Source organism: Myxocyprinus asiaticus, chromosome 12, assembly GCF_019703515.2.
Source record: "Myxocyprinus asiaticus isolate MX2 ecotype Aquarium Trade chromosome 12, UBuf_Myxa_2, whole genome shotgun sequence".
NCBI lineage: Eukaryota > Metazoa > Chordata > Actinopteri > Cypriniformes > Catostomidae > Myxocyprinus > Myxocyprinus asiaticus.
In genome coordinates, this window is record NC_059355.1 from 32,903,909 (window position 1) to 32,962,915 (window position 59,007).

General features: G+C 38.3%; 2 protein-coding genes across 3 annotated transcripts; both read left to right on the forward strand.

The window, feature by feature from the left end:
* Window positions 1-8,130: 8,130 nt before the first annotated feature.
* Window positions 8,131-34,854, forward strand: LOC127449140 (regulator of G-protein signaling 8). 2 transcript variants are annotated; one of them, XM_051712346.1, is made up of 6 exons: window positions 8,131-8,267; window positions 24,004-24,076; window positions 24,564-24,668; window positions 24,764-24,825; window positions 31,185-31,351; window positions 33,661-34,847. In XM_051712346.1, the coding sequence occupies exons 3-6, from the start codon at window positions 24,568-24,570 to the stop codon at window positions 33,853-33,855; spliced, it is 525 nt and encodes a 174-aa protein (XP_051568306.1). In that variant the 5' UTR covers window positions 8,131-8,267; window positions 24,004-24,076; window positions 24,564-24,567; the 3' UTR covers window positions 33,856-34,847. The 2 variants fall into 2 exon arrangements, with proteins under 2 accessions (XP_051568306.1, XP_051568307.1); XM_051712347.1 differs by lacking the exons at window positions 8,131-8,267; window positions 24,004-24,076 and adding an exon at window positions 28,353-28,417 and having other exon boundaries at window positions 24,640-24,668; window positions 33,661-34,854.
* Window positions 34,855-47,802: 12,948 nt separating this feature from the next.
* LOC127448987 (regulator of G-protein signaling 5-like) lies at window positions 47,803-50,024 on the forward strand. The gene is made up of 5 exons (XM_051712012.1): window positions 47,803-47,912; window positions 48,129-48,218; window positions 48,307-48,368; window positions 48,736-48,902; window positions 48,987-50,024. The coding sequence occupies exons 1-5, from the start codon at window positions 47,839-47,841 to the stop codon at window positions 49,227-49,229; spliced, it is 636 nt and encodes a 211-aa protein (XP_051567972.1). The 5' UTR covers window positions 47,803-47,838; the 3' UTR covers window positions 49,230-50,024.
* The last annotated feature ends 8,983 nt before the right edge of the window (window positions 50,025-59,007 follow it).

Here is a 59,007-nt window from a genome sequence, read left to right on the forward strand (position 1 = left end):
GCAAGCTTTTACGATCATCTTAACAAACATCACTCGTTATTTTACGATGGAGTAAAGCCTGTTTCCCAAACCAGTGTGTAGATCACTCATTATAAAGTAGAACTTAAGTGCTTTGTTATGGGAGCTGTCCAGTCCAAAGGTGCTGATCACTTTGACAAATATGTCCAGAGTTTGTCTTCCCAACATGAAAATAATATGAAAATACTAAGAAACATGGAAATTGTTTATAACCTTGTCGAGGCGCCTACATTTATTAACTAATACAGAATTTAATTATAGAAATAATGATGGCTTTAGTAAGACAGAGTTTCAGATGTATTGATGCACAGTCATCGAGATTAATGAAAGTGACGCAATAAATGCCTGTAATGTGAATGTACGAGAAGTGAATCATAAGCGACTCTCACGTAGCCTAAAATTTCTTTGGCTGGAAACTGAACAATGCACACAGAACAGGGTTAAAATTATGGGCATCAGTAGTGAACTACTCATAGACCTATCTTAATATTAATAGAGCATCTGGTTAGAGTTCAAGGCACTGTGTACCTGTAGCCTTACTGCCATTATGTATAATGCAATTTGTTACTGCCTTGTAAAAAGACTATTGGTGAGCCGATCTGAAACATCCATTGGAGGAAGGAAGAGGAGGAGGAACAGAGAGAGGGAATCTCTCATTGCACACTCTTACTCTAATCTCCTTTGTTAACCAAATTTTAATTATTTATTAGGCATATTTATTTAAGTTTTAAACTGCATGGTCACTTTACATTACACGTCTTCTTAAATAATCTGTTTAATAAGAACATATCGTCTTTATATTGCCATTACATTTATGCTTATCAAAGAAGGCTAAAATAACATTATACTGTATTTCGTGTCTTGTGATTTAGACCTATCATGTCACATGTGCAGACTGCGAAAACTGCCTATTGATTTCATAGCGATAAAAAAACAAAAAAACAATTATCCTCTGAAATAGTTTACAATGGCTTTCCGATGATCCCATTGTCCCATTGTCTTTGATAAAATGTAAAAGATGCCAGAAAAATACATTTAAGTTGAACTTAATGGACTTAAGTGCGGTTCAAAGCTTTCGTAAATTTATGAATGTTTTTGCGAAGACAATGATGCTTTTGGGAAACACGCCAGAGATTAAGTACTACTTAAGTGCTACTAATGTTCTACTTAATGCTTTGGAAAACCCAGCCCATGTTTGTTGAATAACAGTATGTTGGCTTTGTGAAGCCAACATAATTAACATATTAAAGTTGATGTGCGTAATTTTTTTGATGTTTCAAATATGATATTTCAGCTTAATATGCAGAGACAACTATAGGTAACCATTAGTTGGTTGATTTCCCCAAAAACTGTAAACACTGATATTCTGTGGCACATTCATTATTGCTCTGTTTGTTTGAGCTGCCCGGCCAACCTGACACAGCAACACTGGCTCAATCAATGGCATGAGTTTTAAGCAGGACTATCTCTTTTTACCGACCAATGGCAGACAAAGGGTGTAAGTTTGAAAACAAAGTTAATTTTTGTAATTCCATTTTGTGACACTAGTGGTGCTGAAATTACACTCTTCAGCTTTAATGAAAGCCTAAAAGTTTCTAATAAATCTTAAAATTCCTAAATAAAGTAGCAGGGTTAAGTAACAAGTACTGGGTTGCAGATTTAGCTTACCGGTAAATTCAGCTATCACTCAGAAGGGACTGTTTAAAACTAGATACATTTCATGCTATGTAAATTTTATGTTAGACAATAGCCAGATGATCATTAATTGCCCTATCTTTCCGAAGATTATTTTTGGATTATTACCTTTAAAGCTTTAAAAAGTAATCGGACACCAATTGAACCCTCCACATGAATGTATTTTATGTATCTACAGCAGTCAGGAATAAATTATTATATATATATATATATATATATATATGTTATATTCTGCACACAGAAATGACTTGTAAAAATGAATATTAATAATATTTACACTGTATTATGGCCCCTTCTACTGACATATTTTTAGCATGCAGTTGTGATTAAGTTGCTGTTATGATTGCATGATTTAGCCATCAGCTCAGTCTGTAATGTTGTTCTTTATGGGAATGAGCACATGCTAGGGTATGCTAAATAAAGCTACACTGCATTGCATATACCGTCAGATGGTTTAGATTAAATATAAATCACAAACAGTTCTGAAATATGTTGTGAAGTCCTCAAAATCACAAAAAGAAGTGTCTTTATGTGCTGGTGCGACATTAGACAAATGATTGGCATCTTTACTTTCTCAATTTGGACACCCAGGCAGTAAAATGTGAAGGATCATCTGAAGTCTTAAATGCATTCTCTTGATCTCTCCACCTAGTGTGTGGTTGTAGAAGGGGTGTAGAACTGGCCCATTTCTCCAGCCATCACATTATGCCAAATGAGCTTCCCTGAATATTGTGCATTCATTGGTTATCTTTTGGAATTCATGCCAACATATAATCAGTGACAGAATGGAAAGCGACAGAAGAGGAGAATTTAATGGCTGGAAGAGTGGGTTAATTACAGGGGGAGTACATGCTTGTCATGGGGGAAACCCAGAGTGAAAAGAGAAAGTCGGCATTTAACAAGTGTGATATCTGGGCGAATGGAGAGGAGCGAATTGTGACAGTGGAGCGCACTGTATAATACCTCTACTGCTGATCTTTTATGTACAACCACAGCTGGGTTAAGCAGCCTATTGAGCAGAATTTAATATTGTATATCACCTTCAACACTATGAGTGTTACTATTGTACCTGACCTTGATAAAATAATAACGCATTTGGACATGAGCACATCTGTTTTGGATGTAACACTTCTGAATTGTTATTGGCAAGTTGAGTGTGCTTAACATTCACTATTCAATAACTCTGCATAAAAAACTCAGTCTCGCAGTCATAAAATACAGTCTTTATTATAAAGTTATTTATTATAAATGTAGCCAAGTGAAGAAATTTCATGTAATTTAACTTGTCACAAATTGGACGTGGCCCCTTTAAGACCAGGGTTTATGATGGCTGCTGTGTTCAAGGCCACGGAGGAGGTGACGATAGTTCTGCTATATTCTTAGAACATTTATGCATTTTACTGAAGTGAATAGATATGTATAGATATGCTTTTTTTGTACATGAAAACGTACAGATGTTTTTGAAACTCAGTATAATTAATAGACTGTTATTGTTGTCTTTTGATAAAAGTCATGCTCAGCAGCTCACAAAATGTAGGGAAATGATAGATTTGCTTTGTTCTTATAATGCTTAAAACCTGAGTTCTATCCTGAAACAATCATCAAATGCAATATCAAATGTGAATTTGGCAATCCGAGATCAATTCATTGAGGGGATTAGGGATGCAGGCATTAGAAGGGAGCTTCGAAAGCTTGTGAGAGACAAGCCACAGTCAACACTAATTGAAGTGCGAGATAAAGCCCTTATGTGGTCTCTAGAAGATCCTAAATCTCGTGTCAGAAAATTAGTCAGCAACAGAAGTGTTTTGTCTGAGACAGCCAAAGCTCAGTGCGCTGCTGTTGGTGTACCTTAGCGGGTGTGCTTGTTTAAAAATATGTCAAAATCATTATGCTTCACTGTAGTCAGTTGTGGATGCTGGTAGAGGCTGCATAATCGAGAGCGGCACGAGACCCCACGCCCCCTCATAGACGCGCTTTTTGTTTCTGTTTCGCACCTTGGTCCGATCTCTGTTTCATAGAAATAGTGTAATATGGAATCACCTACTCACCCTTTTCTTAGATCCACTGATATGCAATAGAGATTTTGCTTAGTTCATTAAAAAGCTGTATACATGAAGGGGTTTTGTATCCAGAATCATTCAAATGTAAGCAAAATTAACATAGATCAAAATATAATTTGAGAACAAAAGACCACTCAACCAAGACATTGCAAAAGGTTCCACTGTTATCTGTACATTTATTTGTGTACTCCAATAAATGTTGATTCAGCATTTATTTTTATTGTTTATTATTTTTATATTTGGAAAAAAAATCCAGCAAATATACAGTGGGATTCACTAGTGAAAATATTTTGTGATGCCACAGTGAAGAATTTTAAACTCTTTTATAATTTAATGCAAATGCTTTCATTACAAATTATACTGTATTATCAGAATAACAATTTGAGTAAAAGGTAGTTGTATAGAAGGTGTTTGTTTCCCCCATTAATAATAATGTGCATTTACATTTAAATTGTTATATAATTAGATTTAGGCCTAAATTTAGGATGTTTTATAAGATGACCCCCAATCTAGGGCAATAAGAAGGTAACTTGTCCCAGATGTCATTTGATTTTAATAAAATGTATAAAATACATATGATATCATTCTTAATCAAGTTTTTTTAATTTTTTTTTTTATTATTTTTTTTAGCTAATGTAAAACACTAAATCAATTATTCCATGTTATTATGTGTTTTTTTCACAATTAAGTTTATTAATTACATGATACATAAATAATGACAGACAAATCATTATCTCAGTAAAACTTATTTTATGAATTACATACAGGCTTATTATTTAATCCACATTTAGACACCCATGTATTTTATTAAAAGTTTATAAAATCACCAGATTTTGGGTTCCCCCACCTCCGAAATCCCAATTTAACCCCTGAGAATAAAACAATTAAAAAAAATCTCATTCAGTTTTTTAATCTGTACACAACTTTGGCACCCAAAAATAAATGTATTTATTTATTTAGCCGAATGTTGTTTTAATTTAGAATACAGGTTTGCAAAAATTGCAAACTACATTCAACATAAATGCAAATTATTATTATTTTTATTATTATTATTATTATTTTTTTTTCTCAAAATTTAGTTTGACCTCATAAAGGATTAGCACTGATCATTTGCTACAAAAGAATAACCTTGATATAATTTTCAGACCATATTTTTTGGTGGTCATTTATATTGTGTGCTGTGTGATCTTATATCTTCATATTTTCAAATTAATATCCACTCAAAAATGCATTTAACAACATTCATCACAGAAAGGCTTTTTTCCAGGGATTTGAAAGCTTTGTAAATCCAACTTTGACGCTGATTAAACTGGGAGGATGTTCCCTCTGATCAGACAACAGCATTTATGTGGCTGAGTGCTACTGACCAGCTTTGACTGAAACACTAAAGCATTCATTGTCTGCATCTGTCCACAGTGGCCCACCGTATAAGGTATTTTGCAAATGTACAACTTAATAGAGAGATTTTAATACATATTATGACTGGGTATATCTCTGAGCTATGGGAAAATTAAGTACTGAAAGCCTAAAAGGCAGATTAATCCAACATGACTAACTATGTATAATGTATATACAAATAAAAATGTAATTTTGATAATGGTGATGGGAGTATTGTATGTCAGCACTGAAAAAAAATCTGAAATCTAAATAGGTAATGCAGTACATATGATGTAATGTCTGATCTGCATGTGTGGGCCTATTGACTTGAATAAAACCAGTTAATTTAGATGCTACCACATCAAACATTTTCCTGACCAAACACTTTTACAGTTAGGTTTCAGTGAGGGTCAGTTACATTTCTTTGTATTGTAACTCAATTCTAATATACTATGCTATTCTCAAAATGTAAGAAAATTATGACGTCAGTACTAAGCGTTTCTTCAAACCCACAGAAGACAAAGGACACTGACCCCAACGTTTAACGCTAAAGGCAGTATGACTCTAAGAAAAGGGAAAGAAAGTGAAGGAGCAAAAAATAATTATTTCAGTCCATTGTCATGGAAGTTTCCTAGACAATTAGTCATCTTGTGAGCATGTGATCTAGTAGGACTCATTTGTGATGGTTATTCAAATACACATGGAGAGTTTATAAAATAGCCACCATACAAAAGGCCCAATGTCCTTGACAACCCATAGGAATGGCTCTCCACGTCATCCCCTTTGTGGGGCCATTTGAGCAAATAAAAAATTATTTATTTATATAGATGTTATTTCAAGTGAATCATCCTCCACACTGCAGAGAATGTCAGGATGTAGCTGCTTGGGCCGGTGGTTTGGGTTTCCCCTCAAGTGCTCTTTGTTAATGGGACTAAGAGAAGACAGCAACTGCTCTTAAAGGAATAGTCGCCCAAAAATATAAATACTGTCATCATTTACTCACCCTCATGTTTTTCCAAACCCAGATGACTTTCTTCCTTCCATGGAACATGGTGACCGGGGCTGGCAATCAAATGTAGTCCATGCGACTCATGCACTGAATTCTAAGGCCATTTTCAGGCTGTTGCTCATATGATTTGTTCTGAAATAGGGGCTTAAATTGTTACAATGTTACAATTTTCCTCTTGGTTTTGGTTCACTTTCACAAGGCAACATTTCTAAATGGACCAAAATTGTGTTAATTGAAGAGATTTTTCTAATTACCTCAGGAATTAATACATAACACCTTTATTAAATGTGCAATTCTAATATAGTCAACAAAAAGGTATCCACTACTTAATGGAACACTAAATCTGTGTTTTCATTATGAATTACACTGATGTCCTACAAGAGTGATTGTCAGGGACTTACTGTTTTTGCTGGAATCTCCAAACTGCAAATGCAGGAACTGAGTTTAGATGTTGCGCTAAAAGCACACATGCTTCTGGGGGCCTGGGTAGCTCAGTGAGTAAAGACGCTGACTACCACTCCTGGAGTTCGAATCCAGGGCGTGCTGAGTGACATCAGCCAGGTCTCCTAAGCAACTAAATTGGCCCAGTTGCTAGGGAGGGTAGAGTCACATGGGGTAACCTCCTCGTGGTCGCTGTAATGTGGTTTGCTCTCGGTGGGGCGTGTGGTGAGTTGTGTGTGGATGCCGCAGTGGATGGCGTGAAGCTTCCACCCGCGCTATGTCTCCGCAGTAAAGCGCTCAACAAGCCACGTGATAAAATGTGTGGATTGACGGCCTCAGATGTGGAGGCAACTGAGATTCATCCTCCGCCACTCGGATTGAGGCGAGTCACTACGCCACCACGAGGACTTAGAGCGCATTGGGAATTGGGCATTCCAAATTGGGGAGAAAAAAAAAACAAAACACATGCTTCTGAAACGTCTTAGCACAATGACCTATTTTTCAGGAAAATTGCAAATTACACTTTGCACCACTTCATTAATATACAATATACCCACAGTTTGCATGAATACAACCACAGATAGCGAAAAAAAAAACTCCCACCCATGCCCAGTTGCACTGGCACGAAAACTGCGCTTAGAATTAGCGCTCTCACGAAAATTAGATAAAACGTTGTGCAACTGCTTCCTCATCAAAGTGGTCTTGGACTGATTGTTTTGGAATGACCAAAACAATTGACCTGAGACTACGAGGTTGTCCGAGATGCATATCACAATTCTGTATGCAAGTGGTGAACTTTGGATGAACTATTCCATTAAAACAGTGACTAGTGACAGTGAATATTGTGGGTCTTTCTCTGTGGAAGAGATACCAAGCTCACCATGTTTCGTGAAAAAGCACTAATTATGGCTTTTGATACAACAGTTCAACTGCAGCCCCCAATTCAAGTGGCATGGCTGCTGTGCCTTGATGATTCATGTGTGCCTGTTCATATGCATGTCTAAGAGGATACAGCTTTATTTTGAAGACATAATATGCCTCCAGTGGAGAGCCGAGAAGGATACATACTCAAGCTGCCAGTCTGCAGCCCATACTCAGATAAGAGCTATCAAATGGGGCCAGCGTGTCCCCATTCTAAAACCCAGCATGGATTTACCACTGTGAAGCAGAATAGAGAGAGTGCCGGATGAAAGGAAGACTTTGATGTCTACGTTGGCTTGATTTAGTCTCCCTGTTTTTCTCCTCAGAGGAACCCATTACCTCAGCCAAAACCTGCATTGTTGTCCTCAAATATCACCCTAGTCTATCACAAGCATCCTTGCAGAATAACACTTCAGTGTGAGACTGTAGAACAAAACATGATACTGAAAATCCCCCAAAAGAACAAAACAAAACAGCATACTAGTGCCCTTTGGATCTCCAGAGAGACCAGTGTGTTGACAAAGCCTGCCTATTCTTCTCCCTCTCATCTCTCCCTCCTCTCTCTCTCGCCGTTCCTCGCTCCCTCACGCTTTCACACCGATGAACACGGCATGTGATGATTGCTACATGTGGGCAACAGTAGATATCTCTTCACAAGAACACAGCCACGCCAACCCCGTTGGATAAAGCAGCTTCTCCATCCCGAATCAAAGAGCTGTCATCTTCAGCAGCAGTGCAGTGTAAAGGTAAAGACTCCATATTCATATGTCTTATCGAATGTTGCATTAGTTGCTGCTCACACTGGCTTTGTGTCTCTAGCCTATTTGTCATTGTGTGTAGCTCATACCATCTGACCTCCTGTCATGTCTTCTTTTATGTTGGGAAGTGGATATAACAAAGAAAACAAATCATTTATGTGACTTTTACTTTTACTTGTGTTCTTTTGTAGATGTTGTCGTTATTGTCATATCCGTAAGTGATTGAAAATGGCTATATACATATATACATATATATACATATATATATATATATATATATATATATATATATATATATATATATATATATATATATATATATATATACACAGGGTTGGGAGTGTTACTTTTGAAATGTATTCCACTACAGATTACAGAGTACATGCTGTAAAATGTAATTTGTAACGTATTCCATTAGATTACTGAAGGTCAGTAACGTATTCTAAATACTTTGGATTACTTCTTCAGCACTGGTAGATTTTTTTTTCACTTGTTTTGACTATAAAAACTCTGCCAGTACAGTAAGACAAAATACACGTTAAATATACATTTTCTGAAAAACCTAAATATCTTATGGAGTTATCTAATTGATCTTGTTTTAAGTATTTTTAGATATTTTTACAGGAAAACAATACAAAAATTATTATCAAGAATAAGATTTTTTCCCTAATATCAAAGGTCTTACTAGAAAAAACTAAATTATGATCCAACGTGAATTTGCTTGAAAAAAAAATATGATCGTGCCTGGTAACATGTGCATGTAAAATGGCTAGAAATAGCATTTTAGCTTAGTGTAAAGCTGACAATTTACACAAGGTTTATTTCTATTTCTTCTGCTACAAACGTCATGGTTACTTGTGTAACCTCCATTCCCTGATGGAGGGAACGAGACGTTGTGTCGATGTAGTGACACTAGGGGTCACTCTTGGGAGCCCGAGACACCTCTGGTCTTTGATAAAAGGCCAATGAAAATTGGCGAGTGGTATTTGCAAGGTCCGGCCATTTCAGCAGGTAGTTCAGCGTTGTGGCAGGAGAGACACAACGTCTCGTTCCCTCCATCAGGGAACGGAGGTTACACAAGTAACCATGACGTTCCCTATCTGTCACTCACTCAACGTTGTGTCGATGTATTGACACTAGGGGTCCCTATATGAAACGTCGCAACTGGCTGAACTGTGTTACGTGAACTGGTGGTGTGTGATGGGCAGACAACTGTGTGCCTCATAGCCAGACAACCAGGCCGACATGTAACCTCCCCCAACATAGTTATGAGTGTCGAACGGCCCTTTGGTGACAAGTCGACTACCCAAAAGATAGAGATAGGCTAGCCCAGTTGTGGCCTCTTTTCCCCTTCTTTTTTTCCCACTCCCTAAAAAAAGGGGGAATATCCGACTGGGCCGACCAGGTCTAGTCGGGGGGTGTCCCTCCCAAGGGGAGGACACCGCGGAGACCACACCTCACCCAGAGAGAGGGGTGATATTTAAGTGGAAAATACGTCACATGGTCTTGCCAAACTATGTAGGAAGTATGTCATGTGGAAAAGTCTCATGGTAGATCCTACCCAACGGAGGAGGAGTTACTACAAACATGGAGACTGTGGCAGAGGGGGCTCTGCCCAAGGAAGATGCAGTTTGCCAACAGGGAAACGAATTAGCGGAAGATATACATTGCATGGGGTTACCTTACAGGGAACCACCACATGCGGAGCACCTACCCCAGAACAGGGCTCTTAGTTAGCACGTGTACTGGGCCAGCAGCGAGTCTCTCCGAAAACTCGACTGCCACAGGGCTCGGAGGAAGTCAACCAGGGAACACAGTTTGTTAACACTACTGGAAATTAATGGCGCACATCTTCAGCTCAGAGGAGGTGAAAGGCACTATGTGCAAGTGATACACCTGGCCAGCAATCCCAGGCTTATCCACTTGTATTGCGTGCCACTACCCGGGATGAAACCGGTTCCACCCTGAGGTTGTAGAACCTCACAAAGGTGTTGGGTGTTGCCCAGCCCGCTGCTCTGCAAATGTCTGTTAGAGTGGCACCCAGGCCGCTACACCCCTGGTAGAATGGGCTCGTAGCCCTACCGGGGGCGGCACATCCTGGGCGTGATATGCCATAGCTATGGTGTCAATGAGCCAATGGGCGATCCTCTGTTTGGAGACAGCACTTCCTTTCTGCTGTGCACCAAAGCGGACAAAGAGCTGCTCAGAGATCCTAAATCTCTGCGTGCGATCCAAATAGATGCGTAAAGCACACACTGGACACAGCAACGACAGGGCTGGGTCTGCCTCCTCCTGGGGCAGCACTTGCAGGTTCACCACCTGGTCCCTAAAAGGGGTCATGGGAACCTTGGGCACATAGCCCGGTCGGGGTCTCAAGATCACGTGAGAGTAGCCCGGACCGAACTCCAGGCACGTTTCACTGACAGAGAATGCTTGCAGGTCTCCTACCCTCTTGATGGAAGTGAGTGCAGTCAGGAGGGCAGTCTTCAAGGAGAGTGCCTTAAGCTCAGCTGACTGCAAAGGCTCAAAGGGGGCTCTCTGTAGACCCTGAAGAACTACAGAGAGGTCCCATGAGGGAACGAGGCGCGGTCTGGAGGGGTTCAGCCTCATGGCGCCTCTCAGGAACCTGATGATCAGGTCGTGCTTCGCTAAGGACTTACCGTCCACTGTGACGTGGTGTGCTGCTATAGCAGCAACGTACACCTTCAAGGTGGAAGGGGACAGCTGCCCTTCCAACCTCTCCTACAGGAAGGAAAGCACCGATCTGACTGCGCATTTCTGGGGGTCTTCCCGTCAGGAAGAACACCACTTACCGAACAGACGCCACTTAAAGGCATACAGACACCTCGTAGAGGGGGCCCTAGCCTGAGTGGAGACATGGAGATTCCAGCTTAGGTCTTCCACATCTCGTCCAGGGGCCAGACATGGAGATTCCAGAGGTCTGGTTGCGGGTACCAGATGGTGCCCCATCCCTGAGAAAGAAGGTCCCTCCTCAGGGGAAATTTGCCTGGGGGGGGCTGTCGCGAGGAGCGTGAGGTCCGAGAACCATGTCTGGGTGGGCCAGTAGGGTGCTACCAGGACGACCTGCTCCTCTTCCTCCCTGACCAGGGGGCCAGCTGTGTGCCAGCACGTCTATGCCGAGAGGTGCCTCGGTCGGGGCGTACCAGAGCGGGCAGTGGGAGGATTCTTGTGAGGTGAACAGGTCTACCTGTGCCTGTCCAAATCGACTCCAGATCAGCTGGACCACCTGAGGGTGGATTCTCCACTCTCCCCTGAGGGTAACCTGCCTTGACAGTGCATCCGCTGCAGTGTTGTGGTCGCCCGGGATGTGAGTGGCTCGCAGTGACTTGAGGTCCTGCTGACTCCAGAGGAGGAGACGGCGGGCGAGTTGTGACATACAATGAGAGCGCAGACCGCCTTGGCGTTTGACATATGCAACCGTTGCCATGTTGTCTGTCCAAACTAACACGTGCTTGCCCTGCATCAACAGCTGGAACCTCTGCAGGGTGAGCAGAATTGCCAGCAACTTGAGGCAGTTGATGTGCCAATGCAGCCGTGGGCCCGTCCATAAGCCGGCGGCTGAGTGCCCGTTGCAAACAGTACCCCAGGCCATTTTGGAGGTGTCTGTGGTGACCACGACGCACCTGGAAACCTGCTCTAGGGAAACGCTTGCTCGTAGAAACGTGAGGTCGGTCCAAGAGCTGAAGAGGCGGTGACAGACCGGCGTGATGACCACGCGATGTGTCCCGCGGTGCCATGCCCATCTCGGGACTCGAGTCTGAAGCCAGTGCTGAAGCGGTCTCATATGCATCAACCCGAGCGGGGTGGCCATCGCTGTGGATGCCATATGCCCCAGGAGCCGCTGTTTTCTGTTTGAATGCTTTCAAACAGGTCAGCACCGACTGTACTCGCTCGTTTGTGAGGCGCGCTGTCAATGAGACTGAGTCCAACTCCAAACCGAGAAAAGAGATGCTCTGAACCGGGAGGAGCTTGCTCTTTTCCCAGTTGACCCAAAGCCCTAATCGGCTGAGGTGCGAGAGCACCAAGCCCCTGTGTGCGCACAACATGTCCCGAGAGTGAGCTAGGATTAGCCAATCTTTGAGATAGTTGAGAATGCGAATGCCCACCTCCCTTAACGGGGCAAGAGCTGCCTCTGCGACCTTCGTGAAGACACGAGGGGTCAAGGACAGACCGAAAGGGAGGACCTTGTACTGATACGCCCGACCCTCGAATGCAAACCGGAGGAAGTGTCTGTGTCGAGGTAGAATCGAGACGTGAAAGTACGCATCCTTCAGGTCTACCGCCGCGAACCAATCTTGATGCCGGACGCTCACCAGAATGCGTTTTTGCATCAGCATCTTGAACGGGAGTCTGTGTAAAGCCCGTTCCAGTACTCGCAGGTCCAAGGTTGGCCGCAACCCACCGCCTTTTTTCAGTACGATGAAGTAGGGGCTGTAAAACCCCTTCTTCATCTCGGCCGGAGGGACAGGTTCTATCGCACCCTTCCGTAGGAGGGTGGTGATCTCCGCGTGCAAGGTAGCAGCGTTTTCGTCCTTCACCAAGGTGAAGTGGATACCGCTGAACCTGGGCAGACACCTGGCGAACTGAATCACGTAGCCGAGTCGGATGGTCCGGACCAGCCACAGCGACAGATTAGAAAGCGCAAGCCACGCATCCAAGTTCTGTGCGAGGGGGATCAAAGGGACAACCTCGTCGGATGAACCGGCAGGTGGGGCCTCGCGGCGGGGTGGAGCTCGAGGTGCCACACCATGTAGTGGCCGTGCTGAGTCTAGGGACATCGAAGCATTTACCTGGCTCCTTGTGACCACCCCGGAACAGCCTGGGACGGGGGAGGAAGAGGCCTGTCCTCGCAACCCGTGGAGACTGTCACATCGGGGGTGGATCTGTGCCACAGCTGGGCACGCAGGGGCAGGGAGACCGCCGCTGGAGCGCCAATCCTGCAAGGGTAAAAAGGTGGACGGTGGTCGTGATGACGGCCGTGCACACCGGGTATGTGACCCAGGGAAGGAGGAAACCACTCTTTTGCTGAACTGTTGGGTACCGCAGCCACCTGGGCATGCGGCGAAATCAAATGAAAAGGCAACAAAGGATTCTCCACCCGGCCATCCACTGGGGGATGGAGTGGTCTTCCTACTTTTCCAACGCAGTGAGTTTCGTCAACCCTGGGTCGCCTGTCTCAGGGGCACTTTGAAGCCCTTCGTGGGTTCTTGGCAGCCAGCTGTGAGAGCAGACAGGTAGCGTCCATGCTGGGGCCGGGCCGAAGGGGCGGGCTGCGGCGGAGCCGGTGCAGTCACCGCAGGGGGATGCCCTTGGCGACGAGCAGACAGGGTGCGGGATCTTGAGCCACGCCGGGCCAGGATATGCCGGATAGCCTCCATCTGCTGCTTCACCATCGAGAACTGCTGGGCAAAGTCCTCGACGGTGTCGCTGAATAGGCCAGCCTGGGAGATGGGGCAGCAAGGAATCGTGTCTTGTCAGCCTCACCCATCTCGACCAGGTTGAGCCAAAGTTGCCGCTTCTGGACCACTAATGTGGACATCACCCGCCCGAGAGACCACGCCATGACCTTCGTCGCCCGGAGAGTGATGTCAGTCGCCAAGCGCAGTTCTTGCATCAGATCTGGGGCGGAACTACCCTCTTGCAGTTCTTTTAGCGCCTTGGCTTGGTGGACCTGCAGGAGAGCAATGGCATGGCAGCTTATCCAGCAGCACTGTAGGCTTTGGCCGTCAGGGACGACATGAACCTACAGGGCTTGGACGGGAGCTTTGGGCGTCCACGCCAGGTGGTGGCGCTCTGCGGGCATAGGTGCACCGCGAGCGCCTTATCCACCGGGGGAATCGCCGTATAGCCCCTGGCCATCGAGGGTAGTGAGGGCGGGGGAACTGAGAAATCGGGACCGGGCAGTAAAAGGTGCGTCCCACGAATTTGTCAGCTCCTTGTGCACTTCCGGGAAGAAAGGCACTGGTGCGGGGTGTGGCTGCTTTGAGCGGCGCCCAGGAGAGCATGTCCACCGTTTCCGCATCAGCATGTGACTGGGCAATCGTCCCCGAAGGGGGGAGCCCAACTGAGGCTTCTGCATCCGACTGGACAAGCCCGCTCTCCGATGCTGCGCTCGAGAGCTCATCAGCTTTGCGGGCTCCGAACAAGAGGTCGAACTCGCCGTGAGATGAGCTGGCAGACTCATCCGGAAGCCCGATTGGGGCAGACAAGCGTGCTGGGGAATGGGAGGTCTGCGGGGGGATACCCGGTGATTCTTACGAAAGCAAGCCGCAACTGCAACGTTGCCATGGTCATGTTCTCGCAGTGAGAACATGAACCATCCACAAACACTGTCTCCATGTGGGTCGCACCCAGACACGAATGACAGCGATCGTGACTGTATGAAGTTGAGATGTAACGACCGCAACCAGGAATTATACACAAATGGAAAGGCATCTTTAAAAAGATGCGTCTTTAAAAAGACGTTCCGTGTGTGCCGCTCTTTTAGAGAAATATACTCTTTCAGGAAAATACACTCTCTTTTTTCTGCCGAAGCGCCAATGGGCATTCTCTGCAGTGCACCAGTGCAGAGGAGGGAGAAGCTGCTGAAATGCGCCATCAGATCCAGCAGAGGTGAATGAACAGCTCAGTAAACATCGAACGTTCGGCTCCGAAGAGAAAATCTGAATGAGTGGTTGCACGCCAGCTCCTTTTTTACCCGTATGTCCGGGGGAGTAGCATGCAAATACCACTTGTCAATTTTCATCGGCCTTTTATCAAAGGCCAGAGGTGTCTTGGGCTCCCAAGAGTGGCCCCTAGTGTCACTACATCGACACAACGTCGAATGAGTGACAGATAGGGAACTTACTTCAAACTTACTTCTCTATCTGCTCGTATGAATGTAACACATAAGAAAGTGTTTCACTGCTGTTCAAATGCACTTTGGATTGCATTATTTATATGTATATATTTTTCCATCTGAAAGGACTAAATATTAAATGAAACAAATGACAATAAAATGCAAAGTAATCTCTTCAGTAATCAAAATACTTTTTGAATATAACTGTATTCTAAATACCAATGATTTAAATTGCAACTGTAGTGGAATACAGTTACTTGTATTTTGTATTTAAATACGTATTCCTTTACATGTATTTCATTACTCCCCAACCCTGTATATATATATATACATATATATACATATATATATATATATATATATATATATATATATATATATATATATATAGTTTATATGTACAGAACATTGAGTAATATACTGTATGCAAATATTATCCTGTCTGCATACTATCTGTAAAAAGATCTGTGCTCAGTGACTTTATAACCTAAACAAAACATGTACATGTACAATGAAAACCATTTGTGTTTGTAGAAAGGATTGGGCAGCTAATCCATCTCTCCAGCAGTAACTGTGAGGGCTTTGTAGGTTTGTAAATGTCAGTGAGGGGAAGTGACAGAGATGAGGAGAGACTTTGAAACACCCACACTCACCACCCACAGCTCTTTTTGAGACACACTGGAGATATTTTTTTTTCTGCTATACACATTCAGCAAAAGCATTTCTCCTTTTACTGAAATCCGGCAAATATGTTATAATCAAGAAATTGGTGGATAATGGTACAGAATGGTAAAAATGAAATTAAAAACAAATACATAACACGCAAAAACATTAGAAACCCAAAGTGCTATGTCTGATGCAGTGTATTCATTCCAATAGGAGCATTCTTAATAAAAATCTTTCATATTTATAATAATTTTCATCAGTTGCATTTACAAATATTATTTAATTATATAATGCTTACGTAAAAGATAATTATTTAAAACACACATAAAAATAGTAAATAACATGAACCCTGTTCACAAATGATGCTTGACCATTTCTTATAACTAACTTTCACTTTGTTAACTATTTTACAGTTAGTTTTAACCAACTTGTCCCTATGGACATGTTCCACAAAGTAGGACAACCAGAAAGTGTCCAAATACACTGTTTAATCTTAATTTTGAACTGTATATCTATTGTTTTATAATTTAACACCAAATGATAATTCAAAGCCCCTCACACACCTGAAAAGTAATAGGTAGGTGCGTAAGAAAAAAGATATTATCAAGACAAAAAAAATAAAAAATCCAGCACACTACAATAGCATGCAAAAAAACAATCAAGAATATATTTGCGACGTTAAATGAAAACATAACAATTAAATCTGTTTTGCAAACTATGGTAATGTGGAGGAGTTTTTCTTTTTGTCTTGATAATATAATTTTATACCTAAAAATATTATTTTGGTAAAATAGAACGCTTGCAAAGTGTGTTCTTTTTCTTTAAATTAAATGCCACTTGGTTTGATGTTCTATTATCTAATATTTAGTTGTCTAGCATCGTTTGTGAACAGAGTTCATGTCATATACTATGTTTATGTGTGTATAAACTAATGATCTTTTGCGTAAGCATTATATCATTAAATAATATTTGTTAATGCAGTTGATGAAAATGATTAACATTCAAACATTTTAAGTGTGACTTAAAGGGGACATGACATGCCTTTTTTATTATTTTAATATGTTACTTGAGGTTCATTTATAATATTAGTAAAGCTTTTTGTAAAAAATTAATTGTGGCAGACAAGCCTCTTGTTCATCGTGAAAGGAGAAAGCAGGAACCGGATTAACGATCAACAAGACTTTAATTACAACATAAAACGCTGAACTGAAACATAACACACACACACGAACACTGCTGTGTGTGTGTGTGTCTCTCTCTCTCGAACTGGCATCCCAGGCTCCTCTTTATCCCTCTCCAGGCTGATTGGGCTGATTCAGCACCGGGCGTCCATGATTACAGCCCGGCCACGCCCTCCTCGTCACATACCCCCAACGCCCGATTCAGGCCGGGGAAACCTCCGGCCTGACTTACTCCCCCCCTCCCTTCCTGGAGGGGAGGTGTTGCCCTTTCGACCGTCCTTCCACTGGCCAGTCTTCCCCACCTCCTGGGAATCTGAGTAGGACGAGGGGAGGGAGAGGGGAGAGGGAGAGAGAGAGCGGAAGAGCCCGAGAGAGAGAGGGGAGAGGGAGAGGAAAAAGAAAAAAATCTCAGGTTCCCGACCATGCTGCCACATGGTCCTTTGCCAGCTGCACTGCCCCCTGGTGAATGGCAGCGGGCTCCTCCACCTCCTGGCAGATGGCAATGACTCCTTCACCCCCTCGCGGATGGCAGCGGGTTCCTCCACCTCCTGGCGGATGGCAGTGGGATCCTCCGCCCCCTGGAGGATGGTAGCGGCGAGGATTCCATGACAGCGTGTCTTCCTCCAATCCCAGGTTTCGGCACCAGTGTGGCAGACAAGCCTCTTGTTCATCAGAAATGGAGGAAGCAGGAACCGGATTAACAGTCAACAAGACTTTAATTACAACATAAAACACTGAACTGAAACATAACAACACACACACACGAACACTGCTGCGTGTCTGTCTCTCTCTCTCTCTCTCAAGAACTGGCATCCCCAGCTCCTCTTTATCCCTCCCCCGGCTGATTGGGCTGATACAGCATCGGGCATTCATCGTTACGGCCCGGCCACGCCCTCCTCCTCATCACAATAATATATTTGTAAAACATAATTCCATCCTCATTCTGACCCTCTGTCAGAAATGCTCTGTTTTGTTGCTGCTTCTCCTTTAAGACTTGACTGTAAAGCCAGCTTGGTTTCAACAAAATCTTCTTTTTGCAGTGAGGATGTTTTGAGTTCTGAAACTTACAGCATGTTTTTATAGTACAGTAAACTCTAACAAGTGAAAAGATCAAGGACAATTTTATTCCTCATGGCATTACCCCTTTAAGATTCGAAATTCTGTATATTCATATATAAATGTACACAAACTACTGATTTGTTAAGCATTACATAATGTCTGTTAACCCTCATGTTGTGTTACAGTCATTTTGATCCGAAAAGGATTTTCTTTTGCCTGTTCTTTCTTTTGGTGCTCCCGGTCAAAAATGACCGGCCTATAAAAATTGCTTATAAATCTCTCATTATGCTATATTATCACCAAATATTGGATGAGATCTTTTTGCCAACTTGTTTTCTTTCAATTAGCACAGGTTTTGTATTTCTTTTTGGAACTTATTGATCATAGGCCTCACTGACCTGAGCTTATGCACCTCCGTTTTTTAGTGAAAAAAGCATTATTTGTGGATAATTTTGGCAATATTAAATCAAATATGAAAACATTCTGTACTATTTATCACACTAGTGTGCTTTAATGTTTAACCAGGAAGTTTGTTTTCAAATGATTTTATTTTGTACAAAATGGCACAAAGTTGCACTTGTGGTGTTCCCAGTCAAAAATGACCAGCCATTGAAAATGACTGGGGGAGATCAAAAATAAGAGAAAAATTGAGTGTTCAGGAGCATGTTCATAAAGGCCTCGGACCTGTGCACGTGGACATACACACACATACATGCACACACACTCACACACACACTCACGTACATGCACAATCTCTTTTGAGTATTACATGCTTTCTTTTTCACAGAGATGATATTTATCCTACCCTGAACTTCATCCAACATCCATTCATCCATCCAACATTACCACACACATGCACAAACACACACATGCACACACACACACATGCTCACGTACATGCACAAACTCTTTGAATATTACATGCTTTTTTACATGTTGGTGTTCACATATGTGCATGTGTGCTTGCAAACATAAAGGCCTTGGATCTGTGCACATGCACATACACACACATGCACACTAACACACACACATGTGTGTACACATGAACACACACATACTCACGTACATGCACAGACTCTTTGAGTATTACATGCTTTCTTATATGTTCATGTTCACATATGTGCATGGGTGCTTGCAAACATAAAGGCCTCAGATTTGTGCACATGCATATACACACACACATGCACACTAACACACACTCACACACACACACACACACACACTCACATACATGCACAATCTCTTTTGAGTATTACATGCTTTCTTTTTCACAGAGATGATATTTATCCTACCCTGAACTGCATCCAACATCCATTCATCCATCCAACATTACCACACACACACACACACACACACACACACACACACACACCCACAAACATGCATGCGCATGCTTTTTTAAACAATTGCAGTAGGACTTTCTCAATTATGGCCACATTTGGTGGAACAGCTACTAACAGATAAGGAGTACTTATTCTTATTTTTTTCAGTATAGTATACAGCAAGTATTGACACATACTATATAATTTGTCAATACAGCAAGTATCGACACGCATTAAATAATTTGTCATAGCAAAGTGAAACAGGACTTGCTGCAAGAGGATATCTAAATAAAGTAACACTGACCTTGACTTCACTGTTATGTTGGGCAGAATGTGATTTGAGGAGACAGCCATCATGTTACATAGGTAAGGTCCTTAGAGAAAAGTATGCTGACAAAAATAGAAGGAAAGGGTACCTTAGGTAGGCTGTAGCCCGCTGTTACCCTGCAACTGTCATGGCAGTGTGAAACAGGGTGTAAACGAAGGCAGTGTCTCTGGGGCACAGACGCACCTTGCTTAAACAGAGACTGAATCATCACTCCCATGCACTCACAAACCCCTTGGAGTCAGACTCTGTTTTTTGTTATGTTTTGTTTTTTGCACCATGCACAACAATATTTTGTCTTTAAACATTTATTGAAAGCTTTAATAGTAAAATATTTACAGTCTCTCTCTGAGTTTAAAAATGGGTGTTTGTTCAACAAGGCACTTTTGGCCCTGTGTATACTATTCCATTAAAACACTCTCGTTAGTTTATTTAATTTGTATTCTAACAATGCCCGACAGTGAATATACATGCATCACAAGGGAATTCTGCCATTTTTGTCTTTTTTTTTTGTTTGTTTTTGTTTTTTGTTTTTGCCTAATCAGTCATTGTTCTGAACGAACAAATGTCATTTCCACCACTTCTTAAGTTATGTACATTGGTTGAGAACATTACACACACACCACATGTATAATATTTCATCTCTATAGCATGTTCTTCACCGATACTGTTGTTTTCTTGGTAACCAAGTATACTAACTTGATGAAACGTTATTAGTTGCACAATTGATTGTGGTGGAAATGGCAAAAGAACTGGGGGAGTCACTCCTTATTTTCATTTTCACACAATAAGTATTGTTCATTCTGTTATATGTCCTATCATTCTGTTATATGTTCTATTATTTGCATGTCTATTTATACTCTTACCTTGTTTTATATTCTGTGTCTCACTGTAATGTTCTGTGTGCACTTGTTTCTCCTATCACCAAAAAAATATTCCTTGTGTACGTGAGAACACTTGGCAATAAAGCTCATTCTGATTCTGAAATGGTTTATGTGTATTTATGTCTTTGGTTAGATAATCATAGTTTTAAAAAATATTTGATTTTAATGTTTTAATATGACCATCTTATAAAAAAAAAAAATAATAATAAGCCTGTTAGTCAAAATTAGTTAACAAATTATTTTCTTTTTTTTTTTTTTTTTTTTTTAAATAATAAAAATAAACCCCTGGGATATTAAAGAAACACCCATTTACATCACCCATTCCTGAACATAGAGAGCAAAACTAATTTAAGATAGGTAAAAGCATTCCTTTTCAAACATGGACAAGCAAAGAAAAAACAGCCTTAAATAGCCAGAGCCCGAGTAGAAATCAGATGGCTTAGCACATTGATAGTGGGCAGAGCAGTCTCAGCAGGAAATCTGACATCTCACTGAGCTCCATCACACGACTCTACAAGGACCTTCACGTGTTTCACTGAGCAGGAGGATGTGGTGTACCTTTCATGAGATCTCTTATCTGTGAGGGAACCCTCAAAATCAACGTGGCAGTTTTCACACCCCTGATTTGTTATTGATTATCACAAAACATTTTGAATCATTATGTACATAAAAAATCCAGAGGAAACAGAAAATGTGCTGTACTTTGGGCACTTTTGGTTTGGTTATTCTATTTTAGATTACCCACATCAAGTGGGCAGACCATTTCATATCACACAGACTGGAAATTAAGCTGTAATTTACCTATACCCTGCCACTGCATTTCTAACAGAGTATATTCACTTTCTTAGTCCCATTTAAAACAATATTTATTTGCTAACTACTTTGAGAACTTTTAGGCCTTTGGTGCTAATTAGTCATCTTAAAAGGTTTAATTCAAATGTATTTTATTTTGTAATTATGCTATAGTTTACAATTATATGCAATGCTGCCCTGCCATACAGCACCACTATACTTTGCTAAACAGAATTACATTTAGTACTGGGGAGTCTCAATAGATTCTGAGTGCATTAAGATTCTGATTAAATGTTTCTATTTGACTGAAATTACTCAAAGCTTAAAAACCCAAATCCCTACATCAAAGACATATCCCAGAATATTAAATTGCCAAACTCTCAGGATAAGAGAAAGTGAATGTTTTTATTTCGGGGGCAGCTCATGATGATTTTGTAAGGATGAGACAGAGTATCTTTTCTTTAGTAGACTCCCTGTAGCTCCATTTGTGCTGCATGGCTGCATGGAACATGAACTGACTTCTCCCTGACTAGATTTGTCAGTGGATTTTATAAATAGCATGGCACGTGTTCTCAACCCAGACTAAAAAAAGATATTCAGTTCTGGTAGTACTGCAGTGTATCCCCTAACCCATAGTTCCCACTGTTAATATACTGTAGTATAAAATTATCTCTTAGTCTAACATTTAAAACAATACTGAAAGTGGTAATGTGTATTGTATCCTTATGTGTATTTTATAATGTGAATTTTATGCTTTGTGTTTTGAGATCTATTAGACCTTCAAAGGTAATTAGTCAGCATAAAAAATACAAATAACAGGGCTGATGAACAATATATATATGTCATTCCTTTGTTACTGTAATTTAAATAATTTGTCCACACAATTTAGTCAGACCAGTTTAGGCACAGTTCTTTATAAACCATCCTATGACAACCTCCATTAACTGTCTGATCTCATTAACATACATTGCTATTTGTACGTTAATATTTGTAACATTTAAACGCACATGTTTTTACATTTGGATAAACACTAAAACATACAATATGGACATTTGAAAGCATAGAAAACGTGAACATCTTTACATATTTACAGCTTTAGAAACGTAAAATATCAATTACAAATATATTTGAATACACAAATCGATTATGAATATATTTGTACCACATTTAACCACATTTCAACAATATAAAAACATGTAACAAGTAGATTAATGTACAGTAGCAATAATTTTTGTTACAATATACTAATTTATATATATATTACAGTCACTAATCCCACACCTAATCCTAAACCTAACCATAACCATTTATTAAGCATATACAAAAATGTAACAGGCAGATAAATGTAATCACAATAATTTATTCAGAAAAATGGCAAAATTAGTCCAGTTGGCGATGCACTGCATCCAGTGTGCTCTCTGATGTCATACAATAGCATTGAGTGAGGTGGGGAGTAGAATTTAAATTCTTAATTGCTGTGAATCTTCTCCTGATGCACTCCATAATGGTACTGTCATTTCTCATTCAAACATATACATTGCAGAATATTAAATAATATAAATATATTAATAATTAAAATATATTATAATGTTATAAATATTATAAATATAATTAAAATATATTATAACTGCATTAAATAAATGTGGTGGCATTTAACTAATCTCACTGATTCTAAATTAAATGTAATTAACTGATTAATTCTATGAAATATTCAATATTAATTAATTAAACAGTACACGTAAATATTTGTACATTTCTATTGGTGTTAAAACGTAAAATGATGACGTTTAGATGCTGTTAATACGTCAATATTGTATGTTTCGGTATCTATGCAAACATAAAAGAATGAACGTTTGCTTGAACCAAACTTTACGTAAGAATACATATGAATTCTCATGAGATCGCATTGCAATTAACAGTCTGACTCATGAAAAATGTCACCATAGTTAGTGAATCAGATCTTTCAGCTTGCGGATCTAGTATGAGATTTAAAAAAAAAAAAAAAAAAAAATCTATAAATACATTTTTCAGGGGAAATACTATGAAAAAAACCCAAAAAAAACAGTGACAATAAAAAACAAACTGACAAAACCAAATGCAAAGCTGATTTTAATGAGCAAGCGCTTGAAGGATTACATTGGAATATACTTCCCCTTTAGTATCCCTGGTAGTCATGACATTGGTTTTCTGATATTTCCCAGCAAAGCATGCAATAACATGTTGAGAGGCATTACTCATGCCTATTTGTATAATTTATGGAGCAATTTTTGACCCAACATAAAAGGGAAAAAAATTACAATTTCATGTTGTGTTCCCAATTAAAGTAACTAAATGTAAAAGCAATAGGCTGTGTCTAGTTTGCTGGATCAGTTCTCATCTGTCATGAAAGAAAATTGAAAGAGAGGGATTTTAAATAATGGGAACATAGGACCTGTGGGACTAAACGTACCTTGAACTGCAGGTGCAATAACAAAAGCAAAATAATTTGGGTCTTATGTTGGCCCAAATGTTTGTGTCGCATTGAGGGAAAAGGTGGCATCTGGCTTGCTAGTAATTGAGAGCCATGGGAATAGTTATTAACAAAATATGCCCTCCGAGGTGTGGTGTAAATGTATAAATCTCTATCATTTTCACAGGCAAAGCAACCCCGGAGCTCACTTATTCCTACTCTACAATAGACTGAAAGAAATTGTGTTGCAAGGACATTCAGTAAGTATCCACTTATAGTTTATGTAAGTGTTAATGTGTGTGCATCTCTTTCTCTCTCTCTCTTTCTCTCATGCTCGCTCACATGCTCTGTCTTTGGACACAGCCATTTGGTCCTGATTGATTCTTCTATGATGTAAATGTTCATGCAGAATTCAAGATAATGCATTATGTGAGGACCAGGTGCATGGTTTCATTTCTATGATTCACATTTTGAAGAAATATTATTTTTACAATATTGTGAATAGATGATTAATGAGCTTTGCAATAGTGTGCTGTATAATGCATGTTCATGGTAATGTCTGTAAGCATTACTATAATGTAATCAGACTGGATATAATGCACACTTGAGCTGTTATTATAGTCATAGTTTGCAATGTTCTTAAAACAAACCACTTCATTCATTATGAATACAAAGTCTTCACACTCTTGTTATTTAAGCTTTCTTTTGTCTATCAACCCCCCCCCCCCCCCCCCCCCCGGCATTCAGGGCCATGAAAACTAGACTTGGGTGCCTGTCTAACAAATCTGACTCATGCAGCGATTTCTCAGAATTCCTGCCTCCTGCACAAGAAAGGTCCACAAGATACTTAAAGTAAGTGATAAATACTATGGTCCCACTGTAAGAAATAAAATCAATTAATTAGCTCTCTTATAACTGTAATTGATCAGTACTTTTGGTTGCCCCAGGTTATCCACTGATGAAGTGACCAGATGGGCAGATTCCTTTGATGCTCTACTGTCCAATAAATGTAAGTCATATTAAATATGATAAAGTCTTTGGGTCTGAATGTATGTTCAGTAATTAGATTATTTACAATAATGTTTGAAACATGTTAAAGTATGGGGGTTTGTTTGTTTTGTAAATGTACTGCATGATATAACAATCAAATCTTTATTTAATTTTGACAAACTATACATCAAAACACTGTCAGAAAAAAAGTGCAGGGCAGTATTTTCCGAGAATAAGCATTCTTTATTAATGAGTAATAAATAAGATATTGTAACTAGAGGTACAAAAAGGGTCCGCTAGATGGTGCCACCCCAGTGACGACCGCTGTACCTTAAAAGTTACATTTAGTACTTTTTTTCTGAGAGTGTAGAAAGGTCTAAAACCTCAATATTTCAAGCTTTAACATTTTTCTTTGTTTCACAATAGAAATCTTATAGTCTATCTAATCTTATAGTCTAATCTAGTCAACACACAGCTGTACAGAGAACAAACCAAACTCAGGCTCGCTTGACATTTGCGACAGCACAAGATGAGAATGCGTTCTTCCATCCACACACAGCTGGACGGAGTGCAATTCCGAATGCAGGGATCTTGAGACATGTTTTTCTACGTTTTAAACATTTAACTTGATATAGCGACCTTAAAGCTGTGTTTATGACATGGCGCAACCTAAGTGAAATGTTCCAAAAGTGTCCCACAGGTCGATATAGACAAGTCCTTAGAAAAGCCCTTATAAAAATATCTATCGGACGGATTGACAAATTCAGTTGCAAAATGGATTGCTGTGGAACTGTAGGCCAATGATAGGCTTATGTTCAATAACATGGAAATAAACAATATTGTCTTCTAAGGGTGGCCTACTTTTTTTTTTTCTTCATATAAATGCTGTACTCGTCTGCCACAATAACATATGTTGCAATTAATTAAATAATCATGTAAATTAATACATTAACACATTCTAAATAGGGAAAAAGCTGACTGTCTAATACTGTACAGCAACCTAGCTTCTCCAATACCTTGTTTAATCTTTGTATTGATTTGTACAACATCATTGTATATTGTCCCCAAGCTGATAGAATCACACAAGGCTTTTGTTCTCGGCTAGTCTGTTAATTACATTTCTACAAAGAATTGCTTTAGCCATGAGGTTCACCAGCAACTTATGTAAGAAGCTCTCCATATTAATGTGAAGGACGCCATTTCCCTGTGAGTCATGCATTTGGCTGCGATTTGTCTAGTCGATTGCTCACAAAATGACAGGCTTTATTTTCTCAGGCTTAAATCCAGCATCAATTAGAACAGCATGTGTGTCTTTTCCTGAACCTCACCACGAATAGCTTCTGTCTGTGCTGTGCTGATGAAGTTCACACTGAAAAAAATCTTTCAAAGTAGTCCCAGTTTTTTTACTAGAAACTTACCGATATGCTTATGCTTTATTGGTGGTGCTAGGTAAGGCAAACATTACTATTACTAATTCATACACTTAGGGTAGGAATTTGAACTAACCCAAAACCCTACTAAACCTCAGCACATAACTTGTCCCGCTCATCTGTGCTACAAACATGAATGATACTCAAATCGTGCAGCATATTGTGGAGGGTAAAACCACGAGTATCCAGCCTGGTCTCATAAAATCATGTTGCTATACCTCAATTTTTGCAAACTGAGTTTTACGTGATTCGTATGTATCGCAACATTTTCCTGGTGAAATAAACACAGAGGCTCCTACAACATGACTTTTATTTCCTTTTACACATATGAGTTCACATACACTTATTTTTCACCTGTTACTCACACAATGCTATCTTATGACATCAAAAGAGTGCAGGATTAACGTGATCCAAATTAATGATAGCACAATTGATAGAGCATTGCCCTTGCAATGTGAATGTGAAGCGATATGATTTTTTGAATATTAAGTCCTTTTTTACTATAAATCTTTCACTTCTCACTTTCACTTCCACATTCTTCTTGTTTTGTTTTTTGGCGATTCACATTCTTCTTGTTTTGTTTTTTGGTGATTCACATTCTTTGTGAATATCACCACCTACTGGTATGGGCTAGTAAAAGTTGGAGATTTATAGTAAAAAAAAAAATTTGAAAATTGAAAATTGAAAAATTAAATATTGATCTGTTTCTCATCCACACCAATCTGATTTTTTTTAATCAAAAGTTGTATTAGTTAACATTAGTTAATGCACTATGAACTAACATAAACTAACATTGAACAATTGTATTTTTATTAACAAACATTAACTAAGATTAATAAATGCTGTAAAAAAAAAAAAAAAAAGAAAAAAAAAGAAAGAAAGAAAATGTTAATTGTTTGTTCATGATACCTAATGCATAATCTAATGTTAATGAATGGAACCTTTTTGTAAAGTGTTACCACTTCATTTGTGTTCTGCAGAAGAAATAAAGTCATACATGTCTGGGATGGCATGAGGGTGAACTATCCCTTTAACCTTCATAACCTCATCTGTTTGGAGAAAAATTAACTCGCTTTTAGAGCCACACAGTGAAATTTCACCTCGAACTGCTGCAATACGTTTAAGAAACCACATAATATAGTTTTGCAAGAATGTTGCCACAGTCACAGAATTTTCAAGAGATCAGCCTGAAAATATCACAGACACTTGGAGGTGGTCTCTTTTGACTAAGGCCAAGAAGTAACCACTTAGCAACCTCCCAGAACATCCTAACAACCACATAGAGCAATGCCAAGCAACTACCTACAGCAACCGCTTAGCAACCACCAAGAACACTCTAGCAATCAAATAGCAATGTGCTAGAAAAACACTCAGAACCTCTATGAAAGCTCTGGCATCCAACCACAGCAGCCCTAACATCATGGTAAAGACATTTGCATGAGCAAGAATCAATTTATTTATAATTTTTTCCAGAAAAATTTAAAAATCTAGTTAAGGCAAATAGCGGTGCTAACCAACACGCAAACCATGCAATTTTGTAATTGGGGGGGGGGCCCAGATTGGAAAGCCGAGCAAAACGCTCAATGTAAAACTCATCGGTGCTCACACACTGTGACACTATTTTTAGCCGTCTCGGAGAGGTTCACGTGCGTTGTAAAGGCAAAGTGCTTCAGGTTCACCCATTTGCGCAATTCCAAACATTTGAACTACTTTCTTGTGGCGAGGGATTAAATTTCCGAGTTGAAGGCGGGAGCAGACGGTTAGAGAATAGCCTGAAAAAATCTGATGTGGATATCTGTTTTTATTTTATTAATTAATGAATGAAATTTTTTTGTTACGTAACTACGTAAACTAAATGTGCTCACAACATATGCATCAAATTATCCAATATTTAGAGCAGGCAGGTATTCAATGGGACTTTAGGAGAAGCGTGGGTACACCATGTCATAAAAGGATGTGTAACACGGACTAAAATATGTTTAATTTAGTGTTAAGAAACCAAATGCAGGCACGTCAGATGGGCATCATGTAACGCATCATCTGATTATAGCAATAACAGAAAAAAAAGTTTTTGTGTACACTTGCTGTCTATTTGAATGGCTTTTGCCCTATACAGAAAACAAATGTGGGGTTGCGGGAACGGGAGCAGTCAGGAAGAAAATCACTGCGAGCAGAGAGCGGGTGAGCATGGAATAAATTTCAGTGGGTGCGTTCAGATGCAGGATAGAAACTTGCGGGTGTGGGATGGGAAAAAAAGTTGAACCTGCTTAAAGTTATTATACAAATCTAAAAACGCAACACAGTATAACAGAAATGTTTGTGACAGCGTTTCACCAGATTTGTATTGAAGAACATTGTAAACTGTGAAATACAGACACTGCAGGCCACTATCAACACTCCAGGCGTAAATACGGCAGCAATATATTACAATTGTATAAAACAAATCCTCAAAATAATAATAATTTGGTGTCATAATGTTATAATAAGTTTGACTGAACAATAATAAATAATATTCATCTCAGTTCCAAAAATATAATTGCGTGAAGTTGTAGTTTTTGCACACTCTATTAATTTACAAAAAATATTTTCTAAAAATATACAGTATGTAGGTAAATGTTGCTTTTTTATAACTGTATTGGTGCATATAAATTATATAAATTATATTATAAATTAAATAACATTCTTCCTTGTGTTCATTAAACATGTTGAATGTATTTGGCTACAATGGCTGTTAAAAATTATTTTAAAATTATGATTTAAAATCACTTTTATGTAGTTTCTCCCAGTTGAACACCAATAGGGGGCCCCTGGCTGGAATCGTAACCCCGCCCCTGGTTAAAGCAATAAGCCACAAGATGCTGTGCCTTACAAATATTTTACCACAGCTAAGGGGTTCGACCAACATAGTCTCAACTCATAATAATTCGTTCGATGTGGTGAAATTGTAAGATATCGTATGACTTGGCTCACATGAAAAGGTATGACTTTTAGGGTACGTTTACACAACAACGATGTACTAAAAACTGAAACGTTTTTCCTTTGCGTTTTTGAAAAGTTTCGCGTACAGACGATAACGTTGTCAAAACGATCCCCGTTCACATGGATCCACGAAACGACTAAAAATGCTGTATTATGGCAGGCATTTTTCCTGCCTACAAATGACTGATTTATGCCAACAATCTACCCTTCTCTTGTTCCAAACTCCAGTGTTTACTTTTCTGTGGTACATGGTGATAATCTTATTAAACTCATGGTTAGGTTTAGGTTAAGGATTAATCTTAGGAAAATTTGTAATAACATTGTTTCTGTTTTGTTCATTTTCTCTATGGGAGTAAAAGTAGTATGTTTTTGTTCAAACCACCTCACATAGTATTTTACGATTACGGCAACTTGTACTAGTATTACTACTTGTCATCAGGCCAGGTTGGTTAACTTTATTAATTAATATTCAGAATAAACAGTTCTGCTGCCAAATAATATATTTAATCAGTCTGACTGCAAGCTGTCGACAGTTGCCAAGAACAGTAGCTACTTGACACATTATTATTGAAAGTGCAGTGACATGATGTTCATATTTCTGCATTTTTCAATGGCTTTGAATGCAGTTGATACAATCAGAAATAAGAACCTATCTATAAACAGTCCATTTAAACAGTGCATTCATCAATAGCAATGAATGTTGTGACCCTTCATTTTTAACAAGTGAATCACAAAAATGGGAAATTAAGCCATAATATAATGATAATTAAAAATGGATGTTGTCTATCTTTCACCGACTATAAAGTAACATTGGTTAATACAGTGCATCATATCATGCGTTGTTGACTATTGACAGTATATGCTGTGAAAAACCTTCTCTTCAAATAGGAAACCCAGTAAAAAACATTTAAGATGATGTAAATCACTTCCTGTGTCCATTAAAGTGCAGGATACATACAGCTGAAATTCACATTTGCAACACTGCCCACTCTAAAGGAGAACGTTTTGTTTCCTTACCAGCAGGAGAACGTGTTGCCTCTGTACTCGCCTCTTGGTTGTCCTTTCATTGAATTTCCTGAGAAACATATTGTCTCATTTATCCACCCTGCTATTTGTATGGACTTTAATTGTATCCAAGCAAGGCCTGCTCTCACACAAAAAGGATGCAGTATAAAAAATTGTGCCTTACTGCTTACTGGCACAAAAGACCATTAGATGATATTACAGTAAAGGGATAATTTACCCAAAAAGTATTTACTCACCCTCATATGTTGTTCCAAACCCATATGACTTTCTTTCTTCTGTGGAACACAAACGGAAATATTAGGCAGACAGAATGTTATAGGACTGACTGTCTTCATTCACTGCCATTGTATTGATAAAAAGATGCTGACTGAAGCTTTCAGGCTTACATTCTGTCCATCTAATTCTGTGTTCCACAGAAGAAATAAATTCATACAGGTTTGGAACAACACAAGGGTGATTAAATGATGACAGAATTGTTATTTGTTTTTGGGTGACTATACTTGTATAATCATGAACGTTTCAAAATGGATGACACAATGTCACAGATGTCGGACTAAAGAAAAGGAGCAATATGTCAGACTCGCCTTTGATTGCATAATTTCCCAGTTGATGTTTTTCAGGCAAAACATGTCAGAAAAGTGCCCCCCAATGAACAGTCCACATGCTGTTATTACTAAAAAAAAAAAAAAAAAAGGAAAGGTGGGGTGAGAAAGAAATAAACAACCTTTTGACATGTCAGTTACAAAATATACCACCTTGATGTGTTATCACAGATGTCACAGAAGGAAATAACTTAATTTGATAAATAAAAGCAGCTAGATTGTTGTCTTTGGGAAGCATTCTGTGTGGCCAGCTCTGCTTACATGTGACATGTTAGACAAAATGTATTAGTTTTAATATGGTAATGTGTTTATCCATAATCTTATTTGTCTTTGATTCATAGATGGTTTGGCAGCCTTCAGAACCTTCCTCAAAACAGAGTTTAGTGATGAAAACATCAAGTTCTGGCTGGCTTGTGAGGACTACAAAAAGATGAAATCCCCTGCTAAGATGATGTCTAAGGCCAACAAGATCTACAAGGAATTTATTGAGGTTCATGCACCCAGGGAGGTAAGTTGATTTATAAAACCATGCCAACTACACCTGTCATTGCGTGAGAGGAGATTGGTTGGTTCACCAGACCAATGCATAGAAGTATATTTGAGATTCAGCCTCAAGCCTCATAGACATTCACATCTATACATACAGTGGGGTCTAAAATTGTGCTATGAGACCACTATTTAAAATGCTTTTATTTTGCATTTGACTAATGTAATACATTTGTATTTTCATTGTTTTCCATTACAAACTCTATTAAAGGTGAAAAGGTGAATTAAAAATGTTATATGAATTTCAGATGTCCTTCTCTTGCCTTATTGATAACATGAACTTGAGCTGGCATGGACTCCAAAAGTTTGTGCAACATGAGTTAATATGGTCAATGTCTCAAATTTGATGAATTAATTACTGACAGAAATAGTGTAGAATCTTAAGCATGTATTATTTTACATTTTACAACTTTTCTTTGTTTTAACTTTTGTATACGTATAAAATCCTAAAACTTTTGTTTATTTCAGGGTTTGTATAAGATTTTGAATTGCAGATTTTCAATGTGGTATTAGACTCAGAAATGTGAATATGAGGTCTATAACTACATGTAATAAATTAACTGGTTTTATTCAAGTTGAAAATTGCATTTAACATCACTGAGTAGACCTGAATACATTAGATTATACACACTAAATTAAATTTAGAAGTAACTATTAGCAAGTTACCTCTGTTTACAATGAGAGCTCACTAGCCACTCTAGAAACATCCCTAGCTGCTTGATGCACAGGCTGAGCTCAGTCTGGCCTTCCTTATACAATGTTAACTGACTTATTAGACCATAGCACCAGTACATCCTCTCCCTGGATGATTACTGCTCTCAGGGGTACCCTGCTACACCAGAAATCCACCACCAAATCCTTTATATTAGTGATAATAAACTGCAAATGGATCTGCCTCACTTTAAGACAAAAACCTTTATAAGTGCCCAGTTCTCCTACCCATTTCCACTGTCAGTGCAGTAATAAAAAAGTCTTTAGAGAACTCCTGAAGGTGATATGAGTTGGAGATTTACTGAACTTTTTTGTTTAAAAGGTATATACTGTATACGCTGATTGCCAGAATTTACTTACTTAACCTGGATTTGTTTTTGCAGCATTGACATACAAGACATTTTTACAATACATAAAATACAAATGATAAGACATAATACCATATTATAAATAAATAAATAAATGCCTGAAGCCATGGTTCTCATTTAAGAATCATAAAAGAGGGAAGATGTATGAAGGGGGTACTACCTTTCCCTAATGGAACTGAGCATGAAGATAGTCAAAGGTACAATGAACATTTATAGCTATTTGTCCTTGCTAAGATAACTCTATAAAGGGTGCCTGAAGGCACTGAACTATGTTCTTAACTAAATAAAAAAAAAATATTAACAAGCTAGTTAAAATTATTATTGTTTTTAAATCATTGAACAGTTTTCATGTTTCTTCTTACGGCACAAATAGGAGAGGATTTCTTAGCTAATGCACTTTAAGACCACTGCTAGGTTTTTTCCTCCCACAGAATTCACCCTTTTACACCGCTCACACCGACTTCAGTTCTTTCCTAGCCTCAAACTTGCAAGACTTTTTTTCTTGTATTGCATGACCTTCAGATACTTTATGATTCATTGCTTGTTGCTTGGGAAGTACAACATTGTCACAAAGTATACTCGCCATATGGCTCACAGAGGATGTTCCGCAAAGCCTCCTCAGCCTATTTTGTCTTCCTTACAGACTTGTGTGAGGGAATAAATGTACATTGTTGCAAATGTTGTGTTAGGTAACTTAAAAAAAAATGCTTCATGTGGTAACATCTAAATTATCTGATTATTTTCAATTATAATTTTTATTGAATATGACTGAATCAATATGACTTCATTAGGTTACAGCAAGAAGGCAATTATAAAGGGTAAGATCAAGTAGAGAATAACTCTGTAAGGTAACAACTGCACTTATCCACTGTTTGCAGTGTACTACATTATTGCTGTATCTGCCCTTTACATAAACATAAGCATACAACAGAGTCATGCTTTCCTTGTTCAAATACAGAGTATACATTTTTGAGACAGTGAAGAAGAGTGAAACATTCTCACTAGAGATTGATATATATGTGTGTGATCTGTAGTAAGTTTGATGGCCATATCATTTATTCATTGTCCATGATCTATAGTAGCTGCATAGGGTAGGGCATACACAGCCAAATCAGAATGATTCACATGTTTTAATGAAGTTCTAAAGAGGGAATTTTGTACTCTATAACCCTATAACTTCTATGTCCATCAGGTTAACATAGACCACAGGACCCGAGAGGAAACCAAACAGAGGCTTCTGGAGCCAACTTCCAACAGTCTCAATGAAGTCCAAGCAAAAGTGCACAGCCTCATGGAGAAAGATTCGTATCCTCGGTTTATACGATCAAAGATGTATCAGGACTTACTGAACAGAGCACAGACACACTGTCAGAGGAAATCTGTTTAAACGTGAATGTCTATAAAAGACAGCTTTTTGCTTGCCTGGTGAAAAGACACTGAGATAAAACAGACATTAATTGTAATATATAGCATATGGTCTGTGTGTTTATGAAGTAATTAGATCAGAGTAATCCAATGAGAATTGTCAAAATACAAACTAGGTTCTTGCTAGTTTCTAATGTATAATATGACCCTGTACTTTGCCTCTTTGCCCAGTTCTGTTTGTAACATGTGGCTAGAATGGTGATAGAATAGTCAATGTTTCTTCTGAATGCTTTCAAGCATGTAAATTCAGTCTTTACATGGGTAATAAGTAATAGTAGAGTATGATAATTTATTTTACTTATCTTTAAGTTAACTTGTATACACATTTATACTGATATGTTTCACAACCCAAGAGATGCCTAGTGTGTAATTGCATGCAGCCTTGGCCTGCTGTCATGTCTCAATAATTAAAATATTAATCTAAAAAACAAAAACAAAAAAAATAGTAAAAAAAAAATCATCAGACACACAACACAAATTTTTCATCATGTAATATTTATGATTGTTTATTTTGTTGTTCATTAATTTATTTAAGATTACTTTTATGTACAAATGACATGTTCTGCAGTAATGAATACTAGATCAAGTAAACCATGTCAGTCACACAGTGTTGGTTTGTCTGGTTCTTGTTTACAGCATTTACAGAATTTACAATAGGTAGATGGTGGAGACTCTGCTTGTTTAATTCATATGATAAGTAGGCTTGAAAATGAATAGCACCAGCTAAATTTGGGTCACTAATCTTTCCAGCAGATACAGCAATTTTTTAACATCTCCACTACTGTCATAAAGAATATTTTCTCCTGCTTTGCCTTACCAAGAGATACTTAAGAAATATCACATATGCAGTCATGCTGCTGTACAGAATATCAGTTCTAAATACCAGCTATTCGATTAAACAGTATACGACTGTGAGTGTAACATTGCTTATATACTGTACAACAGTTCTATGAACAAATTAATATTAAGTAACCAGCTTTTTATGAATTTTTGCTCTGCCAACAAATTAGAAGACTGTTGTATTATCTCCTGTGTAATGTTTATATTCTGGCATCTAATTATAAAAACATCTGTTTATACTGTTAAAAGGTCATATAAGAGAAATGACAAAAAAAATAAAAATAAAACCTATGAGAATTAAGGCAAGAGGAAGATTTTCTCTGTTTCAAAAAGAGCAACATTTACTTATACAATGAGTACTTAAAGGGACATAAAGGGATAGTTCACCCAAAAATTACTTTTCTCACATCATTTACTCACCCTCATGACATCCTAGATGTGTATGACTTTCTTTCTTCTGCAGAACACAAATGAAGATTTTTAGAAGGATATTTCAGCTCTGCTGGTCAACATAATACAAGTGAATGGTAGCCAAAACTTTGAAGCTCCAAAAATCACATAAAGTCAGCATAAAAGGTAATCCATAAAATTCCAGCGGTTTAATCCATGTCTTCAAAAGCGATGTAGGTGTGGGTGAGATATACAGTAAAAGAGACAACATTGATCTGTTTCTTACCCACACCTATCATATCACTTCAGAAGATATGGATTTAATCACTGGATACTCATGGATTACATTAATGCTGACTGTATCTGATTTTTGGAGATTCAAAGTTCTGGCCACCATTCACTTGCATTGTATGGACCTACAGAGCTTAGATATTCTTCTAAAAATCTTTATTTGTGTTCAGCAGAAGAAAGAAATTCATTCATATGATCTGGGATGGAATGAGGGTGAGTAAATGATGAGAGAATTTTATTTTTTGGGTGAACTATACCTTTAAAAGTAATGAGGTACACTGTAATATTTGTAAAATACTCAAATAATTAATTAAAATGGTTCTGTTTAGAAGCTCCTGCCGTTCATATATGTTTATCATTAGGAAAAGAGGTAATAGAATCAGAAGAATTAGTACATGCTTGGCATAAACTGACCAAAGATTAGTTCAGTTTATTTTTATAGTGCTTTTCCCAATTCATAATGTTCCACAGCAGCTTTATAAAAAGAATTGTGCATTACAGTACAAACCCCCTAGTGAGCAAGCCAAATGCAACAATGGTAAGAAAAAAAAAACTCCCCAAGATGTTTAAGTAGATGAGGAAGAAACAAATCTCAGCTGGTGAAGCCTTCTTCCTCAGGCTGGCATATGTATAAATTAATTTATACAAAACATACATAAATGTTAATTAATAATTCAGCCACATAGTATTAATAATATTGCCTAATATGTTGTTTGATCACATGTGATTACAATGACTTCTGATTATAGTGAATAGAAATTTAAAATGTCATAATCAGATAAACTAGGATAAATAGGTAAACACATGACCAATGATAGATTGCAAAAATTATAAAATATCTTCAGAGCACAGATGCAAATCCCTTGACACATTCTGTTTCTTCCAGGGGCCATTGCCCAGATGGAATAATTAGATCTTCCACCCCTTTAGATCAGTGATCATTAAACACTGTTTAAGATAGAGAGCACATCTGCTGGCCTGGGGCAATCCCTCCCTGGAGGCATCGCAGCACAAGTCACAGGCACATGCCTCCCTATCAAAGCTATGAGACACTGTTACCACAAGAATGAGGAGAGCAATTCAAGCGGGACTTCAAGTTAATTACAGCTCCTTACCCTTTTTAAAGAGCACCTATTACGGTTTTTCAAATATTACCTTTCATGTAGTGTGTTATATAGCTGTTTGTGAATGTAAAAAAGTCTGCAAAGTTTCAAAAATCAAAGTGCACGAAATATGGAGTTATTGACACCCAAAAGAAAGAACCGATTCTAAACACCTAAAACGAGTCGTTAGTAATTCCAGACTTCCTGTACTAACCTACGTAATTTGGTAACAAAAAACCCACCTCTGGTCTGTTTACATGTACAGCCATTGCACACTGTTAGCCTGTTAGCCTCTGCTAAACGGCTAACTCACGTTATTGTCAAACTACATATAAACTTACAACAGAGAAACATCCTGTTCTCATCGCGATGGTGGTTCGGGTTTATCTTCCAATGCATCATTGTCGGACTCGTGCTCAAATTGGTAAGGTAAAACAGAAATATTTTCAGACGGAGCTGAAACTCAGATATGGTTGTGTGCGTCAGACTGGGACAGACTGGGACATTTGACCAATCAGAGCAGAGTAGGCTCTCTGAAAGGAGGAGTTTAGAATGAACCCTTTAGAACGGATCACTGAAGGAGTCGTTTTTGACACTGGGTAAAAAGGTAATGCTGTAATTTAAATTATGAGAAAATTAAAGTGTTTTTTGACCTTGGATGCATGTAAATCTATTGTATGAGACCTTTATTAAAATTAGCCACGTTTAAAACCCATAATAGGTGCACTTTAGGAACTTCATTGTTCACATAGTTAAATATGATCGCAAGAGGGAATTATTGTACAGTTTTAATATAACTTTTTGATTAAGACTTTAAAGGATAATTTTGTCATCATTTACTCAGCCTCACATTGTTCAAACCTAATGACTAAAGTGAAAGCCAACTGTTTAACAGAAGAAAGGCAATAATACTTTGGAAAAACATGAGGGTGTGTTAATGATGACAGAATTTTCCATTTAGGGGTGAACTACCCCTTTAACCTCTCATTTTTAATTAAATAAAGTATTAACCTTAAAGGGGTCATGAAATGGAAAAAAAAATTTTTTCCTTGATATCTAGGCATATGTATGATATACAGTAAGAGGTAACTGTACTATAGAAACATGCTGTACATTTCAGAGCTCAAAACTTCTTCCCTAGTCTAAAAAGAGCATTTATTGTTCCCACTCTTCTGAAATGTCTCATTTTCAAAACTGTGTGTTCGTGACGTCACGAGTCATTGCTCAGTTGTATTTACACGGCCCACAACGTGTCATCGCACCCTTGGCCCCGCCCACTGGCACTCAGTTCGTATCGTAAACAGAGAGGGAAAGAGACACACCATGGCTATGCCACTGTAGTATATAAATGTTTTTAGCAATGACAGCTACTAAAATTAATGAAGTAGCTTAGCCTACATCAAGCCATTCAATAAGTGCTGCACCAATTTCCTGTTTCAATAGCAAATACATCAACACAGGAAGAAAATTGCATTCATCCAGCCATTTTATGGGGTCTTTAAATGAGGTTTAACATCTAAACATTTTCTCTCAACCTCATAATAAATGTTGTGGCACATTTTACCAGAAACTGTTCTATCATGCATGTTGTGGAGGTGTGGGTTACAAACAGTTGACATTTTCTGGTAATATGGACCTCTCTTTCTGTATGTACTTCACCTGAAATTACCAAATATAACTGTACACAGTTTCAGGATTACACTGTACTAATAGATGTACAATTAGTGTTTCTTAAATGGTATAGCCAATACAGAAGGTTTTCACAACTTTAGTGCCAGTAATCATCACTGGCCTGGCCTTTTCCAGTCATAAGCTAATGTAGGTGTATTCCCAGACAAGTCCCCAATCACCCAGTCTCAGGGCTAATTCATAGCACTTAATGAGCATTAGAGCTGACAGCAACCTTGAGCAGGAGATTTGCACTCTGCTGTGAGTGTGTGTAGTCTTTTATGTTTTTTCCTCCTGCATTGCCAGGAAACCAGGAAAACGGTACAACAAGCTGGAAATGAGTAGGCTTTTATTCAAGGTTCTTGGTGATCATAATAATATGCATTTAATGGGTGTACTTTTTCTTAATTTGTGCCTAATGTAACATATAATATTTGTTAATAATATTTTCAGTTCCTTCATAATCGTAATTAAAGAAAGTGTATAAATTAAAATTTACTGTAAAAAAATATGCTCCTATTGTCATCTTAATTAACACAATAATTCATCGGAGGGTTGGAAGTGCGTTTATTTTGCCTCCAACTAACATCTAAAACACAATGACTCAGACACCTTTCAAAAATGTTTAATCAAGCCCCATTATAAAATAGCATTTACACTGTCACAAAACTTTTAAAAGCAAAAGAAAGAAAAAAGTTAAATTTAGATTATTTAGTAAATTTGATTATTAATTTATACCTAAATTATTGCCAGACCTTTCAATTTAATTAAAAATTAAAAGCATCACTTAAAACACATTATAGTCATGAGTAATGGAAAAATACAAATTAGAACCAAACAAGTGCAGCATTCCAGAAAACAAGTATCCTTTGTCCAAGGTGAATGTGGAAGAATTTATAGTTCTTATCAGTATAATTCTGTCATTTGAAGGACACAGAAGTCACGGCCTGAAGAAGAATGGTTGTAAAAGTAAAAAAAAAAAAAGAAAAAAATCAGTTACAGCCATCATTAGGATACAGTTATGGCCTAGAAACTTTCTTCATGCTCTATGGACATTTGTCTTATTGTGGTAAATTAAAGCCATGAAAAGCCATGCGATACAATGATTTTACCTTTTCAACCTCACGTGTGGTTAAATCACTTAAGCTCACATACTCAAGTAGTTTATTACTTTTTGGAAATGCCAGCAATAGCACTATGATAAAAAGATATGTATTTTGCTGCATTAATACTATAGAACATGTGGTCACAGGTGTGCATGTATAGTCATTTTACAATGGCTTCGAACACAGCTCATCCAATCACGACTTGGAACTAGTTTGAACTATCTGTTTTAGACAGCCTGATCTCATGAAAATTACATGAATGTCGCAACATTTTTACAAAATGACATCATGTGGTTCATTGCACGTATTGTGAGTTATAGGTGCAGTATGTAAGATTCAGAAATCCTTGTTATTAATGACACCTGTGGCTGTTAAGTGAACTGCAGCCCGCTACCTGTTGCACTCCATAGGGACGCGAGCATCGACCAAAACAATGATGTAACGTACAAAGAGACTGAATGTGATTCACCGACATCATGCTGACAGATGAGGCAGCATAATTAAAATTACACAGTAATGATTGTTTTACTACAAACTTTGAGACTGTATATTATATTTGACTCTCCAGTGCTGAAACATGGCTAAAACAAAGTGTGGATATACAGGTGCATCTCAATAAATTAGAATGTCGTGGAAAAGTTCATTTATTTCAGTAATTCAACTCAAATTGTGAAACTCGTGTATTAAATAAATTCAATGCACACAGACTGAAGTAGTTTAAGTCTTTGGTTCTTTTAATTGTGATGATTTTGGCTCACATTTAACAAAAACCCACCAATTCACTATCTCAAAAAATTAGAATACATCATAAGACCAATAAAAAAAAAACATTTTTAGTGAATTGTTGGCCTTCTGGAAAGTATGTTCATTTACTGTATATGTACTCAATACTTGGTAGGGGCTCCTTTTGCTTTAATTACTGCCTCAATTCGGCGTGGCATGGAGGTGATCAGTTTGTGGCACTGCTGAGGTGGTATGGAAGCCCAGGTTTCTTTGACAGTGGCCTTCAGTTCATCTGCATTTTTTGGTCTCTTGTTTCTCATTTTCCTCTTGACAATACCCCATAGATTCTCTATGGGGTTCAGGTCTGGTGAGTTTGCTGGCCAGTCAAGCACACCAACACCATGGTCATTTAACCAACTTTTGGTGCTTTTGGCAGTGTGGGCAAGTGCCAAATCCTGCTGGAAAATGAAATCAGCATCTTTAAAAAGCTGGTCAGCAGAAGGAAGCATGAAGATGAAATACGAAACTTGCTCTCATCTGAAAAGAGGACTTTGGAACACTGGGCAACAGTCCAGTTCTTCTTCTCCTTAGCCCAGGTAAGATGCCTCTGACGTTGTCTGTGGTTCAGGAGTGGCTTAACAAGAGGAATACGACAACTGTAGCCAAATTCCTTGACACGTCTGTGTGTGGTGGCTCTTGATGCCTTGACCCCAGCCTCAGTCCATTCCTTGTGAAGTTCACCCAAATTCTTGAATTGATTTTGCTTGACAATCCTCATAAGGCTGCGGTTCTCTCGGTTGGTTGTGTATCTTTTTCTTCCACACTTTTTCCTTCCTCTCAACTTTCTGTTAACATGCTTGGATACAGCACTCTGTGAACAGCCAGCTTCTTTGGCAATGAATGTTTGTGGCTTACCCTCCTTGTGAAGGGTGTCAATGATTGTCTACTGGACAACTGTCAGATCAGCAGTCTTCCCCATGATTGTGTAGCCTAGTGAACCAAACTGAGAGACCATTTTGAAGGCTCAGGAAACCTTTGCAGGTGTTTTGAGTTGATTAGCTGATTGGCATGTCACCATATTCTAATTTTTTGAGATTGTGAATTGGTGGGTTTTTGTTAAATGTGAGCCAAAATCATCACAATTAAAAGAACAAAAGACTTAAACTACTTCAGTCTGTGTGCATTGAATTTATTTAATACACGAGTTTCACAATTTGAGTTGAATTACTGAAATAAATGAACTTTTCCACAACATTCTAATTTATTGAGATGCACCTGTAGGTCTGACTATGTGAGACTGTAGTATGAAGTAATCACTTTTCTTTGCATGATACATTGACTGCATTTTTACGATAGCCTATGTCGGTGTTAGCGAGCTAACCAGCTTTATCAACAGCTGTTAACTAAATTTGGTGGATGATGACAGTAGCTGTTTATAAAATAGACTATACATTATAAACATGTTGACACAATTCAGTATTGATGTGATTCCATCACAACTGTCATTTTGATATAGCGATGCGCTGTTGTTTTATAATAATAGAATGTATATATTTTCTGTATAACCAAGTTATGTTACACTAATTAATAGATCTTTTTACATTATCTTGAACATTGTCCAGCATTCATTTCATGTGTTATTGTAGTTTAGCTAAAATTACACAGATCAATCCTTATGGCACTATAATTCACATGCTTTGCAGTTATGTAAGCTTACCTGTCCAATAAGAAGAATGCCAATTCAGGGTCAGTTTTGATCCCCAAAACCGAACGAAGGTCCCTTCAGGAATCAAATGCCCTGCCGATGTTCACTTTAGTTTTTGCTCGACCACAATCACGTTCCCACCTAGCCAGACTGAAATCAGTAGATACATGTCTTTTTATTTTTTTTATTTTGCTTACTCTGAGTTTGTGTAGGAGTCGGTGTTGTGCTGGCCCATGTAAAACTATGAGGCCGGGAGTCAGAGCCATTTCCCTGTACACCTTGGGGTGCGACAGGGATGTCCTCTTGCTCCCACATTATTTAACATCTATTTTGACCACGTAGTTCGTGAAGCCTTCAATAGCTGTACCGGAGGAATTTCCATACGGTACAGATACAATGGGAGGCTGATCGATGCCTGGGTGCGGTCAAGGGATGGCTTCCTATTGCTCAACCATGTTATGTATGCCGATGATCTGCTCATTCAGAGGAGGAGTTGGGGGTGCTGCTGCTGAACCTGGAGCTTGCCACTAAGAGGTGGGGCCTTACCATCAGCCCCACCAAAACTAAGCACCTGCCTGGGTATTTTGTACCATCGGACACTCCACCCCCCTAACTCCCAACTGGTGATAGAGCAGTTGTGGAGAGAGTGGCGGGTTTCCCATACCTGGGCAGTGTGCTCATGACCGGCTCCAGTTTAGCAGCGGAGGTCTCACTCTGAATCAGTCGAGCGGCATTATCTTTTCATCGGTTGCGTAACACTGTGTGGAAGCTACTTGGTCTGTCGCTCCGCACGAAGCTTCAGGTCTTCTCGGCCACGGTCGTTCCCTCCCTTCTCTATGCTTGCGAAACGTGGACCCCGTTAATGGAACATCTTCGCCGGTTAGAAACATTTAGGCTGACCTGCCTACGATCCATCCTAGGTTTAATCAGGCTGGATTGTGTGAGGAGCTCACAAATCCTTGAAAGATCTGGACAAAGTCCCATTGGTGAGCTCCTCCGTCAGGCAAGGCTGCATTGGCTGGGCCATGTAGCCCACATGCCCAGCCACCGCATGCCTAAACCACTTTTGTTCGGCCGGACTGAGGGGGCTAAACGGGCACAGCACGGGTTAGAGAGGAAATGGAATGATGTGGTATGGGAGGATCTGGAGCTGAGCGGACTTGCCGCTGACTGGTACCAGCGGTGTCAAGATCAGCCTCTGTGGAGGAGGCTCGTGAAGGACGCTACTGGGCAGTTGGAGGCAGTCGCCCTCCAACAACAACGGAGGGCGGAGGAGCAACGCTCACAACAACGAGCGGCGCGTCGGGTGGCTAAAGCACAGCAAGTTGGCACAGTAGGGGGCACAGGTGGTCCATCAGCCAGTCGTCTCAGTCAGTCGACCTGTGGCATCTGGGTCTGCCCCGTGACCTCCTGCCAGTGGGCTTTCGAAAATTCATGTGGCCTCAAGGTGCACATAGCCTGGCACAAGTGTCACGGTGACGTCACCACCACTTAGTGGCAAATGGCAGTTGTTGTTGTGCTGGGAGCAGGACGTTTGCTGTATTCCATCTCTAAGATAACATTACCTAGTGTTGCAGTTTGTTGTCGCTGTTGAATAGTGGAAGAGAAGCACTGAGGCAAGGCTCTCAGGAGCACGCATAAATGTCATATCATTTGGATTTTCCCAGCAAATGCGACCCGCTCCCTTTGCATAAAAATCAGTCTACAGGCTTTAATGGGCAACCTAGGAAGTCCGGGAAGGGCTCATTTTTTAAGTTGCGTTACAAGCCATTCACACATTGGCAAAAAAAAAAAAAAAGGCGAATATTACATGAAAATTGTTACATATAGCACTTTTAAAGTGTCTCACATATCAGGTTTTTAAAGAGATAGTTCACCCAAAAATGAAAATTCTCTCATGATTTACTCACCTTCCTGACATCCCAGATGTGTATGACTTTCTTTCTTCTGCAGAACACAAATTAAGATTTTTTAAATAATATATCAGCTCTGTAGGTCCTAACAATGGAAGTGAATGGGTGCCAAAATTTTGAAGCTCCAAAATCCACATAAAGGGAGCATAAAAGTAATCCATACGACTCCAGTGGTTATATCCATGTGTTCAGACATGATATGATAGGTGTGGGTGAGAAACAGATAAATATTTATGTAATTTTTATCATAAATTCTCCTTTCTGCCCAGTAGGGGGTGATATTCATTAAGACTATGAATCATCAAAAACAGAAAAAGAGGAATGGGAAAGTGAAACTGAAGTGGAGATAGGCTGAGCAGGGAATAGTTCACCCAAAAATAAAAATGATCTCATTATTCACTTACCCTAATGCCATCCCTGATGTGTATGACTGTCTTCTGGAGTCATCTAGAGTACTTTTATGTTGCCTTTATGTGGATTTTGGAGCCCATTTACTGAGATATTCTTCTAAAAATATTAATCTGTGTTCAGCAGAAGAAAGAAAGTCATACACATCTGGGATGGCATTAGGGTGAGTAAATGATGAGAGAATTTTCATTTTTGGGTGAACTATTCCTTTAAAGGTTAATGGTCAACCATTTTTTATATCAACAATACCCACCTAACTCCCCACCCTAAAACTTAAACCTAAACATACTCCTTTAGATTTAGGTTTAAGGTTTATGTTAGGGAGGTAGGTTTTGTTGATTTAAAACCCACAGCATCAACAAAGCTAAAGCAAAAAACAAACTGTGAGATTAAGAAAAAAGCAATTGCTGAAGCAACCACATCATTTTATGGTGCTTTAATGACCTGTGTAGACCTGCATGCTCTTCTGGACACATACCCCAGTCCGACTCCTTTTGCATTGCAAGAGCTATGCTCTATCAGTTGAGCTACTGCACAGCTTGATCGCACTTGAATAAACTTTGAAATGCAAACATTAAAATGTATGTCCTTAAAAATCATGCACTTTAGTAAAAGTATTTTGATGTCATAAGATAGCATTTTGTGTGGAACTGCGCAAAAATCTTATGAACTGATAATCTGCCGCTTTACTCATGATTTGTGTGAAGGTGAATAAAAGTCATTGTTGAAGACCAGGATGTTAAGGTTAGTATTGGTGCATTAAGGTAAGTTTGAGAGCTATGTCATATAAGGTGCTTCAAACAAACCACTGATCCTTTCAATTGCACCATTTTCATTTCCTACTTTAGGAGGCAGCAGTGGGGCACCCACTACATCTCTGTTAAGAGACCTAGCAAAAGGATTTTAGCCTGTGGCAACCATAGTGACTTCTCTGTGGTGGTGTAATTACCTTTATCTGAGACATATTATCTGTAAGAAGGAAAAGGAAGTGGATGAAGAGACCAAGGTTATTTTCCCCTCCACACGTCTTCCTCATCTCTCAAAAAGGCTTCCAGGCAGTGGGGGCGACACTGAATCCCTTACATCAGAGCATAGACGCACAGTTTTCAAGGCCAACTGCTGCGGAAGTTCCCTTGTCCTCATACAACTAAATTTTTTCAGCTTTTATATTCTGAGCCAATACACTGCAAGTCATGTTGGGTGAGAAAGGCCTTTGTGTATGCTGACATCATTCGTTTGGGCTCCAAGGTGGGATTCCCTCAGGTTCTATGTCATTCTGGTGGATTAAACCTAATCTATGTTCGTCAATAGTCGCTTTCACACATACAGCCTTTTTCAGACAATTTACTGCACTTTTCAGTTTAGAGGACATGTGCGAACATGTTTTTGACATTTTGCACTTTACCTGAAAAGTTCCATTTTGATGCTATGTTTAAACAAGAGTCGTAAGATTAGCAGTTTGAGCAGGTACAAAGTCAGGACGTGCTGACAAAAGACAGAGATGTTTCATTTAAACTGAAGTCCAATACATTTCTTAAAATTGGACAGATAGTGAAATTATTCCATGTAGTCTGAGGATATAAAATGTATTTACATTTTTAGAGCCGACTATAGAGGAAATTTCGTAGTGTAAGATGCTCCATGACTCAAATCTGAAGTTATATGGTGAGCAGCCAATGGAAATCGACCACACACTGCCACGACACTGGACCATGAAATCGAGATGGCGAACAAGCGCTCAAGGTGAGCTAAACATTTAATGCCACTCACCTCCAACTCGTGTCACAGTCTCTGTCTTTCCACCAAAGACCACACACAAATGCGCTCAGCCTGTAACTTTCGCAACTCAGAACAGAGAAGCAGCAACATCAGCGGCAGCGCATCCATACATCCATGCTTGTTTTCATCTGTCATGTGTTTCATAGAAAGGGGGCGTGTGTTTCCAGTGAGTTTGTGATCGGATCAACTTGACAGCAGGAGTGATCCTCAGTCGTTTAGTGTGTGATGCCCAGTTTTTGTCTGTAGCCATTTACATAGTTGGTAAGTGTGTGATACTGTACACTCAGTGACCACTATTAGGTACACCTGTACAGCTACTTATTCATGTGATTATCTAATCAGCCAGTTTAGTGGCAGCAGTGCAATGCAAAAAATCATGAAGAAATGGGTCAGGATCTTTAGTTAATGTTCACATCAACCATCAGAATGGGGACAGAAAGGCTACAGTAACTCAGATAATGCCTCTGTACCATAGTAGTGAGCAGAATAGCATCTCAGAATGCACAACATGTTGAAACTTGAGGCGAATGGGCTACAACAGCAGAAGAACACCTCGGGTTCCACTTCTGTCAGCCAAAAACAGAAAGCTGATGCTGCAGTGGGCACAGGCTCACCAAAACTGGACAGTTAAAGACTGGAAAAACATAGCTGGTCTGATGAATCTCGATTTCTGCTGAGGTACACAGATGGTAGCCCCACTGCAGCCTCAGCTTTCTGTTCTTGGCTGACAGAAGTGGAACCCAATGTGGTCTTCTACAGTTGTAGCCCATCTGCCACAAGGTTCGACACGTTGTGCATTCTGAGATGCTATTCTGCTCACTACAAATGTACAGAGGATTTATCTGAATTACCATAGCCTTTCTTTCAGCTCTAACCAGTCTGGCCATTCTCCTTTGACCATTGAATAGCAGACGTGGTACATTTACCAGTAAAGATATTCCAATGATTTTACTGCAATTTGCCAGGTTGTATGTGTGAAAGAGGCTATTGTGAGCACAACTGATCCTGCTTTGCGGGTCAGTGCAGTGAGGCATTTAACTTTGCCAGACTTACATTGCTGTATTATGCAGTATATTGTATTATATTGACCACTTTAATAATTTTGTAAACTAATATATATATATATATATATATATATATATATATATATATATATATATATATATATATATATATATATATATATATATATATATATATATATACACACACATACATACATACACTGTGTATATATATATATATATATATATATATATATATATATATATATATATATATATATATATATATATATATATATATATATAGGACAATTGTATATTGTATAGGACAATAAAAGACTATAATTTACCCACCACCTTCTAACTGAATCATCTATCGTTGCATTGTTTCTTCATATTTGATCTATTTAATAAATACTATTAGGCACCACCAAAATCATACGCAAGAAATTACACAGGAAAATATGTTTCTGCACTGAAAAAATTTGCTTCATGCAGTGGTAACATCTAAATTAACTGGTTTTATTCAAGTCAAAAATATTCTTTAACATCACTGAATTAACCAGAATACAATGTACATAAGATTACACCAACTAAACTAATTTTAAGAGTTAGAGCAGGTATTACAGTAATAGCTCATTTTGGTAATAATTGCAGGCTACCACTTTTTACAGTGTGGTAAGCACCCCAGAAAATATTTACCTTTTTTTTTAATTTTTTTTTTAGAAATAATAATATTTCCTGAACAGAGTATGAGCAATGAAAAAGAACACTGAAATGGCTTTGAACTGGGGCACCTAAATAACAATGCTAAATCATTTAGTTTCAACAATGAACTCTCCTGCCTTTTCACATTCACATAAACTCACAACACAGTTAACACTGGCAGAGAGAAAACTGGTTGATGATTGGCCAAGAGGAGAGATGACGCTCTGCTTCCTGCTCTATATAAACTCCCAGGTCCCTTTCTGCAGACAGACTGCTGATACATTTTTCCTAGAGACCACACTGCGTAATGGATATTTATCTCCCTGCTGGCTTTTCAATGTGCAGAAGAATATCAGGGCTGCCAAACACTTGCCTGGAAAGGTATGGCACTCATATCGCCATTAGTCAGGGTTTCATGTGCTCTTTGTCATGAATTTTGTCATTTTGAATTGGTGCATCTCAAATGATCTGAATGCTTAAACATATACCACTGCAGTTGTATATCATAAAAGTAGGGGTGATTTTAAATCCTGCTGTAGCTATTTCAAACAGAATAAGAGTGTATTGTGTATTAATGATACGCGTTTCTTACAACAGGGCCAAAAGATTAAAGGCATGTGTGGGTGGATTTCTGCAGAGGCAAGACTGGAGCATCCTTTGCTATTCCTACAAGTACAGAAAACCAAGGTACATACGTACAGTAGCTATTGCTACTGCATTGTTTCATAACTTACCATTTCTCTTTTAATTCACTAACTGGCTGACATCTTTGCAGGTTGACCTTGGAGGAATGTCTGATGTGGAAACAATCTTTAGATAAGCTCTTGTCAAACAAACGTAAGTATAATGTTCACAGTATTTCACATTGTGTAAAGTTAAAGATGACAGAGTTGTAAGATTAGAATGCTACAGGGTAATGCAAATGGTGTGCAAATTAAATGACTAGATGATATTGTGCCAAACAGCATTAATGTGGTAGATTGATGTAATCACGTAAAAAGCAGTTTCACTAATGCCATGTAAGCAAGAGGAGCCAATAAATGAAAAAGATGAGAGCATCCATGAGACTATGGTTTAAATTTAGATGACAGCAAGGTGACTGCAGTGCACAGATGTGCCTATCTGTGTAGGGCACTCTAATCTGATTGGACACATTACACAACTAATCCCTTCTCTCTAAACCCCATTTTTCTCCCACTATCAGATGGACTATATGCCTTCAGAGCTTTCCTGGTATCTGAGTTTAGTGAAGAAAACATTGCCTTCTTCCTAGCCTGTGAGGACTACAAAAGCACAAAGTCTGCAGCCAAGTTGCCATCCAAAGCAAAGAGGATATACGATGAGTTTATCGGAAGTGAAGCTCCTCGAGAGGTAAAAATGGGAAATCAATCACTGCAGAGTCATTCATATCTCACATATTTTGAACGTTTTAAATTACAAGCTTTTCACTTTCAGGTCAACATCGACTATGAGACCCGAGACATCACTCAAGCCAACTTGACATGCCCCACAGCAACCTGCTTTGATATGGCACAGCACCGCATCTACATTCTAATGGAGAAAGACTGTTACCCGCGATTCCTCCGATCGGCTGCCTACCGAAACCTTGTCAACCAGCTTATGGTTAAGAGCACCAAAGCGAAAAACAAAAGGGCTTTAGTGAATAGGCTTCCACATGAAGAGGAAGAACCCAAATGAAAAATGCGAATCCAAAGAAAGATGTTTTACAAAAGATGGCAACTCAAGCTAGAAGTGGAAGAGGTCAGTGTGGATCCTAAAAATGGCTGCTTGAAACAGTCGGAGGGCCATGATATGAAGATTGACGGAAGTAATTTGCATCTTGGAATCAGTTTATCATTGCATCCCCAGATGCCCTTAAAATAGACAAATAGGGAACAAATGAGCTGCTTGTGGAGAGAACTGCATACATATGTGCATCTACATTCACAACTGTACTCAGCACAAAGGGGATGCAGATAGGACTCTACCAAAGCATGCATGGGGACATAAGCACATAGCATACTTTCAGACAACAAACCATGTATGTTATAAAGGTTATGAAATGGAGAAAAGTGTTTGGCTATTTAATATATTAATTTATTTGTCCTTTTTTTTTTTAAGTATTGTGGTGGTAGCATGGTACAGTGACAATATCGGATGGTAAAACCATCCATGATACTGTTTGATTACCATATTCAAATATCAGGATATTTACTTTGTACTCCAAAGTACTTCAAATAATACCATCATGAAAACAACATGGTATTCCAATGGTAACATGTCCACAAAAAAAAAATAATATATAATAAAAAATAATAATAATAATAATAAATAAAAATGGGGATACTGCTACTTTCTTTTGCTTGTGACAATCTGCCTGTACTGCCATGAGCCATATTTTTAAATGTTCAAAGTTGGTGTGCAAATATTTCTTTTAAGTTATTGTTAAATTTAAGTGAAAAAACATGAAATTAAAGTTCTACTGTGCTTTGACATCTTGTGTTTGTCTTTTTTTAGACTTGAACTAGGTCAAGCGAAGTAGCAAAAAACCAAGCTGGCACAGCTGTAGGTCATGTTAGACACAAATTTAAATGGCATATTTTTTCCTAACAAAATGGCATTTATGAAGAAAGTAGAACCAACACACGGCATTGATACCAGAATCAGACACCTTGAGGTAAACAGGCTTGTTATGCACATGACTGACCAGACTTAACTGAGCTTGTGTCTTTCATATTTAACCATCAATGCTCACAAGCAAAGAACAGCCTGAGGGGGTAGGTTTACATAGTTGCCAAGGCAACTGTTTGAGCCTGGTAGCCAAAGGTGTACACACGATTCTCTCAGCTCACGCTTAAGCCATCTTTCCTGCTAAAAATAATGATAAAGTTCATTGGCCAGCTAAAAAAAAAAAATCAAATACCATGCTCAGAAAAGAGGAAACGCATTTGATAAGACATTTACGTCTTTGTGTGAGCAGTCATAAAAGTATGTTAGACTTTGTGTTTGCTTATCCATGTAATAAAATAAATATAGGTGTAATTTAAAGCGAGTTGTACGAGGGTGGCTGTTATGATATTTTATAAGCAAGACATCACAGTTCGGATCTGTAAATCATGTCACTGGGCACATACACACTGGACTATGTGACCTCCAAGACAGTAATTGCATGAATATTATTATTAATCCACTAAAGCTATAACAATTTGTGGACAAAATATGATTCTACTGTAGAGCATTTACAGTGGGTGAATATTTTGATTTCATTAGCTAAGTGGGGGCTAGAAGATTGTCTAATAGATATACACCATATATTCAACACAGCTATGGAACATTAAACCTGTGGCTTTTATTCAGTGTATGTGTATTAAAACTGGGTTCAGATGCTCCTGATGATTAAAGAGGGGATACATGTACTTGAGTGTAGCGATCCAGTGGTTATTTGATCTAAAATAGGATGACTTTGATTATCAAAAGATAAATGGCATAGGCTAAATTATGGAAGTTATGCAAGAGAGTAACATCAGTAGGCTATGGGGTTTACAATCCACAAGCATGCAATACAAATATGGGAATCAATTTCCATCATGGTAGTAAAGAAAGTAAAGAAATAAACCATATAATTTACAGTACGTTTGTTTTATGAATAAGATCATTAAGATTTCTTTGTTTACTTTGCTTGTTCTCATTAAAAATTGCAACTCATCTGTAATTAATACAAAAAAATAATTGGAATTTACAATTCCCATTGTTTTTAAGGTTGATTCTTATTACCTTAACACAGTCATTTTGTACTGTGTTTTTATTTAAAACAATGTTTTTTTTTTTTTTTTTACTACAAATCAGTGAAAACTAAAGGCAGTATCAGGGGAGAACTATTACGATGTATAAATACTGTACTAATATATTTCACTTTTTGATAATGAGAACATCATAATGATCATCTTGTTTTGCATTGTGGTAATGCAAACCTTAATGGCCCTAAAAATGGCTTCATTTCCTATTTGCTAAATATTATTTCATATTTATTTGTTGATTTTAGAGTACAGCAGGACCAGGGTCTTTTCTTGACAGGTTTTGTGAGAATCACCCATTTTGTTTCAATAAACAAGGATTTAGGTCAAATTGTAATGGTAAGGAAGTTAGCGAGGTATCATTAAATATGTAGTTAATTTTGCATTGGCTATTTACAGTACATTCACCCAACCAATGCTATATCTTGCTATGCAATCTGGTTAACGTGGCTCAAATTGTTTACTATGATCTTAAAGTTAATGTATTCAGATAAGGCAATTTCCTCTTATGAATTTTACAGCCACCCTTCATCATTTTTTGCCTTTTAAAAACAATGCTGCATGTGAGATACAAATGTAACAGCCATGCATTGCCACTGAATGACTATACTATTTACTTGGGTCTTTAATTAGATAGCTAAGCCTACCACCTTATTCATCAGAAGTAAGAGCCAATGTTAGATGGCCTATTCACAGACTTCCAGTGCATCAGACCTCAAAGAAAATGTTGTCATGTTTGATGGCCCACGTCTTCAGAAAACTTCAATAAAACAGTGAGCTTGATGAGCCAGATAGTAGCATCAAGGTTAGCAATGCCTCCACCGTACCCATCTCACTACAGCGAACACAGTGATGCCTCAATGCTGGAACCTCTTGTAAAGAGAACTCTGATGCACAATAAGCATTAAGTGACAATAAATACCACCTTGATGAAGCTTTTCCCACATGTTTTTTTCAGGATCACATTGTAGAGCATACGTGTTTACATCCAACATAACTTTACACAGACTCACAATTTGTGCAACACTGTGTGTCAGATATATTAGATCCAAATCTATAAATTTTTACTTTACACTAATAAAGTTCGTGGTGGTGTATCTGCACAGGGAATGCTGTAGTGTATTTAATCCTGCTTGCAAGTATTTATGCAACATTGCCTCCTAGTGGGCGATAAGCAACAACACATACCAGGATTATTATGTAACAGGATAGCTATCCACATCATAAATATTACATTTTAAAGTAAAATCTCTTTGCTGGCAAAGCCATGGGTCAATGAGAGGGTCACTGGACCCTCAAAGAATTGGATCCAAAAGTGGGAATCATGATCATGATATTCATCTTCAGAAGCCCTCTCTGCAAACTAGGCTAAAAATATAGAACATTTATCACAAAGGGCCCCTTTAATACAAACATTTCATGAAGCTGTGCCATAATACACCTACACACAGCCGATACTGAGGAGCAAAGAGAGCTCCAGGTGTAAAACAGCCTTGAGAAACAAGCCTTGAGAATATTTATCGAGTCTTTGGGATTATCATGTTACATTGTTACATACTTGTATACACCACTACACTCGAGTAAACACAACTTGAATGCCCACAACCCTAATCAGGTAGTGTAGTCTATGGCCGTGGTTTTCAACTGGTTTGGCTTTAGATTCTCAGATTTTACATTTGATATCAGGTGGAGACCCAACACAGTACCAAAATTGCTTATTGTACTACTAATGAAGTAACCAAAAATGTCCTATAAAATGAAACACTGAAATGTATTAATTGTTTCACTATTGGTTTCTAAATGTCTCAAAAGTTTAATGCTTTCAGCAGCCAATAATTCATCACACAAAACCAAATTTAACCCATTTTTAATGTAGTATGAGCTTTTATTTTACCTTGTGTCATTTTGTTGATGGTTTTCAAGGATGAGAGCATGTAACACAACCTGTCCATGTTAGCTAAGTAACAGATAAATTTGCACAATACCATAGTTTGATTGGACACACAGCCTTTCACGAAAACAGCAAAATATCTAGTTAGTGTTTTGTACTCCATTTTTAAAGTTATTTCTTTTACTTTCTTAACTATGAATGATTATACAGTTGGTTGCATTTTATTACCTGCATTAGCATTGTTTTTCCAATGCTGTCCGCGACCCCATAAAATCAGGCCTGCAACCCATTCATGGGTCACGACTAAGCAGCTCTAAAGTAATGGTCACGACCAACCCATTGAAAACCACTGGTATATAGACCTTATACAGATAGATAGCAGCATACTTCATTTTAACAGCAAGGAAAAGGAGGCTGTGAGGGATAGACTTAAGTCTCAGAAGTGGGACATAATGTTGTTTAAACTGTTTTTGATTGTTCTGTGGACAAATGATTTAAAAACAAGCCTCTTTCCATAGACATTTCAGTAGACAAAAAACTCTAGAAAGCAGGAGTTGTAAAAATTAGATGTTATCTAGTAGCTTTATACAGTTTTATACATTGCATGCCAATAAAGAGACAGTAAAACTTACCCTCACAACCTCGTTTTCATTCCCTCCAAAAACTAAAGGCGCACACAGTAATTTTTTTGTGCATGTCGTCTTAGACTGATACTGACTCCTAGTGGCGTGGATGCAGCATCATTCAAAAATGCAATAGTTTTCAGTTACTTGTGCCATTTTGTAGAAATTCACTATTCAGTCAGCCATGATTAATTCAGTCAATTAGTAAAAATATCCAATAACAGAGCTGTTACTCAGATTAAGCAAGCAGTATTCGGCTGGTCTTGTGATCCTAATATGGCGGCCCCCATGAAGGGACGCTCTCCATGGAGATTTAAAAAGCTTTTATAAGGTTTCTAAAATTATTAAAGTCTTCATCTCAAGTCAGTAGTCATGATTTTAAACATACGTTTTCAAATTACAATTCACTGATTCTTGAGATATGGGACAAAACATGTCTTACATACATAAGTCATCTTTATGTTAAAAATCAAAAGAAATTCATAATAGTAAAGTACTGGATAGATAAATCTAAAGAAAATGTGTATACATAGGGCATTCATTACTTAGATTTTTTTTTATTTTTTTTTTTTTTTTATGCATGCTCTAAACTAGGAAGCACATGTAATTTAATCTGTCCTCAGCAAGAGGTCACAATGTTATACTGCCAAACAAAACTGAACAAAATATATTTAGGGTATCAGAATAGCAGCTTTGAAACAGATTACAAAAAAAAAAAAAAAAAAAAAAAAATTGGTTTAAACCAGAACCCCTTCAATTTCAAAGATGGAGAGAAATGATTTTGGAAATATACCAACTGGAGAAAGTAACATTTAGAAAAAATTAAATAAAAGTCTGGAATGTGAACATAAAAGGGATTTTCTTAAAAATATTCTAAATTAATTTAGATTGTTTCCTTCAGATTCTTGATTTTTGAGCAAAATTTGTTAAAATATGAGGTATGATGTCCTATCTCATTTAATATTTAAAAAAAGGAGGTGATGCCTTAACTTTCTTTCCACTTTATTTGAAATAAAATATAATATGTCAATGAATGAATTATATGTGTTATTTATAGAATATGTTGTGAATAGTTGTTTGATATGATTATTCAAAATAACATCATATTTTTTTATTATTATTATTATTTCTCTTTCTTGATGTACAATTTGTACATTGTCTTTAGTAAAAAAATAAAACATAAAAAAAAGCATAAAAAGGCTACTACTGATTAATTAAAAAGTGAGCACTTGGAATACTGTATGCAGAAAAAAATTGGCATACAATAATAAGACTAATATATTATGTTTACATTTTCAAAGATATTTTATGCTATGGCTAAAGAGGGTAAATGAAAAGCAATTTAATTTTAAATAAAATACAGCACTCTATCTGCATTTTGATTCTCAAATAAATAATTTATCATGAAGAGTCGATTTCGTGTAGCGTATGTTGCTATGGCGATGAACACCGCTAAAAGCCGACCAACTTTCATGGTACTTAAAACCTGGGGCCGAGGCAAACTAAACTAAAACTTACCTGGCTAGCTACCGAAACCGGCTTCATGGTACAGGCCTCTGCTGTCTACTTTACGTCCATGCATTTTCATCTCTGCGTCAGCAGAGGGCGGCATATGTCACTGTTGGCAACATCATCGAACACGCAAAGTCAAGGAACTAGGCAGTATTTTTAGCACACATCTACTGATGATCTGAACCCGCCACTATTTTATAAGAAAATAATTCAAATACACACGTGTTTCTGTAGTTGGTGCAGTCTATTGAAGGAGTTGATTGCCATTCATTAGTCCAATGGGTGTGTGTTTGACTAATGAGCACAATGTCAGAGCTACAGAGATTAACTTGAAAATCTGCTCATAGTAGTCCTGTAAAAACATGATCTACAGTCGGATGGCATTGTTATGGTGCCAAACGTTTGTTGATGAGGTTGCATGGCAACAACATGATCAAACGTGAAGTCGGCATGAAGTTTCGGTACCCTGGGATCGGCGACTGTATGCCGACGCGCTGACATGTAACATTCTTATCAGACATGTTTGCAGTGGTTTCAATGTGTTTACCTTTCCACCTGGCGCGATTGGCAACGCGTTACATCAGCTGCGAGGAAGAATATAGGGTTCAAAGCCAGTCAGTAAACACGTTTGACTAATCAATGACGAGCATGATTCGGAGATTTCACTTTCCCCCCTCTAACATTACCTTTTATTCCACTAATGGTTAAGGTAAGGTTTGGGTTGGGGGATAGAATCTATAAATATGTGCTTTTCTCTTCATTGTATAATGTCCTGTAAAGCTGAAAACAACTTGCTTCACTACTAGCTTTTGGTGACCTCTCTTGGACATAAATGGAGCTCACACGTGCCCATATGCCCTACGACACTTACCGCTTTGGCCACTTGGGGCAGTGTTTCGAAATTTCGGTCAACGTATACCGATTTTGACGAAAGGAAAGTCGGTTTACTCTTTCCGATTTCACTGTGAGTTCAGGCAAGCAACAAACTGATCTTCCATGTCTGTGTCAGCAGATGGCAGCATACATCAAACAATGGATGATAGAGCATGAACAAGGTTTGAACGCACATTCAACAACTAGGCCTACTGTGGATCAGAAACCACTAATATTTAATGAGTTACTGATTTAGATTTTTTTGATGGCCCCAATTTTCCTTCACTTGTTTCCTTTTATTAATTTTGACACATTAACTGGAAGCATGTGACAATGGATGGACATTGTCAAAAGAATTGAGTCACTCTTTTGATAGAGCCTTGGATGACCCTTTGTGAGCAGTATATACAGAGGGATGTTGTGAGCACACACTGAGAAGCAGTCCCTTGGTGCTGATAAAATGAGTATTCCAGGAAGAAGCTTCAAATCAGGCACTGTCTGTCCCATCATGTCACTTCTGTTTATGACATAGTTCTCAAAGACTTCCAGCTACTGCTTCAGAGTCATCTATTCCCCCTTCTGACTGCATATCATCAGTATTATCCTGACTGTTTGAGTGTATTAAACTGTATGATGTCATGTTAAACTGGAAACACCAAATTTGTTACCTCATGCCACCACAGAACACTTTTTAAATGAATTTATAATCAATGTTTTAATCAAACTAATATCTATGGGACAGTCTTCACTGCTTTGCTCGCAAAGCGTGGGAAACTTCTTGCTGCTGGTCCCCTGTGGAAAGGAAAAACTGCTCTGTCCACTGACCTTGTTCCTCAGGGCTTTGGAGCCTCCGTCTCCTGTGAATTAGAGCTTTCACAGTCAGTCCTTCAGATCAACTTCAATTTTTCATATCTATTATTTCATCATTGGAGGTATGGAATCTATATTATTGCAATGGGAATTTCAAATAGTTCCAAATTAAACGTATAAGTAAAATTATCAATAACCTTTGTGCACTTCCAAACCATTTTATATATTTTATTTGGGGAGGAATTTAGTTTTCCACAAATAGCATAGTAGGGCTGTTCCTCCTTAGTGTTTTTCATAGTGACAGCAGGGATCAATAAATTGATAAATGCTTCTCTTTACCCTATCCAGATTTTTAATGTAAACTGATTTCATGTTGCCTTTGGAAATTGTGCCCAAAAGAAAAGAAGACCTAAAAAAGAATGTGGCACGGAACACAAATGCATTCAAGATGTTGGTAGCTTTACAAAGTCCAAGTGTTTCAAATCTGTCTCTGTCGCTATTAAACAAGAAATGCTACGTAAATAATGTCATTCAGCACTGCTTGTTGCCCCTCTTGAGTATGGCACTGATTTTGTATTGCCCCGCCTTTGATCTTACCTCAAACACATTCACTTGACCACATAGCCATCATCAAACCATGAGTCGGAAGAGCATTGCTGATCTTCTCATCAGAACTCATCCAGGAACTTTTTGACAACAATAAATGTTCAACCTGCTTTGGCCTTAGGCTGCATAATTGAGAACACATGCTGTTTGAAAAACAACTACTTTAAAGACATGCTTCATCATCATAATAGTAGTGTGTAATGCTTGAGTGTTTTAAAGTTGAGCTTTACAAGCAGAGGGTGAAATCTCACGAATGCAAGAGAAATTACATCTAGATCACACTCCAGACAACAATGTGTATGATTATAATTGAAAAAGTAAAGCAAAAAGAAAGAATAACCTTTTTTAGCAGTAAAGACTGTGTTTTTAATTAATACAAGGTGAAGTATTTAATTTCTGTGACTCTAGAGGCACCAAATAGAATTGCAAATATATATATATATTTTTCTAAAATAGGTAAAGAATGGGATTCCCAAACCTTCTTACCAATCTGTGCCTCATATAACCTGTTCAGGTTAACAGGAAGACCTGCCCCAATTGCTATCAATAGAGCAAAAACTTGACATGTCAGCAGGGCCGCATTAACGCATTAAGGCTGAAGGGGGGCCCCCCAACTCCCACGGAGATGATGCGCAACAGTGAAAGCCATCCATATCATAGGTCACATGTGAATCACCAAAAATGCCATTATACAAATAGAAATATCTGGCTAAGAGTAGTACCCAGTCTGTTCCCCACTTCCTTTCAATTTCAGCCAAAGATTGTAGATTAGGGAGATATTTATATTTCCCACAGTGAGATTGTTGCTCAAACATAAGCCTTCCGTTTTGCTGACTATCACTTGATGATCTAGGAGTGCTAACACTGATGGCACAGATTTTCCATGATGGATTAGCTTCAACATCAAGTTTAGTTTGGCGTCTCTTAATCATGCAAATATAAGGCTTTCACTTGCATAGTTGCACAAAGTGGACATTATCAGAAGGACATTCTCTGTCTGCATCATTAACATTGTCAAAAGTGCTGAAGAAGACATTCATTTAAATCTTAAACCAGATGTGATAAGTATAGGAACAGACCATGTATTTATGTATCTCCACAGAATAATGGAAATCCAAAACAAATAATTTATTTCAGTTAGTTGTTTTATGACAGCCACAACTCAATTAAAATTACACTATGTACTTCATGCTGTCTCAATGAATAATCTAATATTGCACCTTATAAAATAATTACATAAAAGTTATAATAATTTATCTTCAAGGCTGACTTCTCTGTAATTTACACTACTTTTCTCAGTTTTTATACATTTGTTTCTCTAAGGAGGGGACTGGGTTTAAGGCCACGTTATTTGTCCTATTTGTCCT

Coding starts and splice junctions, on each gene's coding strand:
- LOC127448987 (XM_051712012.1), top strand. CDS start 47,839: ATGGATATTTATCTCCCTGCTGGCTTTTCAATGTGCAGAAGAATATCA. Junction 48,369..48,735: donor TAAGCTCTTGTCAAACAAAC/GTAAGTATAATG, acceptor TCCCACTATCAG/ATGGACTATATGCCTTCAGA. Junction 48,903..48,986: donor GAAGTGAAGCTCCTCGAGAG/GTAAAAATGGGA, acceptor TTTCACTTTCAG/GTCAACATCGACTATGAGAC.
- LOC127449140 (XM_051712346.1), top strand. CDS start 24,568: ATGAAAACTAGACTTGGGTGCCTGTCTAACAAATCTGACTCATGCAGC. Junction 24,669..24,763: donor AGGTCCACAAGATACTTAAA/GTAAGTGATAAA, acceptor TGGTTGCCCCAG/GTTATCCACTGATGAAGTGA. Junction 24,826..31,184: donor TGCTCTACTGTCCAATAAAT/GTAAGTCATATT, acceptor TTTGATTCATAG/ATGGTTTGGCAGCCTTCAGA.